This window comes from Panulirus ornatus, chromosome 32 (genome assembly GCF_036320965.1).
Source record: "Panulirus ornatus isolate Po-2019 chromosome 32, ASM3632096v1, whole genome shotgun sequence".
In the NCBI taxonomy this organism is placed as follows: Eukaryota; Metazoa; Arthropoda; class Malacostraca; order Decapoda; family Palinuridae; genus Panulirus; species Panulirus ornatus.
The window spans coordinates 23,187,652-23,244,067 of record NC_092255.1 but is presented as its reverse complement, the minus strand read 5'-3'; the positions used below and the strand labels follow the sequence as shown (position 1 = coordinate 23,244,067).

Sequence of the window (56,416 nt, the reverse complement as noted above, 5' to 3'; positions counted from 1 at the left end):
ATATGCAAGTGATACTAAGCATTATCATCATTTGATAACATCTGTAGGTTAATGATATATGCGCTGTAATTGCACTGTTAATCACTTGCTCTTGGCATTGTTCATTAACCGCTATTATCCTCCTCTCTCTCTCTCTCCACGATTAAATTTCAGCTTGTGGTCGAGAGACCCCAACCCAGTGGTGGGATATACAACCGCAGACCCTAAAAAAAAAAAAAAAAAAAAAAAATCCAGGGACACGCCTGATCGAAGCTGTTCGAGGCCTCGTGTCTCGACGGGCAGAGACGGAGGATTCTCTTACGTCTCGATCATGCGTATGCGGGGGTCTTCTGGGCCTAAGACTTGTACGATCGAAGCTGTGTCGAGGCTTCTGTCACGAAAGGCAGAGATAAGAGGTCTCGGTACAGCCTCGACCGGACGCGTGCCGGGGCTTCACACGTGTCTGATCGAAGCTTCACGGGGGAAGAGGACAGAACAGAGACAAAGGGTTCGGCCTATCCTTCATCAGGTAGGTGCTGGATCCTCAAGGCTTCTGGTGTGTGGCAGGACTTTTGGTCAGCCACTTGGACGCACAGGGGGGCCCTCACCCCCGTCGTGAAACAGCATGAGACTCTGCTCTTTGCGGTGCTTTGCACACTGGCGGGAGAACCTGAACACCTTACATTCTGAATTTTTTCCCCCAACAGCTGCGATCTGCCTCATGATGATGAGGGGCATTTATTATTTCAAATGGTCTTTTATCTTTCACTCAAGGCTCACGTGACCCTGTTGGTAACTCCTTGGTTGGTCGAAGATGAGGTATCATCACGTGGCAGCGCTCCAGGTACCTTTGTTTTTGCCGTCTTTGTATACGTTATGATATATTGATTTCGTGTTGAAGGTCGGGGTATGAGGGTCATACCTGACCTTTCTACACACACACACACACACACACACACACACACTGTTCTTTTCCTATAATGACCGTGAATTTCTAAGCTTGTGTTTGCGAAACGTATTATTACCAGGCATACGAACTGAGTGACCGCCTGTCCTGTGTGAAAAAAAGGAAATAGAGGGTGGAATAAACATATCGTCTCAGATGGACGGTAGAAGCTACACACACACACACACACACACACACACACACATACACACGATCCCCTACAGTCTTGTGGCCGGGCCTTTTGTTCTCTTCAGAAGAAATAAATATTTGTGTTAGAGCGAGATGCGGCTCACTGCCTTACGCTTTTTACACAGGCTTGGACACGCACCCAAGTGAGTAATGTTTACATTGGATGGATATTTTTTTTCCTACTGAGACATGTATTTGTTTTTATAGTAACGAAATATTATGAATTGCTTGTGTACGGCGTGTTATATATATATATATATATATATATATATATATATATATATATATATATATATATATATATATATATATATATATTCCTGTGTGTCAACGGGGAAATGAAACACGATAAGCGCATTTTCGTCTAATAATCACATCACCAGGGGAGATACAAGAAATATAACAGTCAGTTGATATACAACGAAGAGACGTAGCCAGGACGCCATTTGGGAAACATATCATATGGTAATGTATTTTCAGTTTTGTCCATGTCTTCATTGGCTCTAATGAACTTGCCGAGTTTTACCGACACATAGAAGTGATATATTTTCTGTACATCCAAACACCGTTTCTTGCACAGGGATGGTAAGGCTGTACCTTCAGATGTTTCCCCAGACTCTTACAGTGTGTCACCTGGTATAACAAATAGTTGTGTCACAGATTGAAGAAAGGATGACACTTTGGTTCTTGTTTCCTCCAACAGGGCCTGGGCACCTCGATGACTGGGCCTCTCCCGATTATTGGTGTCTTCCGACAGAGTCGCTTGAAAAGTGTGCGAGGAGACGGTGATAGAAATTTGATATTTCACATCACAGATTTTAAGTAAATGGCTTCACACATTATGATATTTGATACATTACATTTGTTGTGTTCTTGAATCGTGTGTGTGTGTGTGTGTTATATGTACACACACACACACACATATGTGTATATATATCGTTTTTATCAGCACTTATGTCACATATGGCAATTATGTCATTCATTGTTTTCACCGTAAATAATCACCATCATGATAATCATCATAATTCTTTTTCTTGTCGAGAATACTCCACATAATTATTGCAGGAATGATCATAATTACATGGGTTATATAATGTAATTCCGATGCAGGCTTCCTCTCTCCCTGCCCCTGAATTATTCTCCTCTCGTTCATCATTCATTTTCCCAATGATATTATCAGAGTTCTCTGCTCTCCTGCTTTCTCATCCTGCTTATGTATTATTATTGCTGATTTATCATTATTGCTTATTTATTATTTATTGTTTGCTTATTGTTTCCTGGACAGAAAATGGCTCTTTTGCTTTTAGCTTTAGTGGTGTATCTTGTGGTTCTTACGTTGCACTGTCTTGTGTTTCTTTCGTAGTTTTGTGTCTTTCCCTGTTACCGCCGCTGTCAACAACAACAACTCGCCGTCACTCCTCACCAACAACATCAACAACAACAATTCACCATCCCTCCTCCTCCTACTCGCCACCACCACCACTCACCTCCATCACTCTCACCATCCCTACTCCTCCTACTCGCCACCACCACCACTCACCTCCACCACTCTCACCATCCCTCCTCACCACCACCGCCCTGATCAACGCTTGTCTCCCCTTCATTACACCGGGCTCCTCTCTCCCAGTATGCAAATGAGTCTGGGTTTATTTTGGCTGCTGGGGCCTGGCTGCCTGCTGGCTGGCCACCTCCTCATGGTTGCTCATCTCTTCTGCTTCAACCTGCTATACCCTCCACTGGTACAGCTTCATGTAAAGTGCAACACGCAGCTTTCTCACCGCTGACCAGGTTGCAACCTCCTAATATAATGTTATAGTATATATATTATCATATAATTCTATACCATTCTGTATTATACTGTAATGTATTGAGTTATGGAGATCTGTTTTATAGGGAAAGTCTTACAGGGAAGTGATACAAGGACTGTGCGCACTGCGGTACAAAGGTGCAGTTTGTTGATACAGCGACAGCTGACTCTACATCACAGGGATACAGGGAGAGCTTACCCTTTGATACAGGGATAGAGGGAGAGCTTACCCTTTGATACAGGGGTACAGGGAGAGCTTACCCTTTGATACAGGGATAGAGGGAGGGCTTACCCTTTGATACAGGGATACAGGGAGAGCTTACCCTTTGATACAGGGGATACAGGAAGGGCTTACCCTTTGATACAGGGATAGAGGGAGGGCTTACCCTTTGATACAGGGATACAGGGAGAGCTTACCCTTTGATACAGGGGATACAGGAAGGGCTTACCCTTTGATACAGGGATAGAGGGAGGGCTTACCCTTTGATACAGGGATACAGGGAAGGCTTACCCTTTAATACAGGGATACAGGGAGGGCTTACCCTTTGATACAGGGGATACAGGGAGGGCTTACCCTTTGATACAGGGGATACAGGAAGGGCTTACTCTTTGAAACAGGGATACAGGCAGGGCTTACCCTTTGGGACAGGTAGTGATACAGTGACATTTCATTATATGTCATGGGATACAGGGCACTAACGCTCTTCCCCTTGCCTTCTATCTCTGCCCTCTACCCTTACTCTCCCCCCTCTCTTACCTTTACTTTCCCTTCTCTTACCCTACATTTTACCTCTCACCCACTCTACATTTACCCTTAGCAACCTCTCACTTCACCCACATGACCTCGTCACCTCTCCCACACTGACTTAACCCCCCCATTCCTCTCCCCATCCACCACCCCATCCCCCCTACCCTTAACCTCTCCCATATCTCTCACTTTCCTCTAACTTCCGGCCGACAGCGAGGGGTCACAGAGTCGAAGTCTCGGTACTGTGCGAGGACGAGATGGAACGTGACAGGAGGGGTGGGGAGGGTACAGGAGACGGAGGGACGGGGAATGAACGAGAGGACTGGGAGGAAAGGCGCCAAGAGGAACGGAAGAGAAACTGGTAGAAAAGGGGAGGATGAGAGAGAGGGCTGGTGTGGAAGGGAGTGACTGGAGGAGGTTCCAGAATACGGAAGAGGAGATGGAAGGGGAGGAGCGTATGGAAAATGGGAAGACGAAAAGTGGATAAAAGATGGCAAAGCGAGAAAATGGATTATGAGGGAAGATGAGAGTAGGGAGAATAGTGGTTGAGAATAGAAAATGAGATGAGGGAAAAGACAAGCAGGAGAGAAAGAGCGAAACAGACGAAGACAAACTGACAAATATACAGACGCTGAGAAACAGCTGTGCAGTGAGCGGAAGGAGAGAAAGAGGGAGAAGAGAAGCAATGGCTTGTGAAACTGGGGGGTGAGAGCGAAGGTGGTGAGGGTGAGGGGAGAGAGGCGGCTGGACTGGGAGAGGTACAGAGTTTCCGATGCTGTAGCTGGAGGCGAGGCAGCGCGCACCCTGATATTAGCGGGATTACTGGAACTGACTGGTGGGAGGAGGCAGGGTGAGGGGGGAGTGTCAGGTGAGAGGGGAGTGTGGAGAGCGAGAGAGGTAAGAGTGGTGAAGGAGAGTGCTCAGGAGGGTGGGGTGAGGGCGTGTGAAAGCAAAAGAGGTGTATCAACAACATGTGAGAGTAGGAGTATCTTCAGTGCGGGTAGGGCAGGTGAGGGGTGTGTCTGGCAGGGGTGGAAGGCTCTGCCGTGGTGGAAGAGGTGGTTTGACGTGGAAAAGGGAGGTCTTAGATAGGAGAGATTGACAGGGGTGTAAGATCTATCCCGAGCTTCCCTCCAATGCTTACCCATGAGGGAGGGAGGCCTACCATCTGGAGCTTCTCCTCCGATATTTACCCATGCCTAGTCCTAAGGGAGGGCCAGCGTCAGTAGCTTTTCCTCCGACATTTACCCATGCCTATGGGGAGGTACACGATCAATAGCCTCCCTTCCTGTCCTTACCCACGCCTAATATAAGGAAAAAAATGTCTTTAAATCACATTTTACAATCGGAAATACAGCATATGTAGGATACAGTGGCTCTAGGTTTTAAGACTAAAGTTCTAATACTGATGAACGGACGTACTAGGTAGATAGGCAGCAGCACATTGAAATCGTGGTGCCGTGGAAGAGACAGCAGAACAGACAAAGGAGGCCCAATTGCCTACCCACGCCCATGGTCGCTAGGATAGGGGTACCAAGAAAGGAAGATGAGGGTGGAACAGGAAATAACTGGCCAGTAAGGCTTTGGACGTGGTATATTACAACCATCCTCGGTCGCACACCAGAGCACAGAGGCGATAGTTCACAGGATATACGTATATGTACATGTGTCCGTGCTGGGGGGAGGGGGATTCGAACGGACGTTCTCCACTCGTAGGGAAGGAGCAACCGCCCCAGTGACTCATGCGGGATTGCTCAGGTCTTCCCAGGAACATGGTCATCGCCCTCAGTGTCTCCACTCTGTTATTTTACTGGTTGGTCACCGCCCTCCGCCCACTCCTACACCCAACACCCCCTCCCACACACACACACACACACACACACACACACACACGATCCTGACGCTTTCCCAGATATATTAACTCGTATTTGGAGAGTTAGTGTTTTTGACGTGACTGTTTGCAGTCTTGGGTACGCGTGACTGGTTGTGGGCGGAGGGCGGTCGTTGGGTTCCCTGACTGGATGTGTGGTGAGGGAGGTCATAGACTACACTGACTGTCATCCATCCTCATCCTGCCCTGCTATGCCTGTATTGTCACCACTGACTGTGATGATAGGTGATGGTGCAGAGGAGAGGGATGCAAGGATGTGTGACGACGCGGGGAAGGGGATAGGAAGGAGGAGGATAGGTAGGTGCCGGGACTTAGAGAACCCGAGGGATAGATTGGATTGCTTCAGGGAAATACCAAAGGAAATAGTTATAGATAGACTGGTTGAAGGAGACATGATATGGAGGACAGACAAGTGGGATGATGGATAGACGGTGTGAATGAGGGATGGAAGGATGGGAAAAGGATAGAATGAGGATAGATGGAGAACGTTAGAGAAAATTTATTATGGAGGAGGGGCAGATGGGAAGGATAGATAACAGGAGGCCTGATGTTACATGAGGAGATCTTCTGCTAGGGGATAGTAACTGTATCGAGAATTTCTAATCTGGTAGCTAGAGAGAGGACAGTGAAGGAGAAAGATTGTCTTCACCCACCGCTCCCTCCGGCTCAACAGCCTGCAGGAAATCGACGGGACGGAGCGCCATATTGTATGCCAAAGGTATACTGTCATGGCAGCTCCTCGGGAATTGTGAATGGGAAGTGTAGATGGTAGATGCAGTGGCGGATAAGGAAGGAGAAATGGGCCTGCAGTGTTGGTAGAGTAATGAATGATGAGACGAATGGTAAGAGTAATGAAGGAGTAGCTGATGATGAGAAGGGTAGAGACAGGACTAAACATTAAGAAAAGTGAAAGGAGTTAGTGAGTGACAAGAGTATGATTGATGAACGAGAAGTGAAGGGTTGAAGAAATTAGAAACTGGAAAAAAAAAATGTGTCATCACTTCTTTCCCCGTCTCTTACTTGTGTATATATGTACTACCTTGTCTTAATCTTTTGCATACAAACACACTCAACCCCAGCTTACACCAGGTTCCCATCAGCGACCAGCCTCAAAGGGGAGGATGAACAGCTAATTTGACTGTGAGCCGTCTACCTTGTCCGTAGGGATTTGATCCCGGGGCCGTTAGATTGGCGGATCACAGCGCTAACCACCACTTGTGCAGAGGCTTGCGTGTGTGTGTGTGTGTTTAAATCTCCCGCTGGGGGAAGCGGGCAGGGGTTTGAGTGGGTTAGGTACATGTTAGACACACTGTCATCATAATACCCAGAACAAATACAGCACATCGGATCATACAAAGACCAGTTGACGAGGGTCATAAAAACACTATCACCCGCACGACACCCACCAGCGAGCGGTACAGCTGGCAGTAGCTTGGCAGCCTTCCTCTACCACCGTCGCCGCTTGCTTCACTGTTTAAATCGCGTTATTAGAAAAATCAAGGAAGATAGTTTTTTTTCATTCTGGTAACTACGATAACTTTCATAGACTCCAGAAAAATGTATGGTTCATCACACACACACACACACACACACACACAGGGAGTACTGGTCTGTTATCATGATGAGTATGTATGATTATACAAGTGTAAATTAGTCATGAATCTTGTACGATAGACATGAGTTGCTGGTCACACGCACCGTGTGTGTACACGACTGTACGTAGCGTAGCGTCCAAGTGTTCGTGCAGGGCGTATCAGACGAGATTTGCGGTGGTTCTCTCTCTCTCTCTCTCTCTCTCTCTCTCTCTCTCTCTCTCTCTCTCTCTCTCTCTCTCTCTCTCTCTCTCTAGGTGTCTGTCGGCTTGTTGGTCGTCACCTTTAACTCTACCTGCCTCTCACTCCCTCTCTCCCTCCCTCCCTCCTTCTCTCACGCCACACACAGTGTTGTACTCTCACTCTGTGCCTTCCTTTTGTAACCCCGCGCTCTGTACCACACACTGCTCCCACACCGCACCATGTCATCCCATCATCCTTCACTAGACAACATTACACCATCAGGTTACCTGTTATCTGGTTTTCCCAGGTTTTCCCATGATAACTTGTCTGTCTTGCCCATGTACTTCCTTATATTCTCATGGATCCCATGCATCTTTCCCTCTCCCAAAACTCCGTCTGCCCTGCTACAGCTCTCACTCGCCCTTCCTACGTCCCCACTCTCCCCCTCTCGCCCTGACTTACTCTCACACCTCTCATTGCCTTCTCACACCTCCCTCTCCCCCTTATCAACTCTTTTCTCAAACCTCACTCCCCTCACTCTGAGCCTCTCGGTGCGCGCAGGTTATCAAGGGTTCTGAATGAACGATCTTAGCTCTCTCTCTCTCTCTCTCTCTCTCTCTCTCTCTCTCTCTCTCTCTCTCTCTCTCTCTCTCTCTCTCTCTCTCTCTCTGCCGCATGGAGGATATTTCGCTGCCAACGCCTGTCAGTGTTTTGTGCGAGTGTCTGTCTCTGTTGCGACTGTCTGCTGCAGTCATTCTCATGTATCTCCTGCTAGCCTGCTGCTGCTGCTGCTGCTGCAGTACGTGTCCCATCTGCTGCTGCTGCTGGTGGTGGCTTATCTCTGTATTGCTACTGGTGGTCTTGTGTGTTGGACTGTCCGTACTGCACCTGCTCGTCTGCCTCAGTACACCTCCTCAAACTTATGACTTGTGGTTGTTTCTGCTGGTCTGGCTTCGTAATGCTGGTCTTTCTCCCCATTGCTGTTCTCTCCCCTTGCTGCCGCTGAGCTCGACGATACGATCCTCGTGCATGAAGGCCGGATCATTGGACTGCAAGTCTGTAGATTGCCCTATGTATTGCCCTATGTATTTCGTTCTACAGCCAGTGAATCATTATTATTATCATCATTATTGTTATTATCATTGTTATTATGATCAGTTATTATTATTATTATTTATTATTTGTTATTATTATTATCATTATTATTATTGTTTATTATTATTATTATTATTTTTATTATTATTATAATTATTATTATTTATTATTATTATTATTATTATTTTTATTATTATTGTTTATGTTTATGATTGTGAGACTCGAGAGATCTTCGTATCAATGCTTGGAACTGTCAGTTTCTTGGACTAACGAGTGAAAATCCAAGGAGGAAGAGTGGAGAAACGTCCTGTAAAGGATTTTATACAGGATGGCGGCGTGGGGATATTAATGTAATTTGGAGAGGCTGTGTGGGAGTTGGGGGGGGGATGGGATGGGGCAAGTCTAAAGGAGGGATTTATTGGAGATAAAGAGATTTGCCGGCGGTTTACGGTTAATGTAGGACGCCTAAGTAGAGAAGGATTTAGGGAGAAATGATAGGGATGTATCCCCCCCGCCTCATTTGCTTGGAAAAATTACCATAAGCAGGATAGTTGAAGGAAGCCTGCTATCCCTGTTGTACACACACACACACACACACACACACACACACACACACACACACGTGTAAGTTCTCTTATGATTTTCTGTTTATACACAGCGAGGCCTGGAGTAGGCCTTGTGTCCGTGGCTATATAGACTCGTAGGATAAAAAAAAAAAAAGTTCGACTAGACTCGCTAAACCCAAGCGAGGTGTTTATACCTGGAGAGCTTCAGCCTGCGTGGAGTACTTTGGTTCCATGGAAGAATATAAGCCTGCTCGTATGTTGCCGTGCAAGCACACGCGGACGAACTCTACGTAGGAAGCATGCTTGCAAGCACGGACGAACTCATTCAGCAAGTACAGACGAAGTTTTCGTATTTAGCATGCACGCAAGCCGGGGCCGATTCCACGAGACAAATAAGCTCGTAAGTGCGCAGAACCAAGCGCCATTACCCACACCAGTTTCACGCGCATGCAAGAGCCCGCGGTTTTAAGAACCTACTAATAAGCGCACATATGTACACTCCCACAAACGCCAATTTTTTGTCCCTTACGCGCGGCTCATCCCACGCAAGCACGCGCGCACGCACGCGACCACTCACGCAAGCACACGTACACCCGCGCCACTCCGGTCGCTCAGGCAGGGTGTCATTGCTGCCTGTCGCTGAGAGAGGCCGCCACCACAACTTTATTTTGTTATAATTCTAAAAGCAAAATTGCAAGCGGAACGGACCCAAATGGGAAGCAGCAAAAACACTCAATCTTGTCGGGTTCGCGATGAGAGCAAGTCGGTTGGACTAGGGGGGGGTGAAGACTCCCTTTAACACCCCCTCACCTCCTAAAGTCTTCATCTCCGCTTTTAATACGAGAATTTTCCTCAAAACTTGTTACTCGTGGACCCTTGAAATTACACTTAATTTGTAAGAATTGATCGACCGCCATTCAGGCCTGCTAAACCAACGCTGATTAACCTTTGTGCCAAAACAAATTTCCGGATTGGTCATCCGATGTGAGAGAGAGGGGAGAGGGGTTGCCATGCAGCAGTATTGTACACTTCAGCCACCGATGCTGAATTCCATGTTAAGGTTATTTATTACCTGTGCTTGTGATCTGAGCCTCTGAGTTCTTGACATAGTTTGTGTCATATTTACAGGGGGAACAGAGGGGTCCAAAGGACACCGATACAGCGAAAATATTAGGAAAGAATTTTTGGCAGCACCTGCCGGTCGGTCGATACATGGAGTTTCCGCGCGGGAGAGGGCGGCAGCGTCGCGCGCGCTTCAATTTGAACCGGGAATTGTGGAGCCTCTTCTAAATTCCCGACCAACCAGCGGCTAGGTGAGAGGCAACTTGGAGATATACATTTTTCCGACAATCTTGTGTGTGCGGCCTGTCGTTCACAGGCGCCCGTGCAACTGCGGCTTTTGGGGGAGAATGTGCCGGCCATCGCGGAAGTTTTGACGTGCTGCAATGCACGGATCGGCTGGGTGGGTGGGGTACATATACATACATGGTTTGGTTCTTTCCCTCATTAAGCACTTAAGACCTCCTCATTCATTTCTCACTTGAGGACTTCATGACTTCCTTTCTTCCCTCGTTGACTCGGTCTCAGCGGCATTTAGGAGTTACCTGTTATTATTATTATTATTATTATTATTATTATTATTATTTTTTTTTCATACTATTCGCTATTTCCCGCGATAGCGAGGTAGCGTTAAGAACAGAGGACTGGGCCTTTGAGGAATATCCTCACCTGGACCTCTTCTCTGTTCCTTCTTTTGGAAAATTAAAAAAAAAAAAAAAAAAAAAAAACGAGAGGGGAGGATTTCCAGCCCCCCGCTCCCTTCCCTTTTAGTCGCCTTCTACGACACGCAGGGAATACGTGGGAAGTATTCTTTCTCCCCTATCCCCAGGGAATTTATTATTATTATTATTATTATTATTATTATTATTATTATTGCTGTTGTTGTTGTAATTGTTTCTTGTTTCCAGTTTTGTCATTAGTTGTATTAATGGAAGCATTATTTGTAATGTATATTTTATTGGTGATTTTTCGTCAGTACCCGTTATCATTATTATTATTATTATTATTATTATTATTATTATTATTATTATTATTATTATTATATAGCGATCTCACCAGTATGGAGAACCGTTCCTCATCAGTGAGGAGAGAGATTCAGGACATGATATCACCACATGAAACGCACGAGGCCGGAATACAGTAGGACGGTGGCCTAGAGAGAGAACGCAGAGGCGTAGGAAAGATGGAAGAGAGAAATGAAAGCAGAATGACACTAACGGGCGAGGAAGAGGATTGGAAAGCAAAGATGATGATGATAAACGTAAAGAATAATACTTGAAGTATTGACAGTAAAGTTGACCGTCAATGAAAACCCGACGTCGATATTTATGTGGTGTATCTGATGGTTGTTTACGTCCAGCAATATGAGTGCCAGGTTGTGCTTCTTCTCATGTTTTCTTATGATAACTTGGAAGGTCACGAATCGAATTGTGTATCGTCTTGCCTCCCAGGGGTTGAATGTTCGTCTGTAACACGAGGGTGACGATGAATTTCTGTGGGTGTTAGAGACATAGATGAATTTCTGTGGGTGTTAGAGACATAGATGAATTTCTGTGGGTGTAGAGACATAGATGAATTTCTTTGAGTGTAGAGACATAGATGAATTTCTGTGGGTGTAGAGACATAGATAGATACATGTCTATTTAAAGAGGATGACAATGAATTTCTTTGGGATAGAGACAGTCTGTTTGGGGTGATTTTAAAAATATATACGTCTTTGAAAAAGGAAATCACACGCTAGCGTTCAGAACTGTTGATCCAAAGACTTGTGAACAGTTCCCTCACGTCAAGGAACTAAGATGAGAAGCATCGAAGTGTTGAGATCATTGATCCGAAGAACAGTGAAATGTCTCTCATTTTGTAATCGCCACTGAATTGTTTTCAGTTGACAGTAAGTTAGCACGGGCCCGCCAGGAGTCGGGTCAATAAGGGTTCGAATCCTGGACGTGGTAGATGGCCCACACCGGACCCAGGTGTTTTCATCCTCCCTCTCGGGGCTAGTCGCTAAATGGGTACCAGGCTTAGGCTGGGCCTTGTGCCTCTGTATACACTTACTCGAGGTTATGAGACTGGGCAACCCTATCGTAAAACTCTCTTCCCGCTACACACGAATAGTAACCACACACACACTAAACAAATACTCGTGTAACGAAAATGACGTGAAAAGTGTTTTAAGAAACGTCTTCGTTTAGGGCCACAGATTTCGCTCTCACCGTTGTCACACGTGACAACAAAGGAGGGGTCGAAATACCCTTCCATTGATGCCTTTATCCGCCTTATAGGCAAGGGAGCCCCGCATTTCCGCCTTTATGGACGAAAATTGTATTAAGTGGCTTTTATGTGAGGAGAGTGATCGTATAGCGGCGGGAGCCAACCTGTGTAGGGTGCAAGGATGTAGTGTCTTGATACAGTGAGACGGTGTAATGTAACGGTATGTTGCCATAGTGTATACAGTAAACAAAATATATTCTGGTATATGATGTTGGGGAGGTGTCAGCGAACAGTGCCACGGTCTGGTATTATGGTATGGTGACATATCACAGTATCTGGGTACATTGTCTTGACCCAGTATCAGGGTATAGTGCCATGCTTCAACCTCAGGTCACAGGTCACAGTGTCATGGTCGTGTATCGCTGGTGATGTCATGGTCTACCATCAATCAGGTCACAGTGTCATGATGCAGCACCATGGTGCCATGATGCCAGTATCAGGGTGTTGTGCCATAGTGTAGTATATCAGGGTATACAGACATGGTTCAGTATCAGGATGCAGTGTCAGGGGCAATGCCGGGGTGCATTGCCATGATACAGTATCAGGGTAGAGTATCAGGTATCAGACCGCACCACCACGCTTCATTATCAGGGATCATATCAGCGTGAGAGAACAGTTACACTGTCCAGATAGAGTGCCAGTTTGGGATGTCAAAGAACGTTATCTTCGGACAGACAGTCGGGAGTGCACAGTGTAGTAGGTCTGTGGTACAAGAGCAGCGTGGATCCTGGCGTGTGGGAAGACGCGCCGTGAAAATCGAAGCGCTACAAAGTTACTTCGTGCAAGTCGAATTCGCGCGAAGCGAACCTGCTTTTACCCGAAGCAAATAGTGGGATACGTTCCAAGGGCCCCGCTCCAGTCGCAGTATTCGCACACTTTTATCGCAGTGGTATCGTCTGGAGAGGCAGTGCAGGAGTGCCGAGTGCCGTCAGGGTGCAATGCCAAGTTCTGTCGTTTGTCCTCAGTGTCAGGATGGAGTGGCGATATACATGTCTGGGTACAGCGTGAAGATTTCAGAAAACAGTTCCAGCTTCAAGGTGCAGGTACAGTGGCAGGATACAGTGGTGAGGGTGTAAGGGTAGAGTATAGTGCCAATCCTTCTCCCTAACTTGGTCTCCAGCTTCTCATTCTTCTTCGCACTCTAACTCATTATGATCTCTTTTATCTCGTGTCCTTGTGCTGTCTTTCGCTTATCGTCTGCTTTCTCCTTTTCATCTCTCTCTCTCTCTCTCTCTCTCTCTCTCTCTCTCTCTCTCTCTCTCTCTCTCTCTCTCTCTCTCCCATCCTATATACGGAGGGTACACGAGCGTCCCCTGTCGTACACTCACAAAGATTGCAGGCAGGACCCCAGACCCTCTCGTAAATAAGGAGGAAAGAGTCCGCTAATGCACACACACACAGGAAGGTAGAGGGCCACTGACCCCTCACAATGAGAGGGTGGAAGATGGCCCTGTAACTCACACATGATGGTTCTCTCTCTCTCTCTCTCTCTCTCTCTCTCTCTCTCTCTCTCTCTCTCTCTCTCTCTCTCTCTCTCTCGTAAGGGATAAGTAGTCTTGACTTTTACACATAAGTTCTAGGGGGGTTCTTCACTTGCACAAAGTAGAGGTGGGTGAGAGGACACCGATCCACGTAGACGGAGGAGCTGCATCAGATCCCCTGACTTGATATAGACTCGTGTGGTGGGCAAGGGAGTGAACTTGCCCTTTAGTTACCCACTCGGTGAATTGAGGGAGTCGTATCCTGTTGCACACAGAAGTTGGAGGAAGGCACTGGATCTGCACACACAGGAAGTGGACAAGAACTGATCCACACACGAATTAAGGGAATAAGAATCGATGTACGTACACACAAGACAACGTAGGAGTCCCCAGGTTCAGTTAGAGAGAGAACAGGTGAGTTCTCAAGGGTCCCAGGCTCGTACACAGGTGCTGTGTGAGAGCGCCAGACTCGTATGGGCTCCAAGACAATAGGTAAGGGTTTCAAGACCCGCAGGGGTAGAGAATGGTTGAAGGCTCTCATCTCCAGACAGTTAGGAGGGATGAATGCCCCTGGCTGAGACAGCCTGGGGTATGTTGGCTGGGGGGGGGGGGTGACAGGGGCCTACTACGTACCAGTAGTATGGGTGAGTGGGAACCCCAGCCACTGTCATGGCCTCCACGGTGCACAGGTCCTCACATTGGTTCCTTTCCAGTCCGTTGATCACGCATCCTTCTCATTCTTCAACACTTGTTGGTCTCACCTTTCCATCCCTTGTTCCATCAGCCTATATCCTTAGTTCTTACCGTCCTGTGTGTGTACTGAACCGTCCCCTGCCTCGGCTTCACCCTGCCCTCACTCAACCGTTAGGATTTCCTGCCTCTCTTCCTTTACCACATTTATATTTTTTTCCACCAGTCCTGTCTTCCCTTTAAATCCCTCCCTTCCATCAGTTCGCTTCAAGTTTCATGCGTTTCATTCTCGCGTGCGGCTTTCCTCACCACAACCAGCAGACGACGTGAGCAGGTGCAGCGCTGGTGAAGGCCCTTGGCATTAACCGTGACGTCTCCATCTGAGAAGCTTGTTGAGGCTAAATGGTCATTGCTTCAGGCCTCTGGACCAGTTAGCTACAAGTGGCTGTGGGTAATTACTTGGCTAAGTGCCTTCTAGTTGCTTCAATGACCCTTTTTTTTTTTTTTCTTTTACCTCCTACCTCAACTCCTCCGCTATTATTTATTCATTGGTTTTGTCTCTACCCGTTCCGTCCTTTGCACACACCGTTGTATTTTACACTTGGAAGAAGTTATGTGTTTCAGTGTTTGCACTCTCGTTTTTACAACCTTCCTGCATGATTTTTTCCCGGTCACTATTTTTACTCATTTTTTCCTACCCCGATCATTTCTCCCGTCATTTAACTATTTCCGTATCATCACTCACGCTTTTATTTCATGTCTGTTTTTTTTCCTCTCTCTTCTTTTCTTTCTTTTCTGGTGTTGGTGATGATTTTTCACCCATTTTCTCTTTCAGCTTTATGTTGAGTGTGAAGGATCCTCTCTAGGATTGCCTTCCCCCCTCCTGATCATCTCTCTCTCTCTCTCTCTCTCTCTCTCTCTCTCTCTCTCTCTCTCTCTCTCTCTCTCTCTCTCGTCGATCATTACGTCTTAGATTCTGTTGGTAATATGCTTTGGCCTTGTTGCCTCATGTCTTGCGTTGTTGTTAATGGAGAGGTTATGTTTCAGCGTGTTGTTGTTTATATCTTCTTCAAGGTCTTGCGTTTGTCACTGTTGATGCTGTCTTTGTCATCGCCATCATTGTTTTAAGATTTTCCCCCTTTTTTCATAGTTGGCTTCCTCTTCCTCCTCCTCCATATCCTCCTCCTCCTCTTCCTTCTCCTCCTCCTCCTCCTCCTCCTCCTCTCCATTCCGTACCCCACTTCCTACTGCTTCCCTCACAGCTTCCCGATCTTGTCGTCATCTATACACAGTAGTGTTGGGTCCTTTTCCTATCCTCCCGCAGATAACCTCGTCATAGACCATTAGGACTTCAGTTATCTGTCCTTCCCATGTACTCCACCAGCAACATTACCGTGCCGCCAACATTTCCCTCCCTCCCTCTCTCCAGCAACATTACTGTGCCACCTCCATTTCCTTCCTCCCTCCCTCCCTCCAGCAACTGTACCTTGCCACCAACATTTCCCTCCCTCCCTCCAGTAACTGTACCGTGCCACCACCATTTCCCCCCCTCCCTCCTGCAACTGTACCTTGCCACTAACATTTCCCTCCCTCCTTCCCTCCCTCCTTCCCTCCCTCCCTCCCTCCAGCAAGTGTACCGTGCCACCAACATTTCCCTGCACCTGTATCCCGGGGGATACCCCACATCCAGAGCTTTGGCAGACTTCATACAAATTCCAACTTAATTTGCATATATATTTTAGACTTATATTTCTCTCTCTGGCTCCTCGTCGACGCCATCATTTATTATCCCTCTGCTCTCTCTGTGGGGTATTTACTCCTCTCTCTCTCTCTCTCTCTCTCTCTCTCTCTCTCTCTCTCTCTCTCTCTCTCTCTCTCTCTCTCTCTCTCTCTCTCATCCATTTTCATCTTCTCATCCTACCTCCCTTTCTTTCATTGTCCTCCAGCCTACGTTATCTTCTCATCATCTTCCAGCCCACCCTGTCATCCTTTCATCCTCCTCCTCGCTCCCGTCATTCCTCTCTTCGTTTTCCCACCTTTCATCTCTTACTTGTGTTCCTCCTCTCATCCTCCGTCATCCCATCCCCTCTGTATTTTCCCTCCAAACCTCTATCAGCTTCTGCAGCTTCTTCATCCTTCATTTCCCTCTCTTTCTCGACATTTCTACCCCTCCTCTCTCTCTCTCTCCAGGAGCTCGCTTCCTGTTTTACCTCCTCCTCCTCCTCCTCCTCCTCCTCCTCGTATATATATCCTTTACTTCCTGTCGTCTTTTTCCTCCAAGAAATGATTTTAACTTTCTCTAATTCTGGCTTTTCCTCTTTCTTGTGTGTGTGTGTGTGTGTGTGTGTGTGTTCCACTACGTATAAGTGCACGTAGGAGAGAGTTTTCTACTGGTACACGACCGTCTCTTATCCTCTCATTCTTGTACAGACTCTGGAAATTCTCAGGCTAGGAGCGTTCACTTTGTCGTCACGCAGCGTGTTTTACTTGTCCGCTATTCACTCCGTAAGGAAATGTTACCTCAAGTCTCTCCTCGTTCTTTTCCCCAACTCCCTGATGTGTCTTTCAGTGTTAAAGTTTCTCCCTCCTGCAAAAAAAAAGTGATCTAAGTTTACGTGGTCTTGGCCTCTGAGGAATTTAATGGTGGCCATCATGCACCTCATTAGCTGCTTATCTCTTGCTAGGGTTAGTTTGAGGACCGCTTTCCACTTGGGGGCCAAGCTGGCGATGCATACTTAAACTTTGATGGAGCGTAAGTCGTAGGTGTCTTCGTAATCACTTCCTTGGCCATGTGCTCAAGGGCAGTTTTCGATACAGTCATATACATGGTTGCCACACCACACCCCCAAGGACTTCACTGCAGTGATCTTCTGTTGATAAAGTGAGGGCAGTAGGTCAAGGTTTAGATCCCTTTTACAGCATGATGAAACAAGTCTAGTATGTTTTCACCCGTTTCTAGCTTCAGTACTTTGCTTTTTTTTTTTTTGTGGCTTGAACATTATTATTCATTCCTCAGAGCTCCTCTTGCAATGCACCCGTTTCTTTACAGATTGATCGATGCATCTGCGAATTCGCCATACCTCTTTCAAGATTCTGGTAACATCTACAGTCACGTCTCGATGTGTTTCAAGTCTACCGAGATCAGAAATAACAGTGGTTCCTGTAGTGAGCCCTAAGGAACGCGTGTACGAAAAGGTATGACTTGCTTATGCTCTTTGTTTCTTCCACTGTAAAGGTACCTTCTGATCCATTGAGGATGTTCTCCCCGTCATTTGTATATAGCGTCATGATTCGTTTTTCAGTTTAGCGGAAAAGCGTCAAAGGCCTTCTGGCATTCCAAATACGCGTACTCCACACGTCCATCTCTGCTTTCTAAGGTGCCGCTTATACTTTCTCATAGAAGTCCAGGGCATTTGTTTTGCATGACCACGCCCCATTTGAATCCATGTTTCTTAACATAGTTTTTCCCTTAACAAGAAACCACCTTTCTCTTTCTTGATTTACTGTCTACTAGTAATTTGCATACGTAATGTCTCACCTTCCTTAAAGAATGGTTCTACATACGTTCTCTCGTAATCTGTCAGTAGAGACTTCTCTTCGAACGAGACCTGGAGGGTTTTTTGCCCACTCTTTTGAGGACATATGGCGAGACGCCATCTTTGCCGTGTGGTCTCGCTCACACACACACACACACACACACACACACACACACCAATACCGGGAATGTTGGAGGCTCTGTCATTCCCACCGGTAAGATTTCTTTTTTTTTTTTTTTTGTAGAACCTTAGTGCCTGCTTCTTTAGTACCACAAACTGCTCCTTTGATCTCTCTCTCTCTCTCTCTCTCTCTCTCTCTCTCTCTCTCTCTCTCTCTCTCTCTCTCTCTCTCTCTCTCTCTCTCTCTCTCTCTCTTCCATCCACTCTTAGTCTTTCATTTATTTTTTTATGTTCTATCTTCCCTCTCCCCCTCTTAATCTTTTTTTTTTCTCCTAATATCGTTTATTTTCTTGTCTACCTCTTCCTTTACTTTCCCCTTCTTCCATATTCTGTCCCTTTCTATCCCCTCTTCCGTTCTCGTTCCGTCCCTCCCTCCCTCATATCCTCCAACTCCCCCAGCCTCCCAAGTTCCACCACCTCCTCCTCCTCCTCATCCAACCCTCCAACCCTCCAACTTCTCAAGACCTTAAATTCCCCCTCAAGCCCTTAAAGTCACCCTGGTCTTAAAACCAGTCGGCCCTTAAAGTTGCCCTGGCTGCTGCTGCCTGCCCTTCTGCAGGGGGTTCTCACATCTCCGCCGCGGTCTTGATCTTCTCCATCTCCACCCTCTGCCCTCCTTCACACAGCACCACCCCTGAACCTCCTCCTCCTCCACGGCCCCGAATGTTCCAATTTTACACTTCACTTTGACTTTCCTCAGCCTTTTTTTTTTTTTTTTTACTCCTCCCATTACTTTTCTCTCGAGAGACCTTAATTTTCCCTCTTAAGTCTTTACATTTACGGCTCCCAGCCTTCATACTTGCCAGCCCTTAAACGTTTCTTCCGCAGCCCTTATCGTCCCTTCTTTATTCTCTACGTTGATGTCCCTTACACTCGTACATCCGTCAGCCTTTACACTTCCCAACCCTTAAACCTTTTTTTTCCACACCCCCTTAAAGTTCTTTTTCTCCTTAAGTTGTTGTTCCCGGCCTTCTATATCGCCAAGACCTTATATTGCTATACTTTAAAAGCTGTCTCCCTAACCCTCCTTGTATGCAATTTTTTCAGCGCCTCGTACACTAGATTCTTATATCCTCTCCATTTGGAAAAGAAATTTCTAGGTTGTCTGAGTCATGTCCCAGTGTCATAAATTTCTTTCCTTCACTTTTTTACACTATGTTCAATAGCCCTTAAACGTTTGACCCTAAAACCCAAGAGTTAAGTCCTTCGGTTTTAGAAATATATATATATATATATATATATATATATATATATATATATATATATATATATATATATATATATATATATTACCGGTCATTTATATATTAAACTTTTTCATCATTATGTTTTTGTCTCTAATTGCAAAAGTTCTTCGTATCATACCGCTCATCATTTAGTTTGAGAGCGATGTCTTATGAGCGTGTTCTTGGAGTTCAAGCTTCTCATTTTTAATGATTCTCAAAACCTTGACGTTTACTTCATTCTCTGAGTCTCTTCCAGTAGGATTTTCCTTTGGAGGTACTGAAGTGATGCTCTTTGTACACTAACACAGTACTTGTTCGAATTTCTCCTCCTTGACTTGCGTTAGATTCTCATCCGCACATTCATACATGGTGTTCAGATCTCTCTCCATCTTTTCTTGGTGTTCGTTTTCTTACTGTTTTCCTCATTCTCGTGTCATCTGCTTGACATCATATTGTGCTTCCGTGTATATCTTTATCGATGTCAGATACCAGGATTACATATAGCGTAGAGGTTGATTCTATGTGGATCACCGGTAAAGACTCCGTATAACATGTTTCCTTTTTTTTTTTTTTGCAGCTATTTTGAATGATTTGTTGGTTGTAATTTTTTTTTATCTGTTTTTCTATTGGTCTTTCTTCATGTTTTGATACTTTCTGTTGTAGTGCTCTGCGATTAACTTCAAGTGCTTTTGCCAAATCAGTAAGAAAAAAAAGTGTCCATTCTTTTCCCTCGCATCAGCGTGTTATGTATCGTTAAAGTGGTATGTATGTACTTGTGTCTGCGTATCTTACATATGTACTTGCGTCTCCGTGTCGTTCCGGGTGCAAGACCGTGCAAGCCTAAGAGCGTATCCGTGTCAGATGTGGAGGGGACAAGGGGAAAGGGGAAACTGAGGACGAGATAGAAAGAATGGAGTAAAAGAACGCTCGAGTGACCGGTTCTTCTTTGATCGTGCAGGAGGATGTGAAGCGTGCATGGGATAGAGCTAATTGGAGAGATGTGGTATTCATGGGGCGACGTGTTGTCGCGGTCGCGAGAAAACCACACAAAGCTCCGTAGGGCTTGGCTGTGGATAGGAGGTTCTGGTGTCAGTGCATTATACCTGGCAGATAGAAAATGGATGTGAGCAAATGATGGGAAAATGGATGTGAGCAAGTGATGGGATGTTCGTCGTCTTTTCCCGGAGTCGCCTCCGTGGAAAACGGCGAACACTGCTGAAAAATAAATATACAGATGGATGAATGTGTGTGTGTGTAAGTGTGTGTGTGTGTGTGTGGCGATGACGTGAGTCCTGACGCTGCCAGTGTTATGCAGATGGAAATAAGAAATAGATCACTCCTCTCTGTCTCACTCCTGGTGTCCACTCTTCTTCATCCGTCTCTCTTCCTTCAGCCCTCGGGTCCCCCTCCTTCTCTACATCCTCTCCATCAAAGTCCTCCCCACCCCAGTTTCCCCCCCCCCTGCCTTAGTGCTCTCCACGTCTGATCTCCTCACGCCAGTCCTCCCCACGCCAGTCCTCCCCACGCCAGTTCTCTCCACCCCTGACCTCCCCATCTCATTCCCTCCCAACCCCAGGCCATCCCACGCCAGTCCTCCCCATCCTAGTGTAACCCACCCAAGATCTTCTCACCCGAAATCTCCCCACCCCAGGTCCTCCCCAGCCCAGTCCTCCCCACACCAATCCCAGCCCTCTTCACCCCATTCTACGAGGAAAAAATCCATAAAGGCTTTGTGACAAAGATAGAGGGAGGAAATATTTATTATTCTATTTTCGTTTCTTTTCTTTGTTGAGAGTAAGAGTTTAGGGAGGTGGGAGGGTAGATATAGGGGTGTGGGGTGGGAGGATAGGGTGAGGCGGGTGGGATGGGAGGGTGGGGTGAGGCAGATGAGGTGAGAGAGGGAAGAGTGAGGCGGGTGAGATGGGAGGATGGGGTGAGGCGGGCGAGATTTGAGGGTTGGGTGAGGCGGGCGAGATGGGAGGGCTGGGTGGTAGAGGGGAGTGAAGCGGATGGGGTGGGGTGGGAAGCGAACAGGAGGTGACATGAACGGAAATAGACACTGGGGACTTGTGTAATGGGGTGGGGTGGGAGAGAAATAAGGGAGATAGATTAAGCTAATGTAGGGAGATGGCAAGGGTCATAAGTGGAAGGAAGATCGAGCTAGGGGAGGGAGATCGCAAGGGCTAAGGGGGAGATATAGGCATTAGAGAGTGTGAGAGCCATGAAGAGGAGAGAGAGAGAGAGAGAGAGAGAGAGAGAGAGAGAGAGAGAGAGGAGGAGAGAGGAGAGAGAGAGGAATACGGAAATACATATATTGTTAGGACGGTGGGCAAAGAGATGCATAGAAACGGGGGATTGTTAAGGTTAGGACGGAAATAGGGACTGGAGGGGCCACGGCGAGGGAGAGAAATATGGAAACAGAAATGGTATAAAGGGCCGTGAGGGAAGTGTTGTAAAGGCCCTGTAAGGTTGAGGAAAAAGGGAAACGGAAATTTTACGGGCGATAATTGCACGTTTGATCTCGGTATGAAATTGGGTAAATGGTTTATCCTGGCCGGCGATGGTGTCAGTGTGTGTCACCCTCGTCCTCACACCCGCCATGCATGTATGTATGTATGCATGTATGTACTAAGTCCACCACCATCGTATTGTACCTGGCTTTATTTATTCTCGTGGCGCCTTCTTCTTGTACTGCTCTCCAGCCCTTCGGTGTTATCGCTCTTTGCCTCTCCCCCCCCCCCCCTCCTCTCTCTCTCTCTCTCTCTCTCTCTCTCTCTCTCTCTCTCTCTCTCTCTCTCTCTCTCTCTCTCTCTCTCTCTCCTCTTTATAATGTGCTTCATTTTCGCAGACTCATATATACGTCGCTTTCTTACCCCACGCCTCTCCTCACCCACCCGCCACACCTCCCCTCATCCACCAGCTATACCTCACCCACCAGCCACGCCTCACCCACCCGCCACACCTCCCCTCATCCACCAGCTATACCTCACCCACCAGCCACGCCTCACCCACCCGCCACACCTCCCCTCATCCACCAGCTATACCTCACCCACCAGCCACGCCTCACCCACCCGCCACACCTCCCCTCATCCACCAGCTATACCTCACCCACCAGCCACGCCTCACCCACCCGCCACACCTCCCCTCATTCACCAGCTATACCTCACCCACCAGCCACGCCTCACCCACCCGCCACACCTCCCCTCATTCACCAGCAGTACCTCACCCACAACTACCTTCACCCACCAGCCAGGCCTCACCCACCAGCCGCATCTCTCCCCCACAATATCTTGCCCTCATCTCCGCTCAGTAATTCTCTTGGATATTGATTTTGCTCCAGCATTTCCTCCAGTGTCGTCCACGTGTCTATTTTAGGCTGTCATGCTTCTGTGTATTCTCCCTTCTCCTGTTCACCATTTTCTTTCCTTTCTGCTCCTGCTTCCCTCAAATCTTGCGTTGATTTATATTATCTTGTCGTTATTGTTGCTCCCCCCCAGTTCTGTGTGCTACAATGTGTTTCCTTCGTATTCTTCTTAGTCTTTAATTGCTCCCCGATCCTAGGCCGTCCGTATGTGATCTTTCTCCCTATGAACGGTATCTCTCTCTCTCTCTCTCTCTCTCTCTCTCTCTCTCTCTCTCTCTCTCTCTCTCTCTCTCTCTCTCACACACACACACACACACACACACACACACCTGCCGCCAGAGCCCCACTTTAGGAGAATAGTAAAGGAGACGAACTGTTTGGTGGCAAGTATTAGAGATGCATGCCAGTTTATGGAGAAGGAAAGTATTCATGAAGCTGTACGCATCCAGACATTAAGCCAGAAGTAGTGTGACCTTCTCAGGTTTGGTCACTGCACCTGAAGAATCACAAAGAGCTTACAGAGAAGGTGCAGTGGAGGGCAGCAAAGACGGAGCCAGAAAGTAATAGGGCTTAGTTACACGGAAGGGCTCTTAGAGGCCTTAAACTTCTCCAGCATGGAAGAGAGGAGTACGGAAGGTAACCGCATCGCAACATTTCAGGTTTTAAAACCATCTTGATGATGTACACACTGAAGAGGATGTAGAAAGTTGCAACAAGAGGCCATGGCATGATATTAAGCGAGAAACTTGTTCAAAGAAAGATGTGAAGAAGTGCTTATATATATATATATATATATATATATATATATATATATATATATATATATATATATATATATATATGCAGTCTGTTGTGGATGAGAGAGCTTGGGAAGTGAGTCAGTTGTTGTTCGCTGATGATACAGCGCTGGTGACTGATTCATGTGAGAAACTACAGAAGCTGGTGACTGAGTTTGGTAAAGTGTGTGAAAGAAGAAAGTTAAGAGTAAATGTAAATAAGAGCAAGGTTATTAGGTACAGTAGGGTTGAGGGTCAAGTCAGGTGGGAGGTAAGTTTGAATGGAGAAAAACTGGAGGAAGGGAAGTGTTTTAGATATCTGGGAGTGGATTTGGCAGCGGATGGAACCATGGAAGCGGAAGTGAATCACAGGGTGGGGGAGGGGGCGAAAATTCTGGGAGCCTTGAAGAATGTGTGGAAGGCGAGAACATTATCTCGGAAAGCAAAAATGGGTATGTTTGAAGGAATAGTGGTTCCAACAATGTTGTACGGTTGCGAGGCGTGGGCTATGGAGGAGGGTCTGGGTGGAACACAAGGGGCAGGTTGAGAGAGAGAGAGAGAGAGGCGGTAGAAGTGTGAGTTTGGAGAATGAAATAGGGCAGAGAGAGATAAAGTGATGATAGTGCCTAGTCCAGAGGAAAGTGAAACAGATGTGAGGTAAAAGAGAGAGAGAGAGATTTGAGGAAGGAAAATTGACTATCCTCTCATGATGTTCCCTCCTATTCCATCTGTGAACCACTTCAGCTGTAAATCCTTTTCCTTTAATGCCACGATGACTTAGACGTGTTTAGGGCTTAGGAGGTTGATAACAAGCAGGTTGTTAGAATGGTCATGATAACTGGGAAATGCTCAGGGCATGATAACATAGCGGTGTTCAGGGCATGATAACATAGCGGTGTTCAGGGCATGATAACATAGCAGTGTTCAGGGCATGATAACATAGCAGTGTTCAGGGCATGGTAACATAGCAGTGTTCAGGGCATGATAACATAGCAGTGTTCAGGGCATGATAACATAGCGGTGTTCAGGGCATGATAACATAGCAGTGTTCAGGGCATGATAACATAGCGGTGTTCAGGGCATGATAACATAGCAGTGTTCAGAGGTATGACGACTAGAACATTTTCAAGAATCAGGGTCGTGATGAGTTACAAGTGCTTAGGGCTTTAGGGTTAGAGTTACCAAGACGTGTTCAAAGTTCAGGGCATAATACCTAGTAAGCTTTTGAGGACCAGGGGCCTGATAGCTTGTGAGGGCTCAGGGTTCAAGGGCATGATATACAGAAAGGCTTTAGGGGCATGACATCTTGAAAAATGTTCAAGGGATGATGACTTTGGGGGTTTAAGTGGATGATAACTAGAAAATTTCAGGGGATGATGACTTTGGGGGTTTGAGTGGATGATAACTAGAAAATGTTCAGGGCTGTGAATCCTTAGTAGGTAGAAATCTCTCAGAAAGTTTCGTTCCTTGACAACTTCTGCTGCAAATAACGCAGGAAAAGACACTCCGGTCTGGAGATATACAAGGTAAAACTCATGAATAATTTATTCATGCAAATTATATATTTTTTTTTCTCTCCCCCGGGGATCTTTCATGTCTGCCTGAGTGTAGGAAGACATGAAAGAAAGTTTAAACACGAGGCTCGAGCATCCCTCCACACTCACTCGTACAGCACTAATGGTCTTCGTTGGACACTCGCGAGTCCATGGCAAATTCACGCTTGTCGAAAATGTGCCGAATAATAGCCTACAGCAGCAGCTGCAATACAGACGAAAGTTGATATATATATATTCCTATGAGTCCAGGGGGAAAATGAAACACGAAAAGTTCCCAAGTGCACTTTCGTGTAATAATCACATCATCAGGGGAGACACAAGAGAGAAATATAACAGTCAGTTGATATACATCGAAGAGACGAAGCTAGGACGCCATATATAGATAGATAGATAGATAGATAGATGGATAGATAGATGGATGTAGGAGTGTGTAGATTACGGGAATAATCAGTGTCCTTGTTGTCAGTTTCGACCTTGTCACTGTTCAGCTGTTGCCATGTTCACTGTCCAACTGTGACCTTGTCACTCTCCGACTGTGACCTTGTCTCTGTCCAATTGTGGCCTTGTCTGCGTCCGTTTGTGCTTGTGACCCCCGACCTTTCGTATGGCATGCCGCGGTGGCCTGAACTCTGACCTTTTGATCCAGACTTTGACTGACACGTGACCCAGTTTATTCCCCTCGGTACATGTATATATATATATATATATATGTTAGCCTGTGTGTCTGTTACTGTGTCCTTGTGTGTGTGTGTGTGTGTGTGTGTGTGTGTGTGTGTGTGTGTGTGTTTCCCAGGCGTTGGTGTACATGAGACATGGGTTGGTCTTCCCCCACGTACTTACCGTCTTCCTATAACCTGTCTTCCTTTCAGGTCGTCAAGCACACGAGGGGATCTGATTGAGTTCATTCTTTTTTTTTTTTTTTTTCCTTATCATCTTTGCATTCCACCGGGGATGGCCATGAGTGGGGCATGTTTTGACCGTGCAGTGTTGCTCACTGGGGGGAAAAAAAGAATTATGTGTGTGTGTGTGTGTGTGTGTGTGTGTGTGTGTGTGTGTCTGTGTGTGTGTCGAAAAGAAATTTACACGTGTTGCCCCCTCTCTTATCCTTGTATGTATGTAATATTCCTTCACTCCTTTACACACACACACACACACACACACACACACACACACACACACACAGAGCAGCTCAAGCCAGGTACCCACATTTACAGACTATCCCCGAGAGGAGAATCAATGCCTGGGTTGGGTGTGGGCCGGCTGTCGGGCTCAAGATTCGAAGCCGTGCGGGCCCGTGCAGTCTCATGGTCAGTAACGCTCACCACTACACCTTGAAGCCTCGTGTGTTTGTGTGATGACGTATTTGTGCTGTACGGAGAGGGGGTCATACACTCGGGGTGGCCTCATCTCTTAAACCATCTGGTATTTATACTTGTGTATGCTGTCTGCATTGCCCATGTTCTCACTCACTTTATTCCATTCGTCCTTTATTATGCCATAAGAAGTACTTATTTAACATCCATTTTCATAAGTTTTTTTTTCTTTACTTTCACGTGATGACCTTTGGTTATGCCATACCAGAATTCTTCGAAGAACAGTGGACTGCAACATCGTCAAATTGATATATATAAAGCCTGGAGGTTGTCATCAGGTGGGTGTGTGTGTCTCTATGCCTGTCAGTGTCTGTTAGTCTGTGTGTGTGTGTGTGTGTGTGTGTGTGTGTGTGTGTGTGTGTGTGTGTGTATGGGCTCTGTCTATTATATCCTGCGGTGTCTTGGACTCGAAATGAATAACTCCGAAAAGTATTGAGTGAAAGGATAGCAAAGACGTTCGTATGGTAGAACAATGTGGTAGGGAGAGGGGGGGACGTCAGAGCTGGGAGAGGGGGACCAGTAGGACAGGGAGAGGGAACGGTAAGGCTGGGAGAGGGGGAAGGGAACAGTAGGGATAGGAGAGGGGAAACAGCAGGGTTAGGAGAGGGGACGGCAGGTAAGGAAAGGGGAACAGTTGTGTTGGTTAAGGGGAACATTAGACTTGAGAGTGGGAACAGCAGGGTTGGGAGAGGAACAGCAAGGCTGGGAGAGGTGAACAGCAGGGTTGGGAGAGGAACAGCAAGGCTGGGAGAGGTGAACAGCAGGGTTGGGAGAGGAACAGCAAGGCTGGGAGAGGTGAACAGCAGTGTTGGGAGAGGAGGAAGCAACAGAGCAGGAAGAGGGGTACAGCAGGGCTGGGAGAGGGGAAGTGTGTGTGTGTCCCTTACATCGCGTGAGCATCTCTCCTCGTCTGACCTTTGACCTGTGCTCTCGGAGCTACCGTGTCGTGTCACCGTCTTACAGAACATTTTTCATCATGTTGCCTCCTCCTCCTCCGCCTCGCTCTCGTCAGCCCACGCTGTGTCATGTCCCCCTCCTCACCTTACGGGTGGGCGAGGGGGTGTCACCCCAGACCGTGTCACACACCCCCCCGTGCGTCTGGCCAGATGATCACCTCTCGTATTAAGTACCCTCAGTAACACTCGCCCCTCTCTCTCCTCTCCTTGACAGTGACACTTGGAGTTCATTTTTATGGCATTTACCGCACGTTCTGCTGTAGTGGCGGTAAGTGTTAAGTTTCTGCTGTAGTGGCGGTAAGTGTTAAGTTTCTGCTGTAGTGGCGGTAAGTGTTAAGTTTCTGCTGTAGTGGCGGTAAGTGTTAAGTTTCTGCTGTAGTGGCGGTAAGTGTTAAGTTCCTGTGGCAGTTGATGGCTGACTCTGGCAGAAGTAGATCTCCAGATCGTCTGCACCTGGCGATGAAATGGACGTTGTTGTCTTCATGGTTTTCGCCACCGGTCGGTCACTTCCTTCTGGTTGTGACACTTCGAACTGGCGTAGAGTGTTCACGTATGTGCCAGTGACTGCTATCTTCATGCTAGAACTGGCGTAGAGTGTTCACTTATGTGCCAGTGACTGCTATCTTCATGCTAGAACTAGCGTAGAGTGTTCACGTATGTGCCAGTGACTGCTATCTTCATGCTAGAACCTGGCGTAGAGTGTTCACGTATGTGCTGATGACTGTTTTCTTCATGTTAGAACTGATAGAAAGTGTTCTTTCTCAAGTGTCACTTAACTTTATCAGTACACTACCTGCACTTGGGTTCCTGGGATGACAATTGCCCACACCCATGGTGGTGGCAGCACTTGGAGATCGCCCTTGTTCTAACGAGCTTTAATATTTATGGCACTTGAGTGAGAGTTTATTTGCCGAGCCAGTAGTTTTATTTCCAACAGAACAAGGAGTTTATTCTTAGGTTTCTCAGCGGTTAACTTTACGTTAGTCGTTAAGATTAACTGTTTCGTTTAATCACTTTGATTTATGTATGAGAAAAGTCTTCATTTTTGTGTAGTTTCCCTTTAAAAGAAATAGCAAGTAAAAGAGAATTCACGGTAAGTAGACGACGGAGTTGTTAATTAGTTCCCCCTTAGCTTTACTTAATTAATTGGTCTTTTCTCAAACACAGAACTTCTTAAATTGCGGGTAATGTTTTTCTAATGTAGTTGTTGGGAATCAGTAAGGATTTAGATTGTTTCTGTGTGTATATATATATATATATATATATATATATATAAAGCTGTGCTGTTTGGCATTGACAAATGCCATAGGTGTTTTGATGAATGTGTTTGCTGTGAAACAAAGTAATAAGAGTGTGAAGAAATCTGATACGTGGGTGCAGTAAACTAGAAAAGATATTCGAAGGATTTTCGTATGTCCTTGGTGCAGCGGAGGAGGGGAGCTGACAGGAACACACCATTCAGCTGCGTATGGCTAGGGAGGGAGGTGAAACACAAGAGTGCTTTTCACACTGTGTAGTGTCGGGTGCGTGGCACCAGGACGAGTGTAAGTCTCAGCATTTGACGTCTACATACGGTGTTGTAGCCCTTGACTGAGGGTGTGTATCTTCACACTGTGTAGCGTCAGGATGCAGAAATCACACACGCACACGTACATATACCACCCCTCATTATGTGTGTGGGCCATGTAGGAAGATTAGCATAATAGAGAGTCCCCACCATTTGGTCTCCAGGCAGTCTGACCAACTTGCCATGCCATCTGTGGGCCCTCCTTACACTTGGCTCCCTGGCAGCCAGACCACCTCCCACCACCTGCCGCCACTACAGACAGACTCCGGGTCACAGTGTCATCATTGTTAGAATTAGTTCTAGTAGGAAGGCTTAGGCTAGGGGCTTGCAAAGCCCAGATACAGGAGAGGAACGTCTGCAAGTACGTCGTTGACTGTGACATGGGCAGAGTTCCTGAAGGCCTTAAGTCAGTGATGAAGAAGGGTCACGCTCTCATGCAGTGTTATAGCAGCATGTGCCCAAAATGGGTAGATCATTTAACTTTGGACTGCAGAACCACGTTGTACGTGCCAGACATAGCGGTATCCCATTCTTATTCAAGCTGTTACAATGTATCTGTCAGAATAGCTTTCCCAGAGCTCATGTCAGTGTAGACTGTTATACATCATGATGGTTCATTCAATATAATTACTCCACACGTGTTTTCCTCTCGATTTTTCTGCTATTGTTCCCGTTGGCGGTGTTGCAATTATCACCCCTTTACTCCCGTACGGAATTTTTTTGCCTCTGTTGTTATTGTTTCATCATCATCATGATCATCATCATTGTGGCCAGCTTCCGCCGTCAGTTGTTTCGCTGTCCACACGTGTGTGCGGATATCCTCTCCCACACCCCAGCCGGGGCGGGAGGTTGAACACCCGTCATACATGCGATGACGACACCTCACTCACGGGCCTGTGTGTGGGGACTGACCCCGCCAGGGATTCCCTGCGCTGACCACACGTGCACTTCGGGGGCACATACATACACGCAGGGAACACATGCACTGACCCCCACATGCGACCAGAAAGTACGTACGCTCACCAAGGGAGCAAATGCACGAACTCCCATATGCTCTCAGGGAGCAGCATTACTGAAACACAGGGAGGATATGGAGTGGTCCCACCTGCCCTCAGGGAGTACATAGTCCATAGTCACATAGTATTTACATGTACTTAGTGAGTATATTCACACACAGGGAGTACATGCATTGACTTAGTGTTTACATGTACTTTGTGAGTACATTCACACACGGGGAGTACATGCATTGACTTACCGTGCACTCAAGAAAGTGCTTTGCTTCACCAAAGTGCCTGGGACAGACGCGGAATGGACATCATCGTCTCATGGATTTGCTGGTCCTGCGTTGTGTAGCAATATCCCAGGCAAGACCCCCGCCTCTCCTCAAACATTGATCCACGGCGTTTCGCTCGTCATGTCCTCCATGTTTTCGGTCACCTGTTTTCCACAATGCACCGGGGTAGCCATCCTGAGGCTTGCTTAACGGTAATAAGGAAATCTCTGTTAGGAATGGGCGTTAGATGTTACGTTGTCTCATGATTTCCATGTTCTCACTAATTGCATGAAAACAAGGTTGTGTTCATGATCACAGGGCTATAGGATGGCAGAACCTGTCAAGGTTATTCCCATGTATCGTTTATCATTAGAGAGTTACACTGGGAGGTCATAGACAGAAATGAAAACGTGAGGTTGTAAACCAGAAGTGTCACCTGTTATTGCCTGGTGTCGAGACTGTGAGCATTATCATGGAGTCTTATCTATCATAGAAGTTTCTTCTTATCTCTGTCTTGCCCCAGAGAATTGGGTTTGTGTGGCCGTTCTCGCAGTCGTCTTGTCTCAGAGAGTTGTATGTGTGTGTGTGTGTGTGTGTGTGTGTGTGTGTGGCCGCTGTCACAGTCTTGTCCCAGAGACTTGTGTGTGTTTGGCCACTCAAACAACCTTGTTCCAGAGGGCTGGGTGTTGCGTGGCCACTCTCACAGCCCTGTCACAGAAGGTTGTGTGTGTAGGGCCACTTTCACAGATGAGTTCGATTATATTGTGAATACCGTCCCATCATCTGCACAAACAAGATCGATTATGTAGCCCGTCCCTCTAAATCTGTAGGGACAAGATTAATGACATGTCACGTCTACAGAAGGGAGGTCGGTGGTATGATAACCGAGCCCTGCCATACAACAACTACACCGGGTTGTATCGTGTATGTCCTCCACTCACGCTGGCTAGACATGGACGGTTCGAACTGTATAGTGAATGCCTACTTACCGGCCCCATACACAGAGAGAGCGGGTTCTTGTGTGTACTTCAGGACACAAACCAAACAAGGTGGTTTCCTTGGCATGTATCATCCTAAGCAGAGCTGCTCCCTATGGTGTGTCTCTTCCCCTCATATTTGCATACGCGTCAGCAGAGCGTTTTCCGTCGTGTTCATTCCATTAGGGATGTGTTTGTGGCCTCTCACCTCCGTCCGTATCAGTGGTACACAGCCGTGGACAGGATGCCACGCTCCTCAGCTAACATCAGGGTGCGTCCTCCCTCGGTGGTGCGATTCAGCATGGAATCACATGTCCCTCTGTACATTGTTGTTGTTTTTCATCTTTTTCTACATTTTCTCTCCTCCAGTCAACACTTCATGTAGATAGAAGGTCTTGGACGCACATGAGAAATATATACATATTGACGCTACATATTTATCATACACCACTGTTGGAGCAGCATTAATGTTGAGGAGCAACATTCTGTAAGGAACTCTAAGTCTACACAGCTCTTCTCTCAGACAGCCCTCCGTCCACGTGTCTCGACGCTCACACACCTTTGAGACACACACACACACACACACACACACACACACACACACACACACACACACACACACACACACTTAATGCCCTAAGACCCGCAGTCCCATAAACTCGCTGTTCTGTGCTATATTCTCACACCCACACACTGGTAGGCTACTGCAAGCTCAGAATCCCCCTACGCCCACACCCCCTCCAGCACCCACAGTGTGCGCCCGTAAGACTACACCCCCACACGCTCGCCCCACCCTCTTATCGCCCCTCTCGGTGAAATTACAGGCCATTCTCCAGGACGTAGTAAAATCCCTCCCAATTTGGTTGAGCAAATGAGTTTTTAGTCGAGTAGGTAGAAGGACCCGAGTGATGCCCAAGTTTTACTAGGTGAAGAGGCCCTCCCCTGGCCGGGTCATTATCATCACACGAGGTGTTCGGGGGACAGACCCTGGCAAGGGGAGGGGGCAGTCAGGTCTACCCTCTAGACGAGTGTCGGGGGAGAGGAAAAGAAATGGAAGTGTGGTCGTGGGTGCAGGAGTACTACTGAGCCAGGCCAGGAAACGAGGGAGGTACAAAAGTATAGAAAGAAAATGGTTGAAAAAAAAAAAAGTGGGTTTACAGTTGATGGATGATAAAGAAAATCTTTATCATTCCTCTCTCTCTCTCTCTCTCTCTCTCTCTCTCTCTCTCTCTCTCTCTCTCTCTCTCTCTCTCTCTCTCTCTCTCTCAAGAAAGAGTCCTGGCATTACCCAGGACCCTCTTTCTGGAGACTCCTGCACCCCAGGGCTGCGCTTCTTCCAGTAGCAGCGGGGAAATGTGGACTCTTCTGTAATGGAAAGTTCTTTGACGAAACTCTACATCTCCAGTGATAGAGCCTTGCCTAGGGAAAGTACACACACACACACGGAAAGTACTCAGATACTTACGACTACTTAGGACGAGATGTAGCCAAGAGGCAGGACTGCCGCTCTCAACAGGAATATCTAGAGTTACGAAGAACGAGCCTTGTGAGTTGTTGGTTGCCGAGTGGAAACCTTGTGGGAAGAATTATAGAAAGGTATGACGCACGCAGGAGGGAGGATTGATGGAAGGCTCGTGAGCTAACTCGTTGAGAACATGTCAGGTGAGTAGTAGTAATATGATAATCTCAGAATATATATGTTTCATGGGGCTTTCCCCTCCCTGGTGGCAGAGGAGATCAAAGTTGACCAGGAGGCCGTGGAAGGCCAGGGGCGGCGCGTGAGTAGCTCTTCACACGAGTGTGGAAGATGTTAAGAGATCCCTGGGGGTCATCTGACCAGATAGATGGTGACAACACACACACACACACACACACACACACCCTTCTCATGGCGTTAAGTTGTACTAAAGGAGTGTAATCGTTCTACTCGAGGGGTGAAGTAGCCGTTCTCAACGTGTTAAGATTGCCGCCCGTTGTCATCTTCAGGAATACATCAAAGACTTATCACACTCAGTGATTGATTGCCCTCCTTTGTGGTCGTCCATTGATTTCCTATATATAGATTTTACATGATCGAGGAAATAATGAGAAGAGAGATACTCATCATTGGTGTGGTATGTCCGTTTAGGCGGTCAGTGGGCCATCAGCAGCCTCACTGTGGACAGGCGAGGAGACACACCAAGGGAATGTAATGAAAGAAGTCAGCCAGTCAGTCAGTCAGTCGCTGTTGTTAGAGACCCTTCCTGACGTACCTCCAGCTGTTGAGCACGGTGCAGTGGGAGACAGGGTACACATGGTCAAGGAGTGGGAAGTTTGGTACTGATGGTAAAAGGGAGAGGCATACTAAAGGAGATTGAGTACAGATGGTGAAAAGGGGAGGTATGATAACGTAGAAGATACAGGGTACAGATAATACAAGGGGGAGAGAGGAGGGGGTTACAGACTGTAACAGGGCAAGATGATGACATAGGGATGATGTGATACAGATGGTGAGGGAGGAAGGTGCAGTGCGGATGGTAAGAGACAGGAAATGGTGGTGATGTCGAGCGGCAACGGGCGTCACCATGACCTGACCCAGACCGCCGCTTGGTGACGGTGTGGTCGGGAGGACCTCGCCGTTGTCTCTGCTGGAAGGAACAAAAAGATAAACCTGGTGAAAGAAGCAGAAGTGAGAAGGGAAAGTAGATAAGCATGCTGGAGATGAAAGACAGGACGAAGTATAAAGGAAGGAGGAAGGTGAGAGACAAGGGACAGGAAACCACAGGTAATGTTCAGAAAATCTTTGGCTGCTGTTCCTCACCTCAACACTCGACGGGGTGCGACCCACCTTCCTTCCTCCACTCCACCAGACCCCTCTCACCTTCACTTGGAAGGGGACTCTTTTTTTTTTCCTTCTCTTCCACTCCTCCCTCCCTCCCTCTACCAAAAATAGTGCTAATGGGACCTCCACGTAATGGGATGATCAGGTAATTGTCTCTCAAGCTTCTTTTTTTTTTTTGTCAAGAGCTACGAGGAATTTACCCTTACCAATATCTTGTTGCGGTGTTCTTATCACCTCGATACCTTCTTAACGGGGCCATAAACGTCTCAGGATCCCAGCAGAGACTTAGTACAATTAGTTTAATACAGTCGCTAAAACGCTCTTTTTACAAGGCTCAGGTCTATATGATTATGCGCGCTCAGGAGAGAATGTTGCACCAGTCTTTTATTCTCATGGCAGCGCATAACTGTGGGTGGAGGTTTTATGACGATTAGATGGGTTTTATGGCGTTTTATTTGGTATATTTATAGCAGCTGCCTCTTCTTTATTTTTTTGGGGGTGGGGATATAACATTTCTGTAGTTATTATCTGTTTTTTTTAATGTTTTTCTGTTATTTCTGTTGATTTTTATGGAGGGTTGAGCAGTAATAAGGAGTATGTGTGTAGTTGTTGTCACTCTGCAGTTGAGTGCTAACCATCCATTTCCTAAACAGTAGTTCGTAGTAGTTGGTGCGTTAATCACCGAGTACACACACCCGGACGATATTCAGGTGGTAGTTATGTGGTAATTCTACGACGGTTCGGAGTTCCTCGGATAAACAGATGAATACACTCGTGTGCTTATTGATTCGGTAATTAGCCGACTCTTTACAAATTAGTTGTTCACTAAGCGAGTGGTTGTTGTAAGTGTCCTTGGTTGGGGCATGCTTGCTGTTTTACGAGAGGCAATTGGCTGGATAACGCACGCTCTAGGCCTACGTAGTCTAGTGTATGAAGGTTAGATTAACAAGTATTTCAACTCGACACAACCCATGCTTCACCCAAGGAATGGTTGCAGCTTGGGAAGAGCTGGAGAGGGTCAAGAATCACATACCTTGAGGGTGACGACACTTCCCTTCTGCAGGAGAATGATCGTACACTGACACTCTCTCCTTTATAACGTCGTGATGGGTTTTAACGCTTGTGGACACCCGGTGATGCAGGACAATTGAACTCTCCTGATTAGCCATCCTGAACAGTTTCGCGATCCATTGATACATCCAGCATCAGTGGAGTAACGGTCGACTGACGCGTCCGGCTGCAGGAGAATGATTGTCTGCAAACACACAGGTCTCGCTGCAGACGAATGCTTGTTTACTGACACGTCCAGCTGCCTGTGAAGAATGATTGTGTCGAGGGACATAACGTCCAGCTGCTGAAGAATTGTTGTTCACGATGTGTATTGTGCTTAGATATCAAATTGTATCACACACACACACACACACACACACACACAAATGGAGGCCTCGAGAAACATTAGTCGTTTGGAGGGAAGAGGAGTGAAAACCTTGCAAAACAAAGGATCCAGCAAATATGGCACAAGCTCCCTCTGTAGGTTTTCGCTGGCGTGAGAGGGGGTTGGGGAGCGAGGGAGGGAGATTCTCACCTGTTGGTCTGTCTGTGTGTGTGTTTGTTTTTTTTGTGTGCGCGTCTGTCTCATGACCGTAGCCCAGGCTATGCCTGACGTCATCAGGTCTCACCCTGGTGCAGGAACTGACATTGAAATTCCTGGGTTTTTGAGATGAACGAGGCAGAGGAAACTAAGCACGTGCCCTTAGTGTTGCTTGGCGATCCTTGATGCAGCTGCGGCTGTATTCGTTTCCCTTGACGCAGCTGCCGGTGTCATAGACAGCAGGAGGAACAGCTAGGTGCAGGTGTGACTTATTGCCGCTGGTCAAGGCCAGATCCATGGGCGGGCGCTGTGGCTAGGGGTGGTGGTGGGTGGTGGTCACTTGTGGAGCGGACAGGACATGCCCGGGATTCTGCAGTGTGGTAGACGTGGTCCTTAGGTCGACCTTCACGGCTCTTGGCCACGGGCGGAGGGGCAGGGATGGCGGGGAGGCCTTCGAGGTCACTGCTGGTGCTGTAGGTTGGGATTGGAAGGGGGTTGAGAGGGAGGGAGGGAGGCGGGGTTGTTGGCGGGTCGTCACAGAGAACGCACCGTGAGTGCGACGAGGCGAGTCTTGAGGACGACGGGACGACACTTGGGTACGTCGGGCTAGCCAGCGTACCCAAGGGTAGCACTGTCTTGCTCAAGGGTCTTGCGTCGCCCTCAGTGCTCATACCGTCGTGCTCGGGAGACTATGGTGTTGCCCTTCTAAGCTATAAAATCATAAATAAAAAAGAACAGAAGTAAGATACAAAGAGGTTTGTAGGATACTAATTTTCCCGTAATCGTTATAAAGATAATAAGGAAGAAATTTGTCTGGCATTACGCTAATTTTATAGTCATAAAGAAGTCGTACTGTTGTTTGTGTCAACTGTATTGTACGGGGAGGGAGGGAGTGTTATATACTTGTGGGGCCCCCATCTGTTGATCATTCTCTATCATACAGCTTCTTAAGTTTGTGTTTGCTGTGTGGGTTAACCACATGTGTCTTACGTCAGATTATTGTATTCCTCCACCACTCTTATGAAAGTGATGTTTTACATCAGTTTTAAACAGATTTCTCGCTTGGTTTCATGCTGTGTCCTCGAGATGTTCAGTCTCCTCATCTCTGGAATAACAGTTCACTGTCTACGTCATCTGTCTGGTGTCTTCGGAGGTGGACAGGTCTAAGGCTTCTATCGCTTGCTTGTAACTTAGCTCTCTTAATCTGGTACGAAGTTTGTTGTCCTCCTGTGGACTTCTGTGTTTACTTCTTTGTGCTTCTTTAGGTGGCCTTATGCAGGGTATGAGCAGCTTGGCTAGATGTAGCCTTGACCATATACGTGAGAGCTATTCTGATATTTGCCAGCAGACAGTTTTTGTTTCCTTAACTATTTTCTAAATGTGGGACACTGGTGACAGGCTAGGAATGATGTAGACTCCCAAGTCCTCACAGAGAGAATCCTGTGTGTGCGTGTGTGTGTGTGTGTGTGTGTGTGTAACATTCCTTTACACTTCAAAAAAAAAAATGATAGACGTGGCTCGCGAAATAGCCATTAGTGGAAATGTTGTTGTGTAGCCGATCAGAAATTGGACAGCCCCGGTATAGATCGACTGTGAGGGCTGCAGACTGACACATCTGACACCCGCGGCTGTCTGTCACCTGACATCTCTTGGTGTTATTCATCAGCTTGTAAACACTGGCCTGCTCTCCGCTTCCAGGTAACTTGAATGCGATTCGTATGTGCAGACTTTTGAGTTGGGGTCATGAAATAATCCCGCTCTGCTTCATGTGGGTTTTTGCAAGTCTGTCTACAGACTTTCACACGTGCTGTTTTTTTAGTGGGTGATTTAGGTCCGGGAACGTCGCTTTCCAGTCAAAAGTTTACTTATCTTCCCGAAGATCTCGTGATCGATAACAACAGAAGAGATGATGTATCTGTTGGACGAGCAGTGGCACATTACGGATTTTGTCATGGTACTCGGCACGCGTGTTGTTGTACGCCAGGGGAACCCACAGTGTCCCCTTCTGTTTTGTGCCACTTCCACATTCCAGGATGTCCTAGGAACATCCAGGGGGGACATGGGGCGAATAAAATCGTGTCCTACAGGTTCCGGGATGTCCCAAAATGCCACCAATGTGTTCAGGTCATGATATAAGGTAGTAGCCAGGGTAGTATACTTGGGCCCCTACTGATCTCTCTTAGTACCTGTTGCTCGTCGAGTTACACGATGAACTGTAGACGCTTAGCCACTGAGTGTAGAGCGGTGTTGTATCCTGTAAATGAGACGGGGAAGAAGAACCCTCGTAATTACTCCATGAAGAGACTAGCTGTTTTATTATGATAATATCGCTCATGTTTTTAAGTACCCTGTTGTGACGACTGTGTAATTTCTTGTCTCCCAAGCTGCATTTAAGGTTGACATGTGAGGCAGGGATTTTATCCCTGTTGTCTCTAATACGATATTGTCTTCATTTGACAGAGTCTGGTCCCGCCATTCCATGCACGTCGGATGCCGTGACTGGGTCCAAGGTAACCTGATGCTATAGTGAAGATTGTAAGCATGAGGACAACGTAGGGTAATTGAATGGTATCTTCAAGATTGTAAACATGGTAATATCTTTAGGATATCTTAGTGATGTGGTGAAGACTGTAAAAAAAGATATTTTAAGATATCTTAGCGGTATGTTGAAGATTGTAGAAATGATGTCTTAGGATATCTTAGTGGCATGAGAAGATTGTAAAAGGAATGTCTGAGGGTAACGTAGTGGTACCTTGAAGATTGTAAAAAAAAATTCCGTAGGATACTATAGTGGTACCTTGAAGATTGTAAAAAAAAAAAAAATGCCGTAGGATACCATAGTGGTACCTTGAAGATTGTAAGAAATGTCGTAGGATATCTTAGTGGCATGTTGAAGATTGTAAGAAAAAAAAGAAAAATGCAGTAGAATACCTTAGAGGTACCTTGAAGATTATTAAGATGTTGTCTGAAAGTGGTTTAGGGATATCTTATTGTAAAGATAATGTCTGAAGGTGGTTTAGTGATACCCTGTTGTGAAGATATTGTCTAAGGTTGGCTTGGTGATATTATGAAGATTGTAAACGTGTCAGTCTGTCCAGAGAAGCCATGAGGAACGCGAGTCAGTACCTCACTCCACGGTATGTATCATATGGTAAGTACATTTCCTCCGTAACCGGACATCCGGTTATATCTTGCTGTAACACCATCTTTTCACACAACACTGACGGACGTCTTACATTCTCTGGTTAATAAAGGAGCAGCAGCACTCACTTGTATTATCATCAGTTATTCTGATATTTGTCCAGATCTTGGATATTATTTCCCACTTGACGTCCGTCTCTCCGTTTATATTTCGGCTTTGACCCTGAGTCCACACTTACTGACAGACTTTATTAATTTCCCTTTTTTACCCCCCTTGGAAGGTCAGAGTTCACGGATAGAATTAGTGTTAAATGGAATTTTAAGAATGATATCAAAGTGTAAAGTTTATTCTACGCATAACTGAGGTCTGCTGTAGTCTTGAGTGTCGGTATGTAGAGGCAAATGTCACAGGTTGTTTCGTTGAGAGTTGGTTTAAATGATAGTTGTGGTGGTAATAGTAGTAGTAGTTGTAGAAATAGTGGTAGCAGCATTGAACTAGCCGTAGTCGTGGTAATTGTAGTAGTAACAGCAGTATTATTAATGGTAATTTTGATGATGAAATGATATTGATAATAATTATGAAGATGCTTATGATAATGATGATACACTAATAGCGGAAGTAGTAGTAGTAGTAGTAGTAGTAGAGCAGTGGTAGTGATACAGTGGCAGGAGCCTGGAGGACACACGATGCAGGACACACACGGCAGCGAAGGAGGAACATTGCAGTGGCCGAGAGCGAGGGATGCTGGCTCTCCTGGTAAGAGAAATCCTCAACTCCCCTGAGGTAATGGTAGTCTCCCTCCCCTCGCCTCATGGGACCTGTACACTCTCCTACATTCCCCTCATCCCTCTCCCCTCACCCCTCAAAAACCTCTTACCTCCCCCACCCCCCTCACATGTCCATCTCCTTTCATATAATCTTCCTCCCGCTATTCAGGGTCCCCTCCTCTCCCTTGCCTCCCGTGGTCCCCTCCTCTCCCTTGCCTCCCGTGGTCCCTTCCTCTCCCTTGCCTCCCGTGGTCCCTTCCTCTCCCTTGCCTCCCGTGGTCCCTTCCTCTCCCTTGCCTCCTGTGGTCCCCTCCTCTCCCTTGCCTCCCGTGGTCCCCTCCTCTCCCTTGCCTCCTGTGGTCCCCTCCTTCTCGTCTCCTCCTTGGTATCTTCCTCTCTACCACACCTCGTTGTCCCCTCTTCGTCTCTCTCTCCCCTGTGGTTCCCTATCCTCCTCACCCACCATGGTTTTCTCTCCCCTCACCTCCGTGGTCCCCCCCCCCCCCCGTGGACTCCACCTTTCCCCCCACCCGCGTGGTCTTCTCCTCTCCCTTCATCTCCGTGGTTCCCCTCCCCCCCCCCCCCCTTCCTCCTGTGGTCCCCTCCTCTCCTTCAAGTAGAGCCCAGATCATCCTCTCTTCCCGAGGGGTTTTAAACGCTGGAGGGGGCGGAGAGAGGGGAGAGCATTATCACGGTGCTAGCACCTCCCTCCTCCCTCTGTCGCTAGTGAAGAGCGCAGGGGAGAGAGAGAGAGAGAGAGAGAGAGAGAGAGAGAGAGAGAGAGAGAGAGAGAGAGAGAGAGAGAGAGAGAGAGGATTGAGGTGTATAGAAGCTTAAAGGGGTGTGGCAGGGAGGTTACTGGTGGGTGTGGCAGGGAGGTATTGTGAGGGGGGGGGTGAGGGAGGGAGGATGAGGGGAGTGGCTAAGGCAACGCCGGCCGGGGCACCGCCCTGCCTCCTCTCCTCCCCCTCCCCAGACACACTATACACATGTCCAACACATAGATGAGATCATCTTTAGTGTTCCTGAAGATCGCTCTAGTTCACGAATTTCTTCCTCACGAGTCTGTCTGTCTGTCAGAGGTGGTGTGTGTGTGTGTGTGTCTCTCTCTCTCTCGCTCCCAGACGTCCCCCTATTTTTGGAGTTTAATGTTCGTCAAGGGAGGTAGCTCCGACATGCGTGACCTCATGCTTTGGGTGCCTGGGAACAGATATAGACCCTTGCTCTCCTCACTAACTCATGGGACATGGTCTTAGTGTTAAAGGTCAGAGTTCGTGACCTCTGGCGAAAGCGGACGTAGCTCTAAGCTGCAGAAAGTTTTCCATGAGTATGGCAGAGCGCCAGAGAAGACCCAGAAAGGGGGAGTCGCACATTTTGTGTTTACAGACACATGTTATTCCCAAGATTTGACGCACATCGTCCACATTAAGCCGTAATACACATTGGAATTACATATCGCTTGCAGTGACTACATTTCTTCTTATTTTTTCCCCGAGTATCTGTTTCGGTCCTATTAGGAACATATGTTCATTCCTTCATATTTTTCAGTTTTTTTTTTTTTTTACAAGGACGTCCAAAGTAAGGATAATGACATGTACCTCTGAGTACGGTTTCATAACTAGATTTTAGAATAACTTCCAGTGACTTAAGAACTGAATGTTGAAGTATTGTCTTACTACACTCCGTCTGAGTTCGTGTTAGTGACACGAGTGAATGTATTTGAAGAGTTTTTCCCGCAAGTGAGCAGTTACGGAGGCCTAGCAGCTCTGTAATATTTAACAAGAGAATTTTTTTTTCCCCCCTTGCAGGAGGCAGAATACTAACAGTGCTTCTGCTGACGTTTGGCCTCTTTCGAATATTCTGGAACGATACTTTCCTACTCAGATTTTTCCCTCCCGTTTTAGTAAGGTGATGCTGCCCTCACCTCTTCTGAGCTGGCCCAAGCTGCTGTACTCGGCCGCCTTGCCTCCCTCGTCCGGAGCCCTTCTGCTTTACCATCTTGTTTGCATCGATATATACAAGGAATCTGCCATATTTTTTCCCTCCTCCGATAGTGAACCTCGGTCATAAACCACTGGGTCTTCGATTACTTCTGCTTTAGTATCTAATCTTCATCTGTAACAGATTAGGAGTATGAGATACTATTACTGTCCTACAGCATCAACCATCAGGTCGTGTGTTCCATGGCCGTACTCCCATACACTACAGAATGCCTCATCTGAAGCAAGGTTATTAGTGACGGGAGTCGTATTTTTCTGCAAGTTTTGGACATGAAGAGTTGTAGGGGTGTTGTAAGGATCTTTCTCCTGCCTCTCCTTGCCATCATACACAGCTGCCTCAAGTCTCCGAAAAGACTTTACTTCATCTGCCAACAAATCTTTCTTGCCGAGTGTCACATGAGTTCGATCCTCTCACAACTGCTCTCTTGCCTGTTAGGTAAAAGGATAACGCTATCTTAGGCTGTCGAGGCACGCTTCACTGACAGGACGTAAGTCTGTAAATCTCTGCTAATCATTTGTTGGATCTGCTGCTCCTCCTCTGCCTGGCTTTAACCTACTAACGTATGGTATTTCAGATATAACGGTGAGCAGTGAGCGCCACTGGCTCTGTGTAAGAGGAGACTTGGTTATCTGGCCAAACGTTTCATTCTGCTCTTTTCAAGTAACCTTGGAACATTATAGTGTCTGGCTCCTCATGGAGACACCAAAGGTCTTGGCTGGTCTGTGTTACGTATGACGGTGAAGTCTGTGGGCCTGTTGTGGGAGGCTCCTTTTGTGTATAAAGTCTTTTTGTCCTGCGACACCATAGATTGCCTTTGCCCATTTTCTATAAGGAAATTTTCCACAAACTTTGTTGGGTCCATTTTCTTCGATTAAACCGTCAGGAACTCTGACCATGGAGGTACTGTGCCTTCCCCAGTCGCCTTATGTTCTTTGACGCTACATCATCTTTCAGCCGTTGGACAGAATGAACCGTATGGAAGAACTAGTAATGCTGTATTGGTCGTATGCTTGAAGCACAGTGCCCACACATATCAGTAGACAGTCGCGTGTCACAGAATCTTCTCCTAAGTCTGGAAGGCTTTGTATGTGTTTCCTTGTACTCAGTTACTCGACTGTCGTGCTCTGGGAGGACGATGTACATTGTCGCTCACTCAATCATCACGTCCGTGCATTAGCTATAGCTAGTCTCTCTCACTCCTCTTGTGTGATCGCCTGATTCAGCACAAGGGGCACAGTTTGGTGCCCAGGTTAGTTCAGCTCCCAAGCCTTAGAATTACAGTTACGTCATGTATTTCCTGTCCACTTTATAGAATGCTTTACTCTTAGATGAAGTTTGCCTTACGTTTTTCATGTTGACTTTACAGACGTTAGGAAAAAGTGTTCGAACCCTTCTGATCATCGGTTCTGATCCCACGCGACAGATCATTACTGTATCGCTTTTGTTCTCTTATTTTTCTCCTGTCATATGAAACTAGACTTTAATTCCTCCCGCAGAGCGTCATAGATTCATACGTTCTGTATAGCGATACATAAAGAGCTTTACAGAATTGAAAAAATATATAAGTAGCTTTGGCTCTACATCCCTGTACATTTGACTATCTTTTTTACGTATGTTTCGAATATAAAAAATACTACACACCAAAACTCCCTTTACTCACTGGTAGAATTGAATGATTGAACTAAATTTTTAGTAAAGATGTAACGCAGTAGATTCGCATCACACTTCAGAATTATAGTATTTTTTAAGAATTGCGTACGTGGGTTGTAATATCATAGGTTGATACAGATCTAACGGTGTCTGACCAACGACCTCGAATGCTAAGGTCATGTTCCGAGAGCTGAGGAGGAGGAGAGATCTCAATGTATTCCTTTGAAACATGAAATATAAAGTAAGATATGTGTGGGTCATGTCTCTCAGACCCTTTCCTCTGTGTGTGTGTACATCCATATGAAAAGATGTAATGATGTTTACGTACACAAATGCATGAAGATACACATTCTGTATGTTGCTGTGTGTGTGCCCCTGTATGCTGCTCTTTATCTAACCCCTCTGGTGAGGTTGTATGCGTGTATTTGTGTGGACGCTGTCCGCATTGGTCGCCCGGGGGTGTTTGCTCCCCAACTTCCCAGCATCCAGCACGCTCCCACACGACCCAAAATAGACTCGTTCTTTATGCAACGATAAGAAGTTTTAATTATAAACGGCAGACTCGAAAAAAAAAAGGGGGGGCGAACGTTTTTCGTACAGAAGGTTGATTTATTATTGCAAGTTTAAAAGGCACGAAAAATAATGTTTTTCCACTCATTATGGTCATCTGATTACCTCGTCGGGGAATTTTTTTTTTTGGAGGGGGTGGGGGGGAAGGTGGCAGTTAACTGAGTCTGGGCACCATGCATCACCCACACTCTTAGCATGGAACATCATCCCTTGCGTCTCTCTCATTCCTCCGTCCAGTGCTGGGGTAAGATCCTTATCAGCCAGCATCACACACGCTCTCGGTCCTTGAGGGGGTTGGGGTGGGTCATGCTAGTTCCAAAAGCCGTTTTCTTTCTGTCCTTAGTGAGCGGTTGGTTGCTGGTGGTGCAGTTCTCGATGAGGGGCATCATATTTTTTTTTTTTTTACGTAATGTTAATGATACTAATTATAATGATGAACTTGATGAAAGTCTTTTAAGTTTTTCGACACTAATGACGCAGGCAGGTAACAATTCTTCAGTTCTTCAGAAGATGTAGGGATAGAAGAGCCAGAGGACATAACACTAAGCAAGAAACTTGTTAAGATAAAAGATGAAAAGATGTGCTCTTGCAGTGTAAGAGTTGTGGATGAATGGAATACACTGACTAAAAGCATAGTAAATTCGGATGACATACAGACGTTGAAAAGGTACGATAGCAGAGGTCTCAGTAGATAAAGCCACACAAATGAAGAATCCGCTTCCCTTACTGTACGAAAGGGTAATTTCACACACACACACACACACACACACACGCTCGGGTTCGAATCCTAGGCGCAGCTCTTGGCCCACAGCCAACCCAGCTGTTAATTATCCCCTTGGGGCTGGTCGGTAAATGAGTGCCTGGATTGGGCTGGGGTTTGTGTGTGTGTATATATAAATAAATGAAAAGGGTTTATTGGATTTTACGTGTATTTGTGTATATACGATGAGAGTATATGCTACCTATATACAAGGTTAAGAGACGGGGAAACACGAGTTCGCAACTCAAAACACTTATAAAATGATTACACAAATATATGTGACGTGTACATCGAATCCTTGTTTATGGAAGTAGAGGAATCGAATCTAAAGATATGATTCTGCTGGTTCAGACTGTTGCTTGTGGATGTGTTGGGAGTAGACCTGTGGCAGCCAGGGGCGTGCCTCATCTCCGCATCCCAGAGTACTGGCGTTCCCCCAGGTCCTCCACTGGTATCCCTGGCCCCGCGCCCCCTCCCTTCCCAAACCCCTCACTCCAGACCACCTTCCTTCTGCCTCTCCCCAAACACTCCAGGACCTCCTCTCACCTCAGTCCTGCTAGCCTCCCCCTGACCCTAGGCGACTGCCTCTGGGAATAGCCCGGGTCGTGATCCATTGGGAAGCTGTTCCTGTGATGGAAGAATTTAGAGAGCAGCCGAGCCTTACTGTTGACACGGCGGCTTCTGCTGTGTGGCCAGAGCATACAACCCCGCCCCCTCCTCAGGCCCTCACCTGTGGCTGGCTGTGGGTGTAGGCAGGGGTGTGTGTGTTCGACTGAGGGAGGGTAGGTTCGGGGTGTGTGTGTGTGTGTGTGTCTTTCTGGTTGTTAATCACTTGATAATGATAATTTCCGGTTTATTGGTTAAAAGATGCAGTCAGAGGCTGAACATGTATGAAAGCACATTCAAGACACATGCCTTAGGACACTTGGGCTGTAACAGAGGAAGAGTATCAGACAGACACACTTTGCACAATATATTAAATGAAATTGAAAAATATTCACGTTGGACGGGATGAGAATGTTCCAGCGGCTTGTACGAGCCGGACGGGATCGATGCACTTGCGATGCCCCACTGCGTCTCGAAGGAAGAGGAAGGAGGCTTGTTGTGGTGGGCGGTGTCGGGAATGGTGCTGTGGTGGCTTCCTCCCGAACCATCAGATGAGGTCCAGGTGATGATGGTCGGCAAGAGTTAGGTGGATCTGTGTGTTTGTTGAGATCCTCTTGATGGGTAGTGTTTGTTTGTTGGTCTTTGTTGTTGATGTGCATTTATGTGTGTATATTTGTAAGAATGGTGTGTGTGTATACAAGAACACTGTGAAGAAATAGACCCCGTTATCACATGAAGTTCATTATTGCCAGTATTTCCATCACCCCGGGACAATTTTTTCTGTTTCTGATCTTTAGTGGGTGCAAGGGAATGGTAGTCTAGTGAACCGTTGTCTTAGCACGGTACCTTGATGAATGCAAGTGTGTACTGTAGTTGTATTGTGAGACGAAGTGGTTCGTTTTTCTATCTGGTCTTCATACTTCCTCCTCTTCTTCTTCTCCGTCTTTCGTCTTTCCTGACATTTCCTCTTCCTTTGAATCCTTGTTCTTTTTTCCTCCCCTTATTTCCCCCTCTTGAAGAACCGTCCTTGCACCATAAGGGTCAGGTCATACCCAGAGATCATACCACCGTGCTCAGGTGAATTGCAGGATGGCTAAGAGGGCAAAGTCTTGAGTGCATTGAGGTATGCGTGGAAGGCGAGGTCACTCTGTGAGGGCAGTGATGGGTATGTTTGATATGGGTAGTCCTATCGGTACCGTGTACGGGAGCGAACGAGGACGTTGTGGTGTACAAGGGGCGACGCGCACTGTCACTAGGCTCAAACAAGGTGAACGAGGCAGTCAGGGTAAACCTCATGAAGGTCTGCTGGGCTTCACTGGAGACCCGAGTCTCAAGTCTCGGTGATTAAATATAACGGTTGGCGCTATCTTGCAAACTGGGAAACGGCGAAGGAGTCAGTATATGTGTATTATATATATGTATATATATATATATATATATATATATATATATATATATATATATATATATATATATATATATATATATATGTGTGTATGTATTTGTTTTGTTTAGAGTTGGCTGGTAGGATTACATATTCATAATTCATTCGCGTTGTTAAAGGTCACTAAAGGTTACATTCAAAGTTCAAAACTCTGGTCATGTTAACAATGGCGGAGCGGACGCAGTGATTGGCATCGCTGGTGTAACATTTCTGAAGGTCAGTTGGTGACGAGTCTGCGACAAGCCGTAGTGAGTGAGTGTGGGTGGTGTGTGTGTGTGGGAGGGAGGGTGGAAACCTTAGTTTTTTTTCTTTCTTTCACTTGAGGAGTAATGAACGCGTGGATGGGGAGAGTGTGTGAATACTGTATTACGTGACTTTGACGTTGAACATAATGGAAATCGGGATGAAGTGATCCTTTCGATGTGGTGTATCATGGTAAAGAGGGTCTGGATACTGAGTGTGAGGAGGAATGATGTGGATGTGCTATGCACTGTTGAGTGGACTGATGATGGATGGATTTAGTGTGCGCATGTTAAGTACGTCAGCAGTTCTCATATCGTAACTTACAGTGAAAGACTGGGGGGTTGTTTGTATGCTGATTCTCCTACGTCCTGATGGCGTAGAATATGTGTGTGTGTGTGTGTGTAAACTCGGGTCTGTGAGGTTAATTCTTACTCCATGACTGGAAGCATCTCTTCCGTATGTACATAATATGATTCACGAACATGTGCTTACACTTACTCTTGTATCCTTTTTTTTGTCTGGCCGGCTAGTATGTCCAGAGACATTGGCCTCCGTCTGAGATGTTGTGGTTCGGCTTGGTATCTCAGTGTCGTGTGTGTGATGAGTTCATGTACATGGAGGGATCCGGTGATGTGCCATTACTGACTATGCTGCTTCTGTCTACTGTAGTTGTGTGGCGTACATGCCTATTTCTGTGGGTACGTCGCCGCTTACAGAGCTCCGCGCGCGACAGTACGATCTCTAAGCATGACGGTATGGCCATTTGGTGTGATAGCTTAGCTTTTGGCATGACCCTTAAGGATGAAGCCAAAGGCCAGGCCGTCGTGCTCAAGGATATCGGTGCACCGTTCGTCGTGCTCATGGGTCGTTGTACCATAATGCTCAAGAAGTGTACCGTCGTGGGGGTCGCGCCATCGTACTCCCAGGATCGTAAGCGTTATGATCGAAGGGTTAACACACTTAAGGTACTTGACAAGTTAAAAAAAGAAAATAGATAAAAACTTATCCTCTTGCTAGTGAGTTGAGCCAGGTACATTTGGGGTCCTTTTGCCTGAGCAACTTACCTTTCCAAGTAACTCACTGCCTGTACAAGGAAACCATACGGAAAGTTGGCGGAGAAGTCACACAAACTCTGCGTCTCCTCATCTTGTTTTGGAGAGTTCCTACCCCCTTCCCTCCGGTCAGACACAGCAAACATGTTTGTCGCAAGTTTGGGGACGTGGAATAGTCTCCCATCTTTCTGTAGGTGTAAACCCAAGGTGCAAGTTGTCCTGGTTCGTTTTGGGTTTAATGAAGGTTCATTTGCCCTGTTTTGTGTTGGGTTGAACTGTGTATGGTTGATAGATTTATATGTCCTGGATTGTTTGATTTAACGTAGGTTTGTTTCTCCGGGTTTATGTTGGGGTTAGCATAGGCCTGCAGGTTTATTTCTTTTGTTTTGTGTTGGTTTTAACGTAGGTGTTACAGCCGGGAATGAATTTTCTCGGGTGATCACCCATTGCCACCTCTTTTGTTCAGTATAAAGAGGTGATTAAAACGATAACTAAACCAACAGAAGATAAATAAAAACGCATTGATTATCCTGTACAGAAGAAATTCAGACAAAAACTGAAATCTAATTGAAAATAGTCTTACCTCAAACCTGAATCTCCAGATACACACAGACTGAGCAGTCTGCCATCAGTTCACAAGCTGACAACAGCTTGCGCCAGTTCAGACTGAGTGAGTCGTCACTTAACTCGCATGTGTTCAGCCCCTCCGTCTCTCCAGGGGATGACACAACAAGGTGCCCTGACTTGAGTTGCGGTACTATACGGATTCCTAACACAATGAAGACCGTCCTGGGTTCCATACATACCTCACAGCCTGACCCTGGAGTCTTCAGCGCACATCACGATCCTGGTGCCGTGCAGTAGCGATTCTCGGGCGGTGCCATGTGTGAACGCTAACGCCCCCTGGAGATGATGATCGCCACCCCCACATGGTAGTCGCAGTCTGCTGTGTTTTTCACCATTAACAAAGATTTGTGGTACACTTTTTGGTGTTTGGTTTCATTACCTGTTGATCTGACCACTGGTGTACATTATCTTGGTATCCTGTACGTCCTTCACTTTAATAAAGATTATCCATCTCTTTGCTTCTTTACCCTTCACAGTAACTCTTGTCTGCCAGTTTTAAGCACTCCTTCATTCTGGTGTGAGTGACTTCTATTTGATATTATTCTCGCTATTAGTTTTTTTTAGTGATTAATTATTTCTTTTTTCCCTCCCAGCTTGATCTGTTCTTGCATTCTGTTATACATTTGGAGACTTGTTTGGTTGCCGTGTCATATGTTGCATCCTCGTCATCTCTGTCTTCAGTTTTACGTGTGTATATATGTCTGTGAGTACATACGCGTTTGTCTCTCTATCTGCGTCTGTGTGTGTGTGTGTGTCTGTATAGGCTGCGGGCGGGGCTCTTGTGAGCCGCCATTGTGGACTTTCGGTTTCCCATATTCCGATATTGGTCCAACGATGAGCAGGATTGTACTGCGGTCTTCCCTCTATACATATTAATCCGGGGTTTTCTCCCCGTCATTTGACATGTTAGCTCTTGCCTGTGTGGTCAGACGTAAGTGTACATTACCATTTCATGCAGCATGTGTGGAGGGGATTTAAACGTGAGACTATTTACATCCATTTTTATGTTAGTAATTTCATGAATGAGATTCCTCCTCCAGCCGCGGGGGTCGTTGCTTGTAGTTGTCTCTTTTGCTCTCTGGATTAATCTTACTCATTATAAAACCTTCATATTGTAACCTTTTTTTTTTTTTCAGTTGTTTCCCTTTGCTGCCATCGAGCAAGTATCAACGTAATAGATATAGAATGTCTGTGAGGTATTCTGTTCTGGAGAATATAAGGAAGAAGTGTGGGTTCTCCTGTCGGTGTTGGACGGCTTGAAGAACGACTCAAGACTTTATCTTATCTTTATTCACTTGATCTTTAATGGACTGCACTAGAGACATTGCGGCATCCACTGTGGCCACCGCATCTAAGGGTCGTACTTAAGGGGCCTGTTGCCGTGCTTAAGGGTCGTTCCGTCGTCCTCAGTGTTCGTTTCGTCGTGCGCGAAGGGTTGATTTTGTTCAGTTGTTTCCATTTCATCTTGCATCTTCGTCAGGAAAGAGCCTTGCAAAATGCTAACCTATCGCCAGTTGAAACCGATATTTTCATGCAACGGTGCTAAGTGTACCTTAGAAATTGCTTGAATGTAATTACGATGTCAACGGCAGATTTAAGTAATCGAAACATAATTATCGGTTACAAGTTAGGTATATTTTGATGACGCAACGACGGGTTTTCTTTGATCGTATAATCCGACATAGAAAGGTAATTACTGTATTGTTCTAGGCTATTTTTCCCCCCATTGCTTGTACTCTTAAGGGATATATATATATTTCACACTTGCATAACTAAACAAGAATTACTCACAGTACTGAGTATTATGTAGGAGTGTTGAGCTTGTTTGAAAATTCATAGCATCATTTCTGAGTTGGCATTACTCGTGTGTACATGATTAGTCTTCCCTGTGTGCAGAGTTACCCCTTAATATTTGATGGTGTCAGTCGTGTAAACACTGGGCTCTTGTGTTCTCATGCATGGTTGCTATATATATATATATATATATATATATATATATATATATATATATATATATATATATATATATATATATATACAAAGATGTTCCCTGACCCCACCAGCACGTTGCTTTGTCTCATCAAAGCAAGACGAACTGGCTCGTCCTGCCAACTTGTCCTTGCAAACACCATGATCCTTCTCCAACCTCCCTCACTTTCTCCACACAAGTTCTCCAGCTATCTCCTGTCTGTACGTGTATTCGTTTTTAAATGTGATTATGATTTAGTCCCACAGACCTATGACCCCACCTAGTCCCCGGTATCATGGGGTGATAAAAATCTGTGGGTTCCCGCCTGGCTCTACCGCCAATGAGTGGGAGAGCTCAGACAGCAGTGGTTCCGGCCGCTCCCCGGCGACCTGTCTTTCTCAGACAGACCTGCTTCGCTTTGTCTTCACTGTACCAACATTCTTGGTGTCTCTAGTGATCCCTCTTCTGTTGAACACCATCTGTCCAGCACCTCTCGAAATATGTTGCTTCTCTCTGAGACGCAATTGTCTTGTGTGATGTTCTAACCAGCCCCTCCTCTTTTTCACATCGAACTATAATCTCCACCCACGACTCCGGTGCAGAGATGGTGTCTGTGCTTAATTCGGCTTCAACACATCTGTTGCACGCCTCGAGTCTCCCAATTACTACACTTTTCCTTTGTTTCGCCTCCTGCTCTCCTAATTCTACAGATTATGTATTTCTTCGACTATCTAAAACTCCTGCCATGAGACGATGGTATCCTCTCACCCGCAAGCCAAGATCCTCTTCCTAGTAGAGTTCAACGTTCACCATAAAGAATGGTTGAATTCCTCCCATACAGCACATTATCTCCCGGCCCACCGCCCGTACTCCTGACCGCTGGGAGCGTTCTCTTAACATTCTGGATCTGTTTTTCACCTCTCATCCTTTGCGCTGTAAATGCAGTCTCGCCCCCAATTGGTTCATCTGACTGTTTTAAAGGCACCTCCCCCTCCAGCAGCCCATTCTGACATAATATTGGCGCCACAACAAAGCTGACTGGAATAACTGAAGAAAATTCTTTTCTGACTTTGTTCCGGTAAATATCCGTCTCTTTTGTGGTGCTGCTTCTGGCTCCGCCAAACGTATAACAGAGGTCATTGTTGCGGGAAGGTAACGTTTATTTCCTCCTCCTCCTCCTCCTCCTCCTCCACCCTTCCTCCAAGATGACCTCTCCTTCCCATCCATGGGTCAACCGTTCCTGTTCTGAGGCCATTCAGGCAAGGAATCAGGCTTGGAAAAACTCTCCATCCACTGACTCCCATTCAGCATATGTCACTGGCCGTGATCAATGCAAGTACGTTATCCGTGAGGCAAAGCGTTCTTTTTCAAAAAAAAAAAAACCTTTTCGCCTTTGGTATTTAGCCAAGGGCATCGCTAACAACTGTCGTTCTGTCTTTATATATATATATATATATATATATATATATATACACACACATATATATATATATATATATATATATATATATATATATATATATATATATATATATATATATATACATATATATATATATATATATATATATATATATATATATATATATATATATATATAATATGAGAGAGAGAAGCAAGAGGGACTTTAAGGAATGAAAATACGAAAGAAGACAGACAGGAGAGAGAAAGAGGATACCCCCCGACATTGAGAGCCAGTCAAGAATAAGTCATATGAGGGCAAAAGGTCACAAAAGCCGAGATGAAATACCACTCGTTATTTTGGGTTTCAACCCTGTGACCCCTCACTGTGAGGGCGATGAAATGATAGGCTGCCCCCTCCATGTGACGTCACGGAGTTCCTCCCACCTCCTGCCTTCCACCCTTGGGTCTTTTAATGTACGTAAATCTGCCGCTAAGTGGGTCCTCCAGCGGGATCATTGGACAGAATATTACAACAGCAAGAGCGTTGCTTTGGCAGTGTTGTGTATCGGTTAGCGTTCCTGACCATGATAAATTCACGGCCGCCCAGGTTCGAGCGCATAGGTTCGAATCCTGGTTGTGGCAGTCGGTCCACAGTCAGCTCGGCTGTTTTTCCACCCCAAGGGGATGGTCGATAAAATGGGTACCTGCTCAGGCTAGGATGTATATAGGATGGCCTGTTAGAACCTCAGCTGCCCGTGCAGTCTCACCTAGCATAAAAAAGAAAGATGCACCGACAGCCTTGTTTTTAATTTGAAGGAGAGCTAGAAGAGTGAGAGAGAGGGTACAAACTTAGTCACGACATGAGAGAGAGAATTATGCATGGATAGATTGAAAGTTTAATGTATATATGAGCTACATTCATGGACAGACGGACACGCAGATGGGAAGACGGACAAAACTTATTGAACACCCAGAAACTACAAGATGCACACCTTCATGGTTTGCAAGAATAATACCCAGATGTATTTGCTATCTCACGAAAATTTAGTTTTTTGAACTACTGTCTCAGAGCTGTGTGATGTTATGTATAAACTATTTGTGTAAGTAGATAGATGCATCTGCATTCACAAATAGAGGATATATATATATATATATATATATATATATATATATATATATATATATATATATATATATATATATATATATGTATATATGTATATATATATATATATATATATATATATATATATATATATATATATATATATATTGTGTGTGTGTGATCCCGGTTAGTTTCGTGGTCGTGAAACATTTTTTTGCCAGAAAATATCAATTAACGTGTAGGTTTGCCGCGGGTCAAGCCACATTCAGGCCAAGGTCGCCCCCGCCCGCCTGCTGCCTGGCCGGTTTCCACTGTCGACGTCGTTCGGGGTTCACTGTGTGGGGAGGGATGGAAGTTGAAGGACTCGTGATGAGTTGATTAATCATAGATGCTAACCACAGCTGCATTGCACATATGGCCTTATTGCTGATGTAGCGTGATTTTGCAAGCTTGAACGGAAATCCGATTGACTAGATGTATTTATATTTTTTTCTCTCTCTCCCACGACTTTATACGTGCGTGTTTGTGTAAGTCTTGATGGATGACTGTTTAAACGCACGAGTCGTAGTGGCAAAGTTGTGGAGTGAGATGTTTACGGTCGTCAGCACGACACGTCAGCCTTCACACAGCAAGGTCTTGCCACGAACCGCCTTCAGAACTTCGGGGCGTGGGGTCTCATGCACTGTAATGTTACCAGAGACTAAAGGGCATGATGAATAGTATTACTGTAATGGCTACACGTCTTCGTTACGGCTGGGTTTGTGTGCTGCACCACCATGTTTGTGGGAGGTACGGTATGCTGTATACAACAAGACTTTTAATTATATTAACCGTATATTTTCACTCGGCCTTATATAGGAAAGGCCAAGGGTGTCATACAACGACTCTGTTCTCTATATGGCTTTACTTCTCTGATCAGAATCTGTTGTTATTGTTCAGACATATCGTCTCATGTCCTCTCTGACTACATGATGTGGTGCATGTTGTGGGGACTTTAGATTTTCAGTCTAATGTTCCTTTAATGTCGCGCTTGTATTCCGTATTGCTGGTAGGGATGCTTATATGATGTGGTCACTCTTGATCGGATCCTATACTCACACCCTGTCTGGTTTCCACGCCACCCGAGGAAAGGAATGGAGTGGTGGGTTGCGTGCCCCCCTGCTTTCCCGTCCCCCACCACCTTGATGGTGGAGGGTACCCTTCCTTAGCACCCCAGTAGTGGACTGGTGGGTGCCGTCCCTTCCAGCACCCCGGTAGTGGACTGATGGGGACTTTCTCCCCAGTAATGGACAGGTAGATACCCTCCAACACAGGAATAAATTGGTAGGTTCCGTCCCCCAACACAGTAGTTGACTGGTAGATACCGTCCCCCCAACACAGTGGTGGGTGGACTGGTAGATGCCGTTCCCCGGCACAGTAGTGGACTGGTAGATGCCGTTCCCCGGCACAGAGTGGACTCACGTCGGTGTGTTCACAAGCGGTTCGTTACCTGGTAATTGCATGATCCAAGTGGGGTTTGGTCGAGGGGTTGTGTATTCCCTGACGCAGGTGCATGGCGGGAGAGGGGGTGAGGGGTGGAGGCTCTCGTGCATGGTATGACACACACACACACACACCACACACACAGTGTCCTCATAACTCCCACTCTCTCCGCATATTGCGCTCTCGGGAATGGCTTTGTTGAAAGGTGAAGGACATTTTATTGAATGCAAATTTGAACTTGTCGACAAGTTGGGGTTTCGAGAGCCATACAGATGATAAGTTGCAATGGTGCCAATTTGATGTTAGTAATCTCGTGAGAACAGCGGTACGACCCTTGGTTATAATGCCCCTTTCCCTTGACCCGACCCTTAAAGGGCTAACCCCTGGAGTCGTCATCAAGAGGTTAAAAGCACACCCGTCAGCCTCGTACCAGTGTTGTCATAGTTAAGTGACCGAAGCCGTTTTCGTCACTAACGTGGAGGTTGAGACAAATGGTAAGTGTCGTATAACTCGTACGCGCTGGTGGTGCCGTGCCTTTGGTCACACTACTGGAGGGGAATTCTGGCTGGAACCGGATCCTGTATAGCAGTGAAAAGATTGTCTCTCTCTCTCTCTCTCTCTCTCTCTCTCTCTCTCTCTCTCTCTCTCTCTCTCTCTCTCTCTAGGGACTTCATCTGACAAGATATACCAGTGCTGTGTGGAGTAAAATGCCCTGGTGATTAATGACCTATTCATGAGCGCCCTAGTGAAAGATCATTTGAGCAGACTACCTCCGGGATAATGCCATAGACTGTCATTATGATTAAAACGGGACGAACGTTACGGTAATTGTATTGCTTTGTCTCTTCACAATCTACACAAGTTGTAGTGATCTCGATTCTAAACTGTGGAAGTAAATGCATTGTACTTTTTCATTGCCTTGGCTACAATAGATTTGTGATTATGATAATACGTGACTCTCTCACGGCAAAACCCGACAGATATATATATATATATATATATATATATATATATATATATATATATACAATTTAGAGCCGTGTGAATACACAGTGTGACATCACGCGCGACGCCGTGACGTCACTGAAGGATGCAGAGAACAACAACAGTGTCTTCGAAGCAGATGGAGGTCGCTTACACCACCGAGCTAGAGGTTGGCAAGATCCCGTCAGTTCATCTTGCCTCTGTACTGCATGATTTTGTGGCATGTGAACGTCAGCCTCGCGCTGTCTTGCGGCTTGGGGTTTATTCTGCTGGTCTTTCGGTATACGATGGGGGTGACCCATAGGCGCGTCGTGACGTCAGGCCCGTATGCGCGACGGTACGACCCCCCTTCTTACCTAAAGGTCGTACCGTCACGCTCAAAAGGTGACTGTAGGAAAACACAGTGGCAGAGTGTGACGCTCTTGTCTACTGTGGCGATAGATGAATGTGGGATCAGAGTTTTCTCGGCTCCCTGGAATTTCCAGCATTTTTTTTCTTTTTCTTTTTTTGTCTTTTTTGTCTTTTCCAGCTAAACAAACCGGGGATGGAGGTGGCGCGGGCAGCGTGTTGACACTTGGGATTAATCAAGGCTTCCCGCGCCCAACCGCGCCCTCGCCAGCCGCGGATGTAACGCGCGTGGAAGTTTGTTTTTGTTACGCGACGTCACAGAGGGTTGACGCGTGCTGGCGAGTCAACCCCGCATTGCAGGGGTGAGTGTCGATAGAATGGTGAGTTGACGGGGTGGGAGATCATGGGCGAGGTGGGGGAAGGAGGGCGGGAAAATAATTGATCAGCGGGAGATCAGACCAGGGAGACATGCTACGAGCGGAGGGAACCAACCACCCTCGAGATTCTTCTTTCAGAAATGACAAGAGAGACAGTCTGGGTAGAAATCCCCGACAGAGTACAGGAAATAA

The 56,416-nt window shown here is 46.4% G+C and overlaps 1 long non-coding RNA gene across 1 annotated transcript; it reads left to right on the top strand.

Moving 5' to 3' along the window:
• The first annotated feature begins 17,550 nt into the window (after positions 1–17,550).
• Positions 17,551–38,989, top strand: LOC139759346 (uncharacterized). Its single transcript, XR_011715040.1, has 3 exons — positions 17,551–17,692; positions 26,717–26,786; positions 38,154–38,989. It is a non-coding gene; the product is annotated as an uncharacterized lncRNA (long non-coding RNA).
• The last annotated feature ends 17,427 nt before the right edge of the window (positions 38,990–56,416 follow it).